The 63,844-nt window shown below is 41.2% G+C and overlaps 1 protein-coding gene across 1 annotated transcript; it reads right to left on the bottom strand.

Moving 5' to 3' along the window:
- Positions 1 to 2,903: 2,903 nt before the first annotated feature.
- On the bottom strand, positions 2,904 to 51,285 carry nej (CREB binding protein nejire). The gene is made up of 15 exons (XM_080286828.1): positions 51,026 to 51,285; positions 35,194 to 36,026; positions 25,247 to 25,696; positions 22,971 to 23,759; positions 22,286 to 22,434; positions 20,920 to 21,037; positions 19,779 to 19,998; positions 16,229 to 17,451; positions 15,663 to 15,820; positions 14,628 to 14,708; positions 12,983 to 13,333; positions 10,803 to 11,063; positions 8,669 to 10,073; positions 7,881 to 8,188; positions 2,904 to 6,391 (listed from the first exon to the last, which is right to left on the bottom strand). The coding sequence occupies exons 1-15, from the start codon at positions 51,102 to 51,104 to the stop codon at positions 4,984 to 4,986; spliced, it is 7,833 nt and encodes a 2,610-aa protein (XP_080142954.1). The 5' UTR covers positions 51,105 to 51,285; the 3' UTR covers positions 2,904 to 4,983.
- Between the last annotated feature and the right edge of the window lie 12,559 nt (positions 51,286 to 63,844).

Raw genomic sequence — 63,844 nt, forward strand, 5'->3', positions numbered from 1 at the left:
GCTTTACCAAACTAAAATTCTCACACCCATATAGCCACTGATTGTCAAACCCAAGATCATATATAATCATGTTGATTGGGATGCCCTAATATCAATTTTGAAATGTGAAGATATAAAACTTCATGTGTCCTACCATCATATGAAGGAGGGAGCAGACGCCATGAGGTACTTAGCCGCGGTGCTCATCCCCATAACATAGGTTGTTGAGCCTGTGGTGGATTTTTCACCCAATATCCTGGGAAACAAGGCCACTGCATCATCCAGGTTACCACAGTTACCTTTCCTTGGTGTTACCCAGGTACTCATTTTACCTACGAAGGGCGGATGGACACCCACATCAATGACACCAGCCGCCCCCATTAAGATTTGAACCATGGCACTAACAGGCTGGCAGCTTTGAAGTCATTGATGCTGAACACTCTGCCACCGTAAGCTCAAATGTAGCCTGATTTCATAATGGATGCAATATGAATGTATTTTTATTGAATATTTACTTAAGACCTGTAAACTCATCTGACACTAAGATTTATCACTTAAGGTGACTCATAGTCCACTTAATCGTGGCTGGTAACTTGGCAGGATGTTTACTTGACATGTCACTGTGGCCTTCTGAAGAGCAATTAGCATAGGCATGTTGAATTCATCACAAACTACAGTACTTCCTGCAACAGCTGGGATTGAACCCACAACCACATAATCCCCAGCACTTAATTCTCCATCCTCACTTCCCCAAGGACCCCTCAGGACCCTTCAAACACTACTTGAATGTGCATAATACAGTATATATCTGAGTGGCGAGGGAGAAGGATGCTTCCATTCACAGGAACCAAAATAACCAAATCAGACAGCTTTACAATTGTTCAACTCCCTCCCTATCCCCCAAAGGAGGGATGGTGGACTGCAGAGGAGGCAACTTCAGCCTGCACTCCACCAGGTACATGTCCAGATGAGCCAGAGGCCTACCAACAACAGACAATAACACTAAGCCCATGATAGCTGTGTGCAAGTCAGTCAGTAGAGTACATACATGAGTCTAGTATAATGCTTTACAAAAACAGTATCCTCAATAAAAGTACATGAACTGTGGAATTCATATTTTCAAAGTTCCAGCTTGGGGAAAAAAAAAAAAAAAAAAAAAAAATCCACTATATCTTCCTGTGGCTAACCCAACCTGATAGCAGTGACTATAACTTCTGAAATCTCAAGAGTAATAGACTTCACTTTACACTGAATGGAATGTCATGCATTGCTAATTAGTACAAGGTATTACAGTTCACAGTTAAGAAATGAACTTAAACCCAGCTAATTAATGTCACTGAACTGCTACAGAATCTCAGTTTTAAACAATCCAGATTGAACAAATGAGCCAGAAAAAAAATGTTAGTCTGTTAAAGAGTAGAGATTTGTTCACGTCTTACAGTACAGTTCTGCAAATGACCACTTTACTGCAACTGTCCAACTTACAGATGTTTGTATACCAGGCTATGTATTGATAAGAAAGTGTTGCAAAAAAGTCATGAAATGTATGCTGCATTTATACTTTTATTATTGATAGTTCAAAACTTCACTGAAGCTTCTTCACAATGAGCATGTTCTCCACCATGTTATCAAGTGTTAGGTTATTTGCAAAAGAATACCAAGTACAGTACAGTACTGTACTCAGTATATACCATTACTGGAAATAAAATGATCTCAATGGCAGTATGTCACCTGAGAAGGATCACGTACTATCAGGGGCAGTAATTCCTCTACACTCCGTAACTCTCACCAAAAATGAAACCACCAACGACCACATTCTCACCAATTTCGGAGATTTTCTAGTACCTCTTTCCTATCATTTATATTTTTCTGAATTATGCAGGTATATTTTCTTCTGTGATATCCAAGTGAACAATGTTAACATCAACCATCCCTGGATTTCCATATGGATTTTATGCCAATTAACTCATTTCTCCTAATAGAAACTTCATGCATTTAATAAGAATGTGTACCATACTGAATGAGGGAACTGAAATAAGACATGCATTCGTACTATGTTTTTGTGCACCTGGCAGTGAATTACACTACTGTATTAGGTTTTCCAAGGGAGGGTGGGTAAATGTTTATGCAGTAGTGTAAGTGTGGTGTTGTGTGCTGGCAAGTGCAATGGTATGATGTGGCAGTGGTGTTGTGGTTGAAGAGATGATTTTGCAGCAGTGTGGTGGTATGGTTGTGGTGTTGTAGCAAAAGAGAGAATTTTGTTGCAGTGTGGTGGTGGGTGGTACTGTGTGGTGGTGTGGCCGTGGTGTTCTGGTGATGGTTGTGTCTAGTGTGGTGGCATGCAAGGTGGAAGGAGAGGGTAGGGAGGGTGGAAAGTGTCTTTAATGTGAGGCAAGTCAAACTGCCAGGCACCTCACAAATCACCTGGCCATCAAACTCTGAAGACAGTTAAGAAGCCATATCATACAAGAGAATATCAAGATGTAGAATGCAAAATAACAAAAGAAGTCTTAGAAAGCCTCCAAGCCAACAGGAATATGACCATAACCTCCCCTCCCCCATCCAAGTTAAATTCATCACAGTTGGTCCCCTACTTACGAGCTTAACTGGTTCTTTTAGTTTGTTCCTAACTACAGTATATATAATTATAAAATAAATGATAATAATAATTTGAAATTCACTACTATCTGAGATCAACTATGTACAAAACCATTGGTGAAAATTAAGAACACCAGTAGAAACTTAAATACAATTGTACCAACTGCTTCAAGTCCACTACTTTCAATTTCAGAAGCTTTCATAATGTAAATTAAAATCCTGTATCATATTGTAAACTAAAATCATGTATTTGTAGAGTTCACTGAAAAAATAATGATTTATCCTCACCAGCTGAGTAAATGCTTCTCAAAAAAAAGTTCATGTATCTCAAAGTTTTAAAAATTCATAAGCAGGAGAGCAACCATACATACCAGTGCCAATGGTGTTAAAAATTCTCACCTCCAGAGTGCAGCAGAATCAACAGCCTGACCGTACACATGGGAGAGGGTAACACAAAACAACGAGACTGACTTGGGCAACTGAATTATTAGCGAGCGAATGTTCGGAATGATGGTTTTATTTTACTCTTCCACTGGATGTTATGGCAGTTTATAATTTTAAAATGTGCCCTTAACCCCTTCAATCCAATGATGCATGTAACAATGTATTTTTGCCACCGCCAGATGATTTTATTCAGTTAAAGAGGAGTCCCCTGGTAGTGAAGGGGTTAATAAAGGCTATAACTAACCCCTCCAGCTCAAAAAGTCTCTCCTGAGCTGAATAAACCATTCTGTAAATAGGAAAAATATCATGAAAAAAAACCATCATCGAAGTGAAGTGGTTAACCATTCTTATAAGTACTGTATTACTATTGACAATACTGTACATTAAAAACTACTCAATCACTGAACTTCACGATACCATATATGTAAAATATTTAAGGTAGAAACACTGTATATACTTTAATTCGTCATATATTTATTATAAAATAATCAAATCCTCTGTTCAACACTTCCTCATTGGTCAACATTAAACATAACAAAGTGGGGGACCAGACAGTTTAAAAAATTTCTTATGCCCATTAAAATACAATGACTGTATACAGGACAAGAACGGGGACTTCCAATGAGCAGGTGTTGGTTTAGACAATACAATCAACAATTTACATACATACATCACGTTGAGCGTTGGAAAATGTGAAAACAAACTTATCAAATCTTTAAAGAGAAATAAATTAAAGAAATGTATAAGAGGACAGGTGGGTGAGGCTCAGTGACTGGGGAAACGCTGGCTGCAACCTCCCCTACCCATAAATATGCATGGGTTAGCCCTGTTAATCCAGTGAAGTGTTTTATTTGTTATCCTTGCTACCTCCAGTTCACTTTGTTCAAATGAAGACAGACTTTTTGAACTGGAGGGGTTGGATACAGCCTTATTTAAACCTTTCATTGCTATAGATCCATCCAACATAGGAATACAACTGTCAAGAATTTCCCAACTGGAAGGCAAAGGTCCTCCCAAAATTGAATAAAGTTGTTAAGACTTCTAATTGGAGGGGTTAGATACAGCCTTTTTATTAGCCCTTTCACAATGACATTTACCAAATGGAGGGCTTTGATACAGCCCTATTAACCCTTTCACTACTAAAAATCCTTCCAAAATTGGAACAAAACTGTTTAGAGATAGCTGGAATAAAATACAAAACATGTCATTGGATTGTGGGAGTGGCGGCGAAGAAGCAACAGCAGCTATCCCTTGGGTCGGCTGCATGTGAACACATTCTGTAACCCTTCCCTCCCTCACACTCAACAAGCAGCACTAGCAGAGACAGCAAACCTCCCCAAGGTAAGTGGTGCCTACAGGGAATGTCAAAAGAGATGGGAGGTCACTGCTGAGGTTGTGCCTGCACTTCTAGTCTGCAACAGCGGAGGCTCTTTGGGGCAGAGGGGCATAACAAAATCATTACATTTACATTCCATCTTCACTTAATATAGCAGAAATGTACAGGCACATTCCCCACCAAGTACATTCTGCTCTAGTAGTTCAGCAAGCTAGAATGCACCAAACATGTCTAGCTAAAACCTTGGCAAAAGATCTATTTGCACTCTTCAAAATAATAACAAGACAAATTGCCCAAAATTATTGACTAATGCAAAATTGTACAAAGTTACTGTAATAAAATTTTTCCTTTTTTCTACTTGCCTTTCTTTTTCTAGTTTTTTAACGCCTAGGTGAGCCCTACAGTAGGCATGTAAATTGTCTTTTACAGAATTGGCTTGAGTTTTTTATCTCAGGATCAGAAGTGTATCAACATGGTTTGCTTCAAGGAAGCATAATATCTTTTCTATTTTGCAGGTATAAAGCACTGCAAAAATAACAATCACAATTTGTAGTCTGTATGAGAATCCACGACTTACTTACAAAATATTTACAAAGTATCTACAAGGGCTAAGTAGCACACTGGTACTATAACGTCTCCACAAATTTAGAGAGTTTGTCTTGTGGAGTAACTTCAGCCTCTGAGGTGGCGACCATGCCAGGCATTTGTTGGTTATTGGCAGGTTGTAAGGGAGGCAAGCCCTGATGGGACTGGTGGCCGGTGCCTGGTCCAAGCTGGGAAAGCATCATGGAATCCCCTGGTGCACCACTGCCACCCATGGCAGCACCCTGCTGGCTGCCAGGGTGAGGTGAGTGAACTGGAGCTGGGTGGTGAGGTGACTGAACAGGTCCTGCCCGGGGTGACGGGATGCGCGGGGATGGGATGGGGCCGTGATTTCTGGGTGAGGGATTGGGTTGTGGCGACCGCACCGTTTGGGGTAAATTACTCGGTGGGGGAGACGTGACCGTCTGCATTAACTGCTGAGGGGACGGGTTGGTCATGGCAGATCCGGGAGGCATCATGCCAGGGGCCACGGTCTGAGGCGACATGGAGGGTGGGACTGGTTTCATTTGTTGCTGCTGCATTAGCATTTGTTGCTGCTGCTGCTGCTGAGGAAATCCTTGACCAAACTGTCCATCTCCACCTTGGAAATTATGCTGCTGTGGGAAGTTCAACTGTCGTCTCTGAGTGTACATGGGTGCCTGAGGTTGCTGGAAGCCCCCAGGTTGAGACTGCTGTTGCTGCTGCTGCTGCTGCTGTTGGTGTTGCTGCTGTTGTCTAAGCTGCATTAGTTTCTGCTGCTGGTACCACTGCTGCTGATGAGTCATGTTTGGTTGTGATGGTGGTACTCCCATTGGCTGCTGTTGGCCCTGCATTGGTTGACTTGTGGCCATTTGCGTTACTATGCCTCCCTGCAATGGAGCTTGCATGCCGCCAGCCTGAATATTAGGCTGCATTCCCCCTGCCTGCATGTTTGGTTGCATCGTCCCTTGTACTGTTCCCTGCATCCCATTTCCACCTTGAGGCATCATACCTGGCTGACCCGCACCCTGTGGATTCTGCTGAGTCTGCTGTTGCTGTTGCTGCTGTTGCTGTTGTTGTTGCTGCTGCTGCTGTTGCTGTTGTTGTTGTTGCTGCTGCTGCTGCTGACTTTGCTGCTGAATTTGCCGATGTCTAATAAAAGCTGCCATAAGCTGAGGATGAGTTTTGAGAATCTGTAAAACCTCAGACTGCTGGTGAGGCCCTGATGGATTCTTCAGTGTTTGTAAAAGCTGCTGCAAAGCTTGAGTAGCATTCCTCTGTGGCTGGCTACCGGGCTGCCCTGGCTGTCCCGGCTGCCCTGGTTGTCCTGGAGGGCCCATGACACCTGCAGGACCAGGGGGTCCTCCTGTTTGGTTCATAGGGTTGGGCTGAGCAATCATTCCTGGTCTGATGCCACCCCCCTGCCTTGGTTGTTGTTGTCCAATGATGCCACCTGGACCAGGGTTTGGGTACCTACAACGTATTAAAAAGAGGCAAATCACAACATGCTTTTACATGAGAAAGAAACAGTATAAGATTTCAATTATACTATCTGGATCTAGGATGGGGTACCTAGGAAAAAAAAAAAAAAAAATGAAATGACATTCTAGAATTATATACTGCTGCAAGACAAAGGTAAAAAGTATAAAACAATGATAATTGTAAATCATCATCATCTGCTGGTGCTGCAAGCACAAACAAATTAAATACAGAAAGACTAATTCGTGGAGGGGGGGGGGGACGCCACACTAAGGGAAGTTGTGAACATACAATACCGGTGAAAATCGACGTCAATAAACAGACAGATGGGTAAAGATGGACAGAGAGGTAGACAGACATACAGTGGACAACTTACCACAAGAATTAATACATGAATGCACTCATCAGGATAAATCCAACTCACAGGCTCTGACTGAACTTCATCGAATCACATCCAGAATAACAGTATGAAATATCATCCACAAACATTTATGCTAATTGTTCTAGGTAATGTGTTATCACTGGAATTAAAACAAATCCACTTAATATATTGCTGAAATACAGTCAACACTCTCATGAACTACTTTCACAAAATCACTTTATCTTCATTGAGGCGGTGGCTAAATCGGTAGAGGCGGCCTGCAGCCCTAATGGACCCAGACCAAATCCCAGTTGGGGCAAGGAAATTTAAATATTTGAATTTCATAAAAGCAGACGTTACTTATCTACCAGAAGACCCACCAACATGCTGTAAAAATACCCCCACTAATATCAGTACACCATTCCTGTATGCGACAGCCCTAGCATGTAATCAATATGGACGGTGGGTGTTAGCGCCGAAGTGGAGACATGTGGAGGTATTTAGGAGGACTACTGGGCCTTGGGATAGGCCCTGAAGCCTTTGCCCCCGAGTTGGACACATTTAAAAAACTCTGCTTAACACCAATGAACTGGGTCGGTAGGCTCCAAAACTGAAAAGAAAATATGGACATGAGAGAGCTATGAACAGCATGCCTAATGAAACAGGTCACACATTCATTCACTAACCTTACAAGCCTCCAAAATCCTCAGTGTCATCTGATTTGCAAATGTTATCCTTGCTCTCAGCTTCATTTGATTTACTCACCCTCAAACTACCTGTAATGCATAACTGTTCTCTGGACTTCCAGACTGACCTGCTGAGTGGAAAATTATCCGACCTAGAACCCTCCAAGCTGCATTTTTTTTCTCTCTCTCTCTAACCAAGTGTTGCATCATTACTGTAATAAATACACAGTTGTATGCAGGGCATATAACAGTGAAGAATAAACTACCAGCCATTTGCAAATCAACTGTATGACTTGGTGTGATGTCACAGATGCCAATAACATGTTACCATCCTCCATGTGTCACGTGGGGAGGGAGGGGAAATGCCCTCCATACCTAAAAATAATTGTTAGGGCACACACTACAAATATACTGAAAACTGTGAAGTTATTTGTACCTGTTCCATAGCTGTTCCATTCCTGGTAACATTTGATTAGGCTGCTGCTGCTGTTGAGGCTGTGGCTGTTGTTGCTGTTGCTGTTGCATGACAGCATTTGGCTTTCCCATGGGGTTCATCTGAGAGACCTGAGGTCCCATGTTGCCCATCTGTGGCATGGCGTTGGCATTCATCTGAGGACGCACCTGCTGCTGGGGTATTGGGGGAGGCATCATGGGCGCCTGACTGACTGCAGCGTTACCAGGATTACCTTTCCCGTAACTTACAGCAGTGCCTGTCCCAGTCTGCCTGGCAGCCTCCTCCTGTACCTGTTGAATAGTTTGCACCAATATCAATATATGTAAACACTAAAACCACATCCACCACAAATACATCAACCACAACTACCAAAACCATATCAACAACTACAATGGAGTCACTTCAAACAAAAGCACCCAAACCACAGCCATCACAGTTATCCAAATTCCCAGCCCCCTCCTGTAAGTAATGAAAACCATACACCAGCATCACTACATGTGAACAGGACAATGTGTTTTTTCTAACCTGAAAAAAATCCCTAACCCCCTTTGGCTTAGTTGATATTACAGCTGGAGGATAATTCTGACCAGTCCTCAAGAAATCGCATTCCTTCCTCATGACTTAAGGTTCACTGAACTTCATGCAACAATAACACATTTTAAGTTGTGGGAGTGGTTCAGTTGTCAGGTAACAAAACTCACTTCAAAACTGCTGCTAACTAAAACGATACATGGGTCAGAAAAAATTACAACAAACAAACTGCAGCTTACCTGTGCAATTGCCTTCATAACATTTGGTGGAGGTGCTGCCTGTGTTGTGGGTTTGATGCCCGGCTGTGTGCTGTGGATGGGGCTTTGTACTGGTGGGGCAACTGGAGCACTGGGTGGTGGCATTGATGGATTGGCTGCCCCACCAACCATTCTTGCATTCATCTGCTGCATCCTTCTCTTCATCAACTGCTGCTGCTGGAACCTCTGCTGCATCTCCTGCTGTCGCAATTTCTGCTTGATGTTGAAGCAATAAGGTACGACACACCTCTGCTCTTTACAATTCCTGGCGTGGTAACAGCAAAGAGCAATAAGCTGCTTGCAGATGGCACATCCACCGTTATTCTTCTTTTTGCAAGACTTGGTATGAGACAACACCCGTTTCATCTTCTGGCATGATGGAAGTCTGCAGTTTGCATCTCTGCACTGAGAAGCATGAACCAAGCTCTGGATACATCTCTGAATAGATTGTCTTCTGGCTTCTTGAGGGTTGAGGTTTTTGTTCTCTGTCGAAACTGAACCATCTTCCAGGTCCAAGCCAAGTTTTATCATGTTGTGGGCATGCCCCTCTGACTTGAAGCAAGAGGTACAGAGATCAAAGTCATCACACTCCTGGCAGTGATAGCGGGTCTCCACATGAGCCTTGCAGTGATTGCATGTGTACACAAAGCGATCCTGGCCCTGGTTGTGCAGCTCATACATCATGACCATCGTTGAGTACTTGGCTCGCCGCAACGACGAAAATTCAAGATGACGCTCGCTGGCAAGGGTCAGGAAGGCATCTCTACCGTCCATCAAATCACATACCATGATTGGGTCAGGGTCTTGTATTGGTGGTAAACTAACTGCTGATTGTGCACTGTGCAATCTAATTACAAAGAACACATCTTTGTGTTTCTCCATAGTGGCAAATATCTTCTGGGCAAGGTCATTGCAGCCTGCTGCATTACTCTTGCTCTTAGATTTATTCTTCTGTTGACTTTTATTTTTGTTCTTATTCTTGTGTTTTTTCTGTCCCTTCTTTTTGCCATCTTGGCTGGTCTCTTCCTCCTCCTCCTGTCCCATTGCAGCTTGAGCAGCAGCTTCTGCTGCAGCTGCTTCTTCCTGTTTTCTCTTTTCTTCCTCCTCCTGGTCCAACTCTTTTATACTTTCTTCCATCACATTGGGCCAGAAATCACCTTCAAAATATGGCAATTCTGCTGGTGATTTCATGTTGTCTTCAAAGGCTTGCTTGTGAATATCTTTGTAATCTAAGACTATCCTTTCAATTATTCCCTTATCTAACATTTTCTTGTACCATTCTTGCAGGCGCTTTGGTTTCGGTATCTTCTGATCACTGGGATGGCAATGGAAAATGTAATCATCTCCTTCAGAAGGTGGACAAGCCCATATATGAGCCATTGTGTACCTGAAAATTAAGAAGTCAATGCTTAAACCTTACTTTCAACTTGGATTATAAATCATCATCATCATCTAAACCTCCTTCCCCACCGTAGGGCAGGGTGAGGAGTAGCAACGTCTGCAAAATTATTATTAACATAATTGTCTTTCTTCTAATTCAAATAACTGTGTACCCTTCCATACACTCTTTAATTAACTAGGCAGGTACTGGATCTTTGACCCAGCATCCTTTAAACTGGGAAGACATGAGAACTAGCTATTCAGTGTTGAAACATTCAATCCTTTCAAGACTGTACTCTTAAATCTATTGACAAAGGTTTATATAAGTCCCCACATTTCTGCAATGGTCTAATGGGTCAAAGTGCCCGCATTAGACTGCAAGGTCATATATTCATATCCCAGCCCAAGTCCATCAGTGAAACTGACTCCAAAGAAGGGCATCCAGTCACTAAATACTACAGCTTCAAAATATGTCCTCTAAACAGAGCCAATGCCTCAGCCCAAGAAAAACTGCATTGCTTAAAGAACAGTTGTGAACAGAGGTTTTGGTTATCCTGCAAACCACAGTGGTCAATAAATCGAACTAACCTAAACTTTCATCGCTAGTTTAAAAAATGACTAAAATGGGGACCCCACAAATTCCAAAAAATATCTTTCATGCTTACAACACACAATATAAACATTGCCATGAATATAATTTTGAAAGTACTAAAATAATGAATGAATCTTTACTTACCCTAGTTGCTTAACATAATCCAGGTATCCTAGTAGAATCTCATGGTAAACTGCAGTTCTGTACTGTCTTGGCTTAAAGAAATGTACACTATCAAGGTAAGCTAAGTAAACTCTTCGGGTATTTGGTATAGGACTATCGGATCCATATTCCTGCACATGCATGCCAAAGAAGCAGACATCATGTCCGTCTATGTCTTCATAAGCAAACAGAGCTTTGGCACGATATGGGAACTCCGCTGAAAGTTGCCCAGTGTCCACAAATCTGAAATGAAAAATAAAGAAAATAAACACCTGAAAGAGCCAAGGGTGAATGGTGAATGAAAAGGAGATTGGTTTGTTCAACTGGGCATACTCTGAGTCGTATCTCATTCTATCAAGGTTTTTCTGGCTCCATGGACCCTACCTTGGGGTGGGAGAGGGAGATGAACAACCGATAACAAAGTCAGGTTTTAGATCACCAATACAACCAACTCTGAATCTAGTGATGTTAAGTTTATTCTTGCAAACTCCAGTTTTACTCAAGTTTTAGATAAGTCTCTCATACCAAAGGGGTTACTGAAGGCTATATTTATGTCTTCCAGTCCATTAAGTCCCCTCAAAGTTTAAGAAATTGCCATGTGGTCGCAAGAATTAAAGTTGGGGTGACTACTGAAAGGATAAAGATGCATACATAATAGTCTATGGTGGGATTTGCAAACTTACAATTACTTCCCTAACTTAAGACTTGTTTCTGCGCAGGAACTAGACAAATACAAGAAGATTTGGCATTCTCCCTTCCTCATCCTGCCAGAAGGAAACAAGTTAAGTAATTTCTCCCTCACATCTGGGATTTGGAGGAATGGTTAGCAAAGGAAGACACGTAACCTATGACATATATCTCTTGTAATTGGTGCAGTTTCTTGTCACTGTTCTTCCTCAAAAAATAAATCTAAGTTACCATCGGGAATTAATCACAACTTTGTTCGAGACTCTCACCCCTGGAACATGAAGAGACAGAATGCAACTGCTTAAAATTACATCTGACCCTATGATTAAAGACCATAGACCTTTGGCTGTGATGGGTTGTCTCTATCTGCTACTAAATTTCATATCATTAATAAGGGCTCCAACATGCTTCAATCATACATCAGCCTTGGTCACCAAAAGGCATCTCTCCATGCTGCACGATTTGTGGCAGCCTCCCTGTCCAGTCCATTTTCTCTGAGGAGACACACTATGATCTCATCCCACGTGTTCGTCAGTCTGCCTCTTGCAACACTACCCCCAGCGTTCACATTTCTCACCTTCTGCACCCAACTGTCATCCTCCATGTTTCTTTTGTAACTATAACATATTTTTTGCAACAAATATGCCTTACATTCTATCTATCATCTTTACTGAGAAAATATGCATTGTGTGTGCCTACTACCCGCATACCTTCTTTTTCACCCTACTATTTCAGTGTCATAACTTTTGATTCCTTGTGTATTCCCAACAAATTGCGATATTAAACTGCAGTTAGAATAATTTTCCCTCACTCAATGTCTACTGGGAAGGGTACTAGTTTAATAATTGTTTATTCAACACTAATTCCATCCATCCATCATCCAATCCTATGCTACCCCATGAGGAGCGTAGAAGCCCGGGGCTAGACAAGTAGGTATTGACATTTAAGATGAGAGTGACCAGCCTCACTCATCCCTCAGTGGCATTATGTGAGCAATAAACCCTAACAACCCCTTGGATATAAACCTGCACCGGCTCAATCCGACTGGAGCGCCTTAATTACCCACTAAACCATAAGACACCGTAATTTGCTTATATGGTTACCACCCAGTATGGTAAATGGTTTCCTGGTGTACAGGAAACCATCTGGCTTGCCTCTGTGTTGAGTCACTCATTGACAGAAGGAAGAGGAAACAGTGAAGGAAAGAAAGACAGAAGAGGGAATGCTGAATCACCTGTAGGTAGAAGGAAGAGGAGAGAATGAAGGAAAGACAGACGAGGGGGAAGGAAGGAAGGGAGAGGAAACGGCAGCCAAAAAAATAATCTATCTATTGCCAGACGCCTCAATCCCGTTTGGGGTGGCCACAAACAAATCGCCTCCAAGTCGCCCTGTCCCCCGCCATTTCACTACCCTGCAATGCTTGTAAATTACATGACAATAAAGTGTTTAGTTTCTACGTAATATTATTCTCTTACCTTGTTTTCATGCCTCCTTTAACTTCAACAATTTTGTCTGTTGATGACACAACCCTGATGTACACTTCACCAGCACCAGCTTCCTTCTTCTTCAGGAAGTTATTTACACGAGTCTCCAGGAAGTTGCTCAATTTTGTAGTGGGAAGCTTCTTGGCAGTAAACTTATTTTCTTTGCGCACTTGATTCTTCTTCTTGAGACAACCATCACAGACAAAGCCCTGCGGCCAGATGGTCTCCATGTACAGGACACAAATTTGGTGCTGCTTGCGGCCACAGTCTAAACATTCCACCAGGGGCTCCAGGTCAAGGGCGTCGTTTTTCATCTCCGTGAACTGTGATTTCTTTATCATTCTGAAAAAGATGCAGGCCCTCACAAAAAGATATATTCTATCATATATATGCATCACCATGTATGACACATTATCATCATCATCATCATGCAGACCTCCTTTCCCACCTTTCGGCAGGATGAGGGCTTAGGGCAGGGTGAGAAACCTTATCAATCAAACCCATAATCCCTTCAATATTACCTATTGTGTATTTCATAACTGCTACTACATATACTCTTTTCTCCTTAACCTGGCCCAGATCTTCATCCTTTTGTGGCTTGTATCGTGTAGCTCAGCAACAGTGAAAGACAACTGAACAATCCTACACCCTTTCCACAGCACTTTTTTGTGGCTGGCATCATTTCCTAGAGTTATGCAATTGTTACAACTAAGCACTCAAGATGTGGAATGGAAATTTTTGGCCAAGTCAGAGTAAAAGAAATCATCATCATCATCATCCGGACCTCCTTTCCCACCCCAGGGGAGGGTAAGAAATATATCAAGTAATTTTAATCAGCTTAGGGGCAACTTTCCAAACTTAAAGGGTTAAATATACATTTCATTAACCTCTTTACTATTTAACATCATTCCAAAGATGAAGAAAATCACATGGAAGTAGTAGGAACAACTAACAACATCTGAGTGACAGCAGCTAACCTCACCTAAAAACTTATCAGTAACCTATCACATCAACGGTTACTGGTATGATCTGGACAAAGCTAGTCTAGCCTTGAACCCTCCTTGGCCCAACTGGGTAACATCCCCCTCCCTCTCTGAACACCACACAACTCACGTATGGCATACCATGCAAAATTCTTTCGTTTCAAATACCGTGCATGTACTATCACACGTAAAAGTTTACTGACGATTCCTTTAGCTTTCTGTTTACATAAAATTCTTATTTCTTACTAAACATCAAAGAGTACTCTCCTTATATATTTATGCTGTATGCTTCACCCTACAATCAATACCTTATACAAAAATTTTATGCGGCACCTTACACAGCCACAGCCAGTAACAATCCCCCCCCCCCCTTGTAATAGTGCCATTATTATCCTTTACTGACAATCAACTTCCACATTCTTGGGCTTATTCTTTGTAAAACCTTGTCATTATCCCAACTTTGACTTCAGGTCCAGATGATAATACCCGGTACTCTTTCACGTCAGCTAAATTGCACCCAGGCTGACTAAAACATCTTCGGATGACACTAAAGCAAAATACATAACTAATTTTCACATTCACACCTGCATTCCTACCAATACCATCCACATAATTAAATTACAGACAACTCTTATAATATTAATGTTCCTTACAGTGCTGGTTGTGAAGGGTCATCTCCCAGGGTGATGCTGTCTCCCTGAATGTCATTAAAACACCGGTAGCAGTATGTGTACCTGCAAGAAAATGAAGTTACTATACTGTTTCCTAGATAAAAATACAGATAAAACTAAAAAGCACCCAGAGAGCGCACACCTCCGCCAATACCACTGCCATTAAAAAGGATGTGGATCTGGATCCGTGGAGATACTGTGTGGAATACAAAGGGTCTGCATCTGCCCCCAAATTTAATCAACTGTTCCTTGACTCATGGTCCTTTCTTCCACAAAATTTTATTGATGTTCATTGAAAACTTTTGGAGATGATATACACATGATCCGGATCCGCCCTAAAATCTAATAAATTCTTTCTTAGCGCCTGGCCCACCCTTCCACCAAATTTCGTTGAAATTGAATGAGAACTGTTGGAGATATCATCTGGACAAACAGACAGACAGACAAACACAAGTTAATACACAACCTCCTCCAACCTCCTACACTGGGGTAACAAAAAAATTTATGCTGAATATACAATTAAATTTTTATAAACTGTGCACTAATTACCACTCACAAAGTTCATGAACTATCATCATCCTAATCCTGCCTCCCTCAAATAATTAAAGTATGTTGCATCCACAAACAGTAGAAGCCATGTACAAGCTGAGGATACACAATGCCAAAACACCCACATAAATGGGGCAAACACTCACTCAGCATTCCATTCTTCAAAATTTCTGTCACTCCAAACAACAACAGACAAAAGAAATATGCACTAACTGCTTCATTCAGTAAAGCTATTCTTGCAACACCTGTACGGCAGTGTCATGTCTTTCATTCAATCCAGTGTTGCCTATCAGAAGCAATGACCATCAATTTAAGTGATGAGAACAATCTTTTTCATATGCATTTCTATACAAGCTTTGTCCATCCATTTCCACTATTCATTGGTTCTATTGCTTCTCTGAACTTCCACACCTCACTTTCACAAACACCCCCTCTCCCCCCATCATACCACCACCAAGGCCTACTTACCTGTTCTGATAGCTGAAGTACTTGGCATCCCTGGGGATGGTACAAAGCTGTTTACCATAACAGCAAAGCACCTGCGGGTTGAAAGTGTATTTGCGACCACAGCAATACCCAAGCTGCTGCATCACTGGGTCAATTTCTGCTTCAAACACTTCCGCCAACTGCAGGGAGGAAAATAATGCAATTGACTATATTAGGCCAACACATTTGCAATGCATTACTAAGATGCCAACTGTAAACAACCATAGTATAAGAGTTATATCCAATAGGTAGTACCATTCTTTTTCTCAAAGTGTTAGTCACATTATTCCAGTATATATATATATATATATATATATATATATATATATTTATATATATATATATATATTTATATAAATAAATAAAATTTTTTTAAAAAATGCAACTGTCATGACCAAAGATGACTGTGCTAGAATACAAGAGTAAGCTCTGTAAAGGTCAGTTTTAAACAACAAATAATACGATACTGGAATTAAATCTATTAATTGATGGTATGACATACTTAGAAATTTGGCATAGTGAATAGACTTATTTCTTGAGAGACTTACTTTTGTGCAGTATCTGTATACACGTGATGTTTTCCTGTTGTAAATCCAGGCATTGTCAAACATCAGCCAAACATCATCCACATAGTCCCAAGGATCAGTGTATTGACCAGTGTCCAGTTTTCGCTTAATTGTTGACAAATCCATGGGCTTCTTGATTATATCAAAGTAATCAGGTATTCCAAGGGCTTGTGGATCAACAGGCTGGCGAAATGGAATAGACTCGGGATCCTGCCGATAAAGTTTTTCTAACGTAGGAACCAAGTGTTGCCTCAACTCGTCGGGTTTGAAGAGAGGAGGGCGGTCCTTGGGTGCGGGCGGACACACCATTGGGGCTGGCTTGGGGGGAGTGGGTGCTGGCCGTCGTATTGCCACTGAACCACTGTTGGCCGGCTTGTCCCCTTTGCTGTTGGTGGCTGGTTCAGTGGTGGTGGTGGTGGTGGTCTCACTCGGAGTGCGAACTGCTGGACTCTTCGGCTCCTCCTTTATGAATGGTTCTTGTTTTACGGGGGTCTCTTCTGGGGCAGTGCTGACCTCCATAGGTTCTGGTTTAGGCTCAGTTTTAATGTCTTTACCTTCAGTTTCTTCAGGCGGTTCACTCTTAATTTCAGTTGGCTCAGTTTTTACCTGAATCTTGCATGGTTTGCCTGCGGGTTTCTCCTCCGGCATCTCTGCTGGAATTGACTTACTGCCAGTACCAGAATCTTTTGTGTGAATTGACGTGGGCATAACTGTGTTTTCGCTGTTAGCATTTGTGGTGATAAGACCTGTTTGTGAAGTTGGTGGGAAGGAACTCTCACTACCAGATGTATTGGCCATGGAGCTTGGAGTGGACTGTGATGCCATGGACACGGGAATGCCAAGAGTCGCAGCAACGGATGATACAGGTATGACTGGAGAAGTTCTGTTAGACACTTGGTTCATGACGGCAGAATCGTTGGGAGTACTGTAGGGTGGAGGAGGAATACTAGGTCTGGGACCAGGCATCATGTCTCCATGAGGAACAGTGCCAGGGAACTGACCCGAGGAGTTGACCATTGTGCTGTTGCTGGTGGTTGGAGTAGTGGTGATTGGCCCACTAATTGGAGGTCCTATGACCATCTGATTGTTGGGCTGGCAGATGGAAGTTGGCTGTGACACCTGATTGTTGGCCATGGGGTGAGTTGAGGGGATGAGGGTACCTGATGGGTGTGCTGGTCGTGGACCTGGAGGACGGGGCACCATGCCTGTAAGTACCGCATTTCTCAGTATTAAAAGATTCTAGCTTTCTTTTTCATCAGTCAAATAATGTGATGCTGTCACCTTCCATGAAGTGACTGCAAATTCACAAACTGTGTGCCAGTTTACACATTCAAATCCACCTCTATATCATGTATACCTATTTCATGAAGTCAAAGTGAACAAAAAATTTTTATTTAGCTATTCACTGGTTGAGATTATTTCTGGCCACACAGCAAAGAATTCTCACTCTAACAAAATAATGGCTGTTCCCTTTAACTGTTGTTTAGATATATCAGTACCTGCTACAGCTTAACTACAAACTAATTCTGAAATTACAAAGTGTTAATTAAACAATAATTCTGATAAAAAAACAACAGGGAATGAACACAGTCCCAATCGATGTCCAAAAAAGTAAATCTGGCTGTACTTTACTTCCATTTCTATTTTCCTTTTCTTACACATCCCCACTGCATAACTGACAAATTTTCTGTTCTACATGAGGTATGTAAGGAAACTCTAGTTTAGAAAGTTTCTTAGTAATTTCTGAAAACAGCTTCTTCTGACTCTTTGAACTTACCTCACCCCATCCGATGGTGGGGAATGAAGCATGAATGAAGATGATGAAAATCTGACAATGCTCTACAGTAAATTAAGTACAGTATTAAGTTTATGCCTGAACAGAATTATTTTAGTAATGGAATAATCATAGGTACTGCTGATACCACAGATATGGTTTGGGGATGTGGAAAGGACAGAGGATGACAGCTGGGTGTGAAAAGTGAGAAGCGCAAAAGTCGGGGATTGAGTTGCAAGTGACAGACCAAAAAAGACCTGGGACGAGGTCACAGTGTGTGACCTCAGGGATGTGGGACTCAATAAACAGGTTGCCAGAGATCAATCAGCATGGAAAGCCACCATGCTGTGACCATGGTCAATGCATGCAAGCAAGTTGGAGCCTTTATAAACAATATGATAAATGATACAACTGCTGCTTTTGCTGTATTTCCAACAATGAATTGATAAGTAAGCAACCTCTACCTCCACGAGTATTTCCTCAACCAATACTTAGGAGGCACCTGAAAACGATGAAGGGTTGAATGGCATGTGAATCCAAGTGTGACCCATTTCACTGTGCACTCTGATCATATTTTGAGGCTGACTTTTTTTTTTTTTTTTTTTTTTTTTTTTTATGAGATACCTGGTGGTTTAATGGCAGGGTACACAATACACTCTTTACTTTAACTTGGCCTAAAATTGCCATACCTCCATCTTGAATCCCAAGCTGTGATCAAAGATTAATGCCAGAATATGATGCTAGTAAAGAAGTGCTAAGGAATGAGTATAAAGCTACTGAATTCTCTTTTTCTGCCTCTGTTGTATGAAATAGGCTGCAACTGGATGAAAATCAAGGCCAATTTAATGTGTAAGTATAGTCAAATTAACAGTCTTACATGTTTGGGATTTTATCTCCCATAGGTAACTGAAGGCCGTTACTTTCTCTGTATTCTCTTCAACCAACAAGGATCAATTTATCTATCTATAGCCAGACACCATAATCCCATAAGGGGTGGCTGTTTGACTCTGAGTTTGTTGTTTTATGAAGAGAGGTACAAACCCTCCGCCAACCCATTTGCTGACAAGTACGGAACACGTATGGATTGGTTATATGGTTACCACCCAGCATTGTAAACAGTCTAATATAATGAAGTGCCACAACAAGAACCTTAATCCATCAAAAGACTAACTGTAACTAATGGTATGACTAAAAACATCAAAAACCTCAATGCTTGGGGTGTCTTAACATATACAGAAATCCTGCTTTACATTTCCAATTCCTGGTTAAATAATTTGTGAGCTCTAGTGGGTTCAAGGTCTCCAACCAACCGTACCCCATAAATGTTCAAACTCTCGGACATGTGGAATTTATTTTTCGTCTAATACTGCTCAAGGTCCAGTGACAGTCTCCTCATCTTCAAGGTTTGGACTGAACAACCTATCCCACTGCCCTATGCAACACAAAGGTGGGTTGGTTGGCTGCTTGAATGGTTGGCTAGCTGGATGGATGGATGGATGGATACAGACCAAGAAATGAACAGCTGATAGACCAACAAATGGATGGAGAGATGTATGGACTGACAGATCAACATATGGATGGATGGAGAGAGAAACAGATGGATGGATGGAGAGACAAACAGATGGATGGATGGATGGACACAATGATGCACTGACATATGGATAAATGGATACACAGACACATGGATGAATGAAGAGTTGGGCAGACAGCTAGAGAATGTAGGTGGCAACTCAGCACTCTAAAATCCACACAACCTACCGATGGGTGAAGCTCCTGATGTGGTGGGCGTGTGTATCTGACCCGGAGCAACCACTGGAGAGGCCGGTGTGACTCCCTGGCCGGAGCACTGCGGTCCACCAGGGGCATTGGGAGGCACTGCACCACCCTCACGTGGAGTCTGTTTTCTCTGTAGACGCTTCTCTTCCAATTCCTTCTGTATTTTGTATATCTTCTCAGCCAAGAGATGGTAATACTGAGGCTGTAAAGAAAGCAATCACCATTACTTTAACAGCAAAAAAAATGTTAGTTCTACTCAAATATGACAATTCTGTTTACTAAAGAAAGGCATCTGCTGTATCTTCTCAGTAAACAGATTCTATAAGTACAACTATTTCTTTCAAGTAGTTTATGGCACTGTGAAATGAAGAAAGATGAAATAATGTCAACTCTGCATTACAATTATAGCTAAATAAGTCAAGAAATGGCAAGAATTGAAAGTGTCCTTTCTGATATCCAATACAGAAATATCAGCAACACAGTCATAATGCAGTCAGTCACTGTTATAAGTGATGTAGGCTACTTCAAAATATCTGAATATATTCCACACAACTGGTGCCATAAACTTGTGGGAACTGGTGAATACTGTAAAGCTTCAAAGGTAGTGATGGAAATTCAGCAGCCAATATTACTACAAGGTAGTAGGTGGTGGCACTCACCACCTACTCTCAAAGTAATGTTGCCTACAGTGACTCTACAATGACTGATGAGCCATATAGTTAATTGAAGCCCTGGAAACCACTTCCTAAGATGGGTGGTAATCCTATAACCAAAGGAAGCCTGATGGTCATGTGGGTTAGTGTTCTATCCAGCTGGAACCTGTAAAGGTTTCCATCTGCAGAGTGGATGGAATTTTTTCTCATACTTCCACTCAGGAGTAATGGGGTGGGTCACCCTTGCCTTAAATGCCAGGACTGATTAAAAAAAAAAAAAAAAAAAAAAAAAAAAAAAAAAAAAAAAAAGGATGGGTGGATGGATATCAATACAACTATCTGTGGACTGAACCGTAAAAATGAAGGTCAAAAAGGTACTTTACAATGAGAACTTACTGTATCAATACATTTCTGCAGTAAGCCTGACTAATGAACTTCAACCAAAAAAAGGTAGCCTGTTAATTACTTACCCTTGAATTTGCCATTTCAAACATGTCTCCCTCTACTTTTCTGGCATAAGCAACAAGATTCTGCATTCTCTTATCCAGCATTGCTTGAGGGTCTGGAGTTGGGAAGATGGCTTGTACGCTGAAAAAAAAAAGAAAAAAAAAAGCATCCGTTATATTCAAATGTCATGATATATGAATAATTTTTCTTCTATAAATCAGGTCTCAAGACACTCTCACATAGGTTCTCTTTCTCACACCCATAACCTGCAACCCTCCATGTCCCTAAATATTCCTTTCCTTCCATGCTTAAAAACAGCTGGGGTTCAAACAGCATTTATCAATTAGTAGTTTTAACACAATATCATGTACCTCTCATGTACCCTCCTTTGATTAAAAACTTACTCAATTTCCAGACATCAATATCTCAACATTACCCATCATATATCTGCAGCATATCCAGAAATTTATATACCGGTACTGCACATGTTACCTTATGCCATATATCATCCTGATACAGGCCCTCTCCCATCCTGTCTCTTGCCCATAACACAAACTGATTCTTCTGTAACTAAAGGTTTTCACAACTCTGCCCCATTTACCTACAGCCAGACTTCTTCTATCATGGATGTGGTGGCCACAAATACATCATCATTGTCATCTATCCTTCACCCTCAAGCTGAAACCCCTCCAAATCATGCCATCCTCATTCATATACCTCTCCAACCCATCCCTCCACCTTATCCTCAGTCTCCTCACCCTCCTTCCTCTTTCTCTGTTCCTCAATCAACAGTCCAATATAGTATGGGACTTCCAAATACAGTGAACCTTGGTTATTGTGCCTAGCTGGTACCGACTAACAGAAAATGATGAAAAGTGCACAAGAAGGAATAAACACGTACCACATACTGTAGACATGAGATGGGCTTGAGGTAAGTGGGTGGGATTAAGTCTTCAAATAGGGATTTGTCTTTGAATCCCTGAAAGCCATCAGAAACCACTGATTTTCCACAAGTATTGCCGGCAGAAACCAGCTCAGGCGCACAATAATTTTTTTAAAGCAAAAAAATGTGTGACAGTGGCAGAATGCACATTTTTCTCTAGCTGTAACCAAGTGTGTGATAACCAAAGGATCTCTGTACTGTGCCTCCAAAGCCACCCCTTCCAATATCCGCTTATAATATTGAGGGAATAAAAATCGTACCAGTAATTTTTCTTAATCTCAAGAACTTGAGTTGAGTGAATGTACAGTGTTTCACATAAATACTGTAATTCATTCTCTCTCTCTCTCTCTCTCTCTCTCTCAATACACTCTTGACAAGGCAATAAATGACTGGATGATGAATGAGGCAATAAATAAATAAATGTGTAACATATACCGTGTACTTACAGTTTATGAACCAGGTGATTCCTCAATTCATTGGATATACTTTGGTGCCACTCTTTGGTCCCCTTGACAGGCTTGGCGGTGACGGCACCAAAGCCACCAGGCAACTGGGGTGGTTGGTTTGGCAGGTTTAACCAGGAGTCAGGTAAAGACTGAAAAGATAATGGAACAAACACATTTTATATCTCATCTGCAAAATAATTCCAGGAAAGAGTATATATACCGGTACATTTTTTTTTTCTTTACAACATGCCTACTGTTAACTGCTCTAGTAAGGCAGGGTTGTGCCTGAAAACAGAGCATATTCTCATTTGTCTGCATTCAGTCTCTCAGCTGTTGTATATAAAGGTCTAAAAGGCAATCTTAACCAACCATTTTCCAAAACGAAATAAAAAGCTTAGGTATTAAGTTTAGCTATACAGTCTCAATAATGGATAATAACAAACCAAACAATATGTAACTAATCTGTGAAAGACATTATTCTTTTACCAAGATCAAGGAAATAATAGTTAGGTTGGGTCTTGTTGGATATGCAAGTTATATGAACAAAGACATTATTTGTAAATAATTTGGAACCCCCTCAAGATAAACTTTCATTTTTTAATAGTATAATATGTCCTGTGCATAAGTAATCTCATATTACAATAATACATGCAGTATACAATAAAATGTTGAGTGTGGGACTTACCATTGTACTAACAACAGGGGTGGTTTGATTGATGCCAACATTTGGAGGCTTTCCTATGAGCTGCTGTGGCTGGAGTGTGCTCATGGGTCCAGAACTGGCATTGGGTCCTCTGACCATCATACCTGGTGAGTTCATTCCTTGAGTGGCTGTTTGACCCATCATGGTTCCTTCAGGTCCTTTGTTTGGTACTCCTGGTCGTACCAGCGGTGTTGGCATGTTGCCCTGTGCCGCCCCAGGTACCCCAGTGCCACCACCAGGCACATTACCTGGCACACCAGCCTGGGCATTACCAGGTATTCCCGGCACGCCGCCACCACCTGCTACCTGGGGTCTCAAGTTTCTTATCAATGTGTCTGAAGGTCCAGGAGGCCCTGATATAGGTGGTTGCAGGGAATCTCCTTCATAAACTCTCTTAACACCTCCAGGTCTTGGCCCTGCATTTTGTCCTGGAGGACCTGCTGGAATCTGCCCTGGCACAGTGGGAGGTCCAGGAGGTCCTGGTGGGCCGCCTGGTGGACCCGATATTGGTCCTGCAACACCACCAGGGCTAGGGCCTGGCTGAGATACAGTAGGTGGAATTTGGTTTGTAACTGTTCCTGCTGCAGGTTGTTTTTTATCTGCCTGTTTCAATGGCTCACACACAGGACAATCTTGCCGGGCACAGTTCTTCCAGTGTGAAATGATCTGTCTTGATGATGCACAATGAGGAACCGGGCATGACTTTCCTGCTTGACAGGTTGTCATGTGTTGTAAAACATTCTTCATTGTTTTACAATGAGGCAGGTTACACTGTAGAAGAGAAATAAATACCACATTAGTTCAGTTACGTCTTAAACACAATGAATATAAGTTCAATAGTAACAAAGTCATAACTGCTTTTCACTTACATATCTTGACAGATGCACAATACTGGAACAATGATTGGCATGCGCTACTAAATGCAATTATGCTATGGTTAAATACAGCTACAAAAATGTGCCATTCATGTAACATGGGTGTATATGAAGGGTAGTTCAGAGATGAACTACTAGCATACTTGGTAAACAATATTACCTCCATATCTTTGTAAAAACTTCATCACTTGTTCCTATTTAATCCATTTGAGAGCACTGTTGCATTTTATCATTTTACTCTGAATAATGCCTAACCTGAACATACGGATCACAGCTTTGTTACAGATATCAAGAACCTGGTTACGAGTTCAGAAGTTGAAAATTTCATGGTGAATATTTATGACTGAGACCAAAGTGATTTAAGTGATGTTTAATATGTGGACATGTCTTGCTGCTCTGGAGTTTTCTGTGCTTCTAACAGTGCACTACCCGTGTTGTGAGGTGAATGGAAGAAGTGTTGTATGTTTTCTATGATTTTACACAAACTTTAATATAGAACATACACATTAGAAAGTTTATCAGCAATTTCTGGAAATAACTGATATACCGTAGCTACCAGTACTGTATTAGCAGTTTTAATCCTCCTCCTCTGCACATTTTGAAGTTAAACCATAGACACAGGAGAGTTACACAAGCATTTCAAAATTAACAGCTTGACAAATTAAAAGAAAAAAAGCATAAAGCAAACCACATTCAACAAGGAATTACTGTCCTGTACAGTATGTTGATGCTGTGGCATTTAAATAGGAAGGCATAAATGGAGATGTACTAATTGGCTTTGATGTGAAGGTACAGATGGACAACACATTACAGTATGAATGAATCAGTCAGTGTTTCTATACACTGCAAAGGGCTTTGCAACAAGAGGCAGTGAAGTACAATGGGGTCTTCAAGTAACACTGCATGAGACCCCACTACTTCCACCACTGTGCTTTCAACAGAGCAGCCATCACAACAACTCAAGAGCTCCACTGAACTAGTGTCTCTCTTTACTCCTTTACCCATTCCTCCATCATTATCCAGGTAAGGGAGAGAAGACCATGCATGCAGAGTGAGGAATCTCCTGAGCATCAACTGTACCCCCACAAAATTTTATGCTAGAAGATGCAGAAATTTCTCATAAACATCACTGTGTAGCCCTTTTTCTTTCCTTTTTTGTATTTTTTTTACAATGGCTGATTATTTTGGTTCCCAAGCCCAACTGTATGGTGTGTTTTGTTTTCAAATTACATGAACAATACAGGAGATAATGTGGTTAGAGTGGGGAAAAAAAAAAAAAACTATTGCTATGAATTACTATTTAAAGCACTTGAAAAAAAAAGCAGTGATGAGCATAGTAAAATGTATGGACATGGGGTCCATATCATCTACTAATATACTCACCTGCCTCACCTCGCCATTTGCCTGGCTCTCCCGCCGCTGACATTTATGGGCATGAAGGAGAAGCACCAATTGCTGCTGGATCAACTTTCTTTTCTCTGGATCTGCTGGATTTGGTCTAGGTTGCCCAGGTACCATCTGACCTGGAGCACCTGGACCACCGGGCATGGGTCCAGGAGGGCCAACAGGAGGCCCACCTGGGACACCCTGAGCTCCTGGAGCAGTGGGGCCTGGTCCAGGCTGGGGTCCACGCGACAATGGACCCATGATTCCCATCACATCCTGGTTGGGGTAACGAGGCGGCATTCCACCGATGCCCATGGGGCGCTGGCCTGGCCCCATCCCAGCATTGGTCTGGCCCATACTGCCATCCATACCCTGGCTCACGCCAGGACCAGGGAAGTGGTACCCACCAGACAAGTTGGGCTGACCAATGCCTCCAACACCAGGGTTCTGCAGAAAAAAAACAAGGATTTTAATACACTCAATTTTCAATACAATCATAATACTGTATACTATTTTCATTGCCACCATCCTACCCCCCCTCCAACTTTTTTATCCAAGTATGGATGGGATAAGGTGGGATCCAGAAAATCAGGAAAGGGAAAAAAAGAGAATGGGAACTATCAACAGCACATCCAAAGAAATAGGCCAGACACTCACACTTCATTAAAGCCCACAGAACCCTTGCTCCATCTCAGGCATGACCTCCTCCACATATTTTTGGAGTAGCTTTCTTTAAAGATGCACATCACACTTATACACTTGTCAGGTACAGTGTAACTAAATTTAATTACCTTCAGTGAATATAACTAACAACATACCATTACAAACTTCTGTACACATTCCAAAGTCCTATCTATACAGTATGTGTACACAACTCCCTGTACTGTTGTTTGCAGATGATACTGTGTTGTTAAGTGAAGATGAAGGGGAGCCACAAGGCTTGGTGGATGAGTTTGGAAGAGTGCATAAAAACGGAATCAAAATGTGAATGTAGGGAAGGGTAAAGTGATGGTCTTTGAGAGAAGTGAAGTCAGTGAATGTACAGCGAGATTGGATGAGGAGGATATGGAAAATGTGAGTGCATTTAAGTACTTGGGTAGTGAGACGAGCAAGGATGGAAGTTTGGAGGGTGAAGTGCTTGAAAGGGTACAACAAGGAAGAAAGGTTGCTGGTTCCTTGAAAGCAGTGATAAGAAACAGGGAAGTGAGCGTGGGAGTGAAAAAGCTACTACATTAGCCTACATGACAGTAGGCTACTGTGATACCAACTCTAACATATGGAAATGAAGCTTGGACCTTGTTTGAGGGACACACGTCAAGAGTGAGAGCAGTGGAAATGAGTTATTTAAGAGGAGCCTGTGGACTCACGTGGTGAGACAGACTGACAAATGAGGACGTGAAGGAGCGTTGTGGTGTGGATGTGACAGGAAGCATTAGGAGAAACACACTGAGGTGGTTTGGCCATGTGAGGATGATGGAGAGTGAAAGACTGATGAGGAGTGTATGTGAGTGAGGTGGAGGAAGGGAGAGGGAGGGGGAGGCCAAGGATGATATGGACAGACGGAGTGGAGAGGTATAACAGAGGGTGGGAGGTGTGAGCTGGAAGCAAGGCAATGAAATGGCAGGGGACAGGGTGACATGGATGTAATTTGTTTGTGGCCACCCCTTACAGGATGAAGGTGTCTGACAATAGATAGACAGACAGTGTAAACAATAGTTAACTTCTGATTATCAACCCATATATGTTTCAAAATTCAAGCATATTAACACATGTAACCGACTACATGTGAGTCATGACGCTGCTGCTGTTGCTTAACCCTGATCCACCTGACCAAGCAGCCCCACTGACATGTCACTATGTACACACATTATTGCTCTCCATTATTTTGTCATCTACTCAACTGTCATAACAATCAGTACTTCCATATTTCATCCTATGCAATGTTTTATATATATATATACACACACACACACACACACACACACACACACACACACACACACCTGCTTGCCCACCCACGCACTGCCACCAACACCCACACAACGCCCAGTGCAATGGGTCAACTATTAACAAAACAAACATGGGTCTACACAATTTTGGTTCCATCTAACAAGCTCACCCACGTCTGCAAATATTTTCTTATCCTTTCTAACCTGTTCTTATAGTGTTTTTCTACAAGTGTACAGTAGTTGACAGGCACCCATGGGATACATTAATGTAAATGGGAGTAATTCTAACTACCTGCACCAAGTCTGAAAGGGGACACCAACCCTTGAGGTGTCATTTTTTGTACAAAAATAATTTACCCATTTTATTTATTTATTTATTTCTTATGCATGGAAGAAGAAAGCAAAGGCCAGGAGCCTGCAAACCGTTCCTTCCAAGAAAAAAATAAAATAAAATGAAATAAAAAATACAAAAGAACCAAATCAAGATCCGTTCATTTCGAGATGCCTGGGCACACTGCGTTTGAAAGACTGGAGATCATAGGAAGTAGGAAATACAGACAACGGGAACAGTTTCAGAGTTGGCCTGTTCCATAAATGATGGACAGCGAGTAACAGTTAACTCTTGCATTAGAGAGTTGGACAGAAAAGGGATGAGAGTTTGTTGCTAGACGGGTGCTACGCAACCATTGCAGAGGTGGAGGGACACGAGCAGACAGTTCGGAGGAGCAGTGACCATTGAAGTAGCGACAGAAGAGGGATTAAGATGCAACAGTGCGACGAAGAGACAAGAGATCTTAATACTATAGGGTGTGGTTATAAACAAGTCACTTCCATGTCACCTTGTCCTCCACCATAAAGCTGTCCTTCCTCTCAATCACACCATCCTCATTCATACAGCTCTCTACCCCACCCTTCAGCCTCATCCTCAGTCTCCTCCTCCCTCTCCACCTTACTTTCATAGAATCTTCTAGCCTTTCTCCATCCTCTCCTCATCACCATACTATCTCAATTCCTTAGCTTCCTCAACTTCCATACATCTCTTCTCACATACAGTACTCATTTACACCTATACCCACTCCCTTTCTTCTTGGCATTCATAACATCTACGGTACTATATAATGATAATAGGCCATTTTGGGGAAACTTAGTTCTTTCAGCCCAATATCATTTGTATTTCATTCCTGTTACCACTAAATTATTTTATTCAGCTTTTAAGAGGACCCTGGTAGAGAAGTGGTTAATTAGGTTTGTATCTAACCCCAGCACTTAAAAAAAAAAATAAAATATATATATATCCTAAATTGAATAAAACCAACTTAAGTCAATGGATTCTTTCCAAAATGAAGCATATTTTGTGGATTAGAGGGCTAAGGTAATGGAAACTATAACTTCTTTTCTAACATTTATCACATCACTGTTTTCCCTTTACCTTAAATACCTCAGTGCAAATGTAGCGAGGAGTACAGTGGTGGTTGTTTAGAAAGAAGGAAATTCACCACGTCAAGTGTCGATACATGACAGAAAACTTCTTTGTGGAATATTTAAGCATTTTTGTGCACTGTCTGAAAAAGAGGAGGAGAAAAAAAGGATGAAAAGAAGTGGAAAAGAGGAAACGGAGGAGTATGTTGAGAAGAGAGATGATGATGATGATGATAAATAGGAAGATAATGAAGATGATGAGTAGTGTGTGTCACTGTATGTGTTTTGTTTATGGTGGAATCATGGAAATACATAATCAAAGCCATATTTATAAACCTCCTAACCCCAAAGTGTCTGATATTGATCACAGAGACTGTATACACATTTGCCTTCACTCACACAGCCACCAAGACTCCAAAATCCATCTGAATATTAAAGACTAGGAAAAACAAAATGACATGATAGATATATGTTTTGGAGACTTGCTTATCAGAGAAACTTGCCAGGATCTTAAACCTCCCTCCTGATTAGGCCCAGTGATAATCCACATAGCTCTCCTTATCACTTGTATCACTAATTTTCAAGGTTAAGGATTATGCAACCAAAACTTGCACTCCTACATTTAACAACCACTTAAAATCCTTCAGAAGCTCTAACAGAATCATACCAGCATTTGCAAACAATCATTAATAATCTCCAGGCAAACAACCTCCAACAACCAATTTATACTACTACTACTACTAAGCGTCCTCACCCTGCCCTAGGGTAGGAAAGGAGGTTCAGATGATGATGATAAGAAAAATAATAATAAGAAGGATGATGATGATAAAAATAACGGCTAATACTGTAATAATAATGATAACACTAATCCATCCATCATCCAATCCTACATTGCCCCATGAGGAGCGTAGGAGCTGATAATAATAATAATGTAATAATAATAATAACAATAATGGAAAAAGCATAGCTACACTATTGTTTTTTCCATCTACCTATCTCTAGCTCAGAAGTCAATCCTACAGGGGGTGACCACAAACAAATCACCTCCACATAATGCTGTCCCCCACTATCAGGTTGCCTTAACTTCAACTCACACCACCTTCATTTGTATACACTATCTCACAACTCTATACCTCTGCCTATTCCCTGTCTTCCCATCCTCCTCTACCTTACTCATACACACCCTTCAAGTCAATCTCCCATCATTCACAATCTCACCCCAAACTGGTACCATTCTATCAAAGCACCCACACCTGTTTACAAGTACTGTAACTTCCCACAAGCACTCACAGTAGATGACACACACCTATGAATTTGCTAAAAGACTTCACAGCCTATCAACAACTCCAACCCATAGATACTGGGAGCCACAGACATTGACAAGGATCCTGCATGTGATGGCAATGTGTACCCTGGGTGGAGTGATGTAGCTGCAACATTCACTCACAATGCCAAACCACCTCAATTCACTGCATCGTGCTGTGGGAAGGACCCTGGTCTGACCCTGGCAAGGCATTGTATACCAAAAAGTGTTAGTTCCTTGCAGTGTATATACTGTACTGTACTGTATCTGTAGGATGGCACCACAGACACAGCTGCTTACCTGTGGTTGAGAGGTCTGCTCTGCCAGAGAGACAGGGGTTAAGAAGCAAAAACTGGAACCTACTAACTCCCTTACAACCATAAACAATCATACACACATGTATACAGTAGTACACTTTAGTCGTAACATCACAACAAATTCTCTGAAAATATAATAATATATAATCTATCACAAACTAGTGAATAACCTGGCCATTACAGCTATCTATAATGTAAAGAAGTATCAGTTAAACCATTATGTACCAAACAAACTAATTACAGTAACTACAGAATTGGCTAAAACCACCCTACTGTACTATACACCTTAAGAATCAATACAGTAGCTTATTCAGTACATATATACTGGTACAGTACCGTAGCTACCCTCACCTACGGTACTTTCCTAATGAATAAAAAATAACCATTATATTACTACAATATGAACAGGATTTTGGTAATTGTGTATTAAATCCAAAAGTTATATGACCAAAGGTGGTCTGGATACTAAGATATAATATACAGTATTCACACACTGGGTGCTGAGGGAATCCAGAATCTTGAAAATCATTAAGCCTGGCCTTAGCCATAAACCTATAGCTACATATGTGTACATTAGCACACCCAAAGGCAGCCAGCTTACTGACATGGTGTCCACCTACAAGCATGTGTGTCAGGGTGCAGGGAATGGGGGGGCAGGGAGGGGGATCTAGAACCTTGAAAATCAATAGACTTGTCCTTTACCACAGACCTAGTATGTATGTATACTAGTACAACCAAGCTGTCCACAAACTGTGATATAGGAACAGTGGGGGAGGAGGGGACGTTGGAGTTAGCTACAACTGCAAAAATCAGTAGGGTAAGAATGGCCTTTTATATTGACCTATTGTGTAGACCAGTTAGGACTAGTGAAATGCAGTATCCATAAGCTGTGATGCACAGTACAGTGCAAAAAGGGGGAGCTGGGAACCTAGAACTGTTAAAATCAACAAACACAGCCCTTAACATTGGCCTACAGTGTGTCAAGTTGCACGAACAAAAGTGGTCCAGCTACCGTACTGAGGTAAGACATCAAAAAGATGTGATGTATGGTGCTGGATTCCGTGGTGAAATACTATGCAGGCCATATTCTAAAATCCTAAGCAGCACAGATGTGTAGCATCTTTTTCTTTTTGATTTATTATGCATATTACACTTTTCATATTCTTTACTATGCTATAATGATGACAAATATCTTTCCTCTTGCTTTCACTAACTCTCCTCTACTTCTCAAACCCCTTGCTACAGCACAAAATTCCCATGCATTCTTGCTTCAAATATATCAGTAAGGAAGCTTTCTTGATATATATACCAACACACAGTCTACAATTTTAATACACTTCAAAACCTAAAGATAACTTAACCAACTGTAGCACTACCTTCATCCCTCAAAGTAGCTGCACATTCAGACTGAAAGCAAGTCTATCTCAAATCCCTCACTCACACCTTATCCTAGCAGCAATATCTAACAATCAACACTTATGCACTGTCTCATGATGCCTTTCTTCATTAATGCAACTTCTTCCTGACAACTGCATCCATCCTTTTATGAAGTAGTTACATGTAAAGTCAGATACAGTCTAGTCGCCTTTCTTGCCTCTTCTCATCACTGGATTCATGATGCTTGAGTGAAATGGACGAAGGAGCATATTATCACTCACAGATGAATGACATTGCATGCCATAGTCAAGTACATCACACTCCAGCATCTATGAACGAAAGGCAAGAACGGTGAATGGACCTTATTTGTTTGAGATCAAATGGGAAACAAAACCAAATTTCAAACATTACTAAAACATATGATGGAAAAATAATCAAGTCTGCCCTGTCAGTAAATTATATATAAAGTGGAATGTAGTCTAATGCTTATCCTCACAGGTGTTTTAAAACTGACCATCCCAGGCTTGCCCACACTCTCACAATCTCATGTCTAACCTCTGTAATCAGGTGACACATTTCCTGGACAATTATTGCTCTACTACTGGTACATGATTTTATTCAACATTAGTGAGTATGACTTGGAGTGAAGGAGTTAACAAATGCATTACCTAACCAATACAAACAGAACTCTCTCCTAGGCTACACCTAATCTATCTATGTAGATATCTATAGCCCAATGCCCTAATCCTGCAAAGGGTGGCCGCAGACAAAACACCTCCAAGTCGCTGTCACCCACCATTTGACTACCCTCCCCCCAACTCACTCCCCCCTCCCTCATATACCTCTCAACTCCCTCCCTCCACCTCACCTACATACACCCTCTTAGTCAATCTTTCATTCTCCATTCTCTCCACATTTATCATGTAGAAGAGGTTATTAATACAGCCTAAGACACTCCATATCTATCTGAGTGCATTTACACCCACTGAACCAAGTATCCCTTTACCTCAGCTCTTGGCATAAGTTATGATGAATCCTGTCCATGTATGTGAGTGATGATGGCCTTCTCCTACAACATCTGTGAGATGATTTTGTTTCTTAGCAAAACTGAATGTGTGCATTTCTTCATGTCCTGAGGAAGAATGTCTGTGTTATGGTCTGGGCCTGCTGCTTTGGAGTTTCTGATTATCTGTGGAACTGGCAATGTGAATGGAGGTGGTATTTATGTAAATTTTATCTTTTATCAACATTTCAGTTGAGACTGGTTTTGTGGTTGATGGATTAATACCTCACAGCAGTTAACCAAACACTGACAGCTTGTTTACTGTTGATATGTATGTGTCAATACAAGTTCAATATAAACAGTCAACTTGCATATACCGCAGGTTTGTTAGTCATGGTATTCTAATTCAGGGTAGTTTTCCAGCCAAACCATGATCACTTCCTACATGGCAGTAACCAATTTAACCAACCTGATAGTTGCAGTCACTGTTCAAGTGGCTCATTACCAGGAGGTTTACAGGTCACAGCGTTGTTTACTCTAGTCAGGGCTGGACGCCAATCATAGTCACGCATGACAAGCCAATCACAGCACTTCCCACCCATGCCTAGTGGCACGCAGGAGCACTAGTCCATCCTGTTGTCCCCATTACTACCACTCTTGCCCCGTGCTGAGAGGCCATAGTGTGCCTCAAGCCTCAGAATCCCTCCCCCTCCCACATCCACCTGAGCATTGTCGTCAGTCAGGAGGTGGGAAGCAACCTTACAGTATTGCTCATTCCCATTAAATACATGCTTTACATACTGTTTTGAAAGGGTGTTAGTGCTCACTGGTTACTAGTCGGGTGTAAGTACTGTATAGTGGTAGGGAACAACTCTGCCATGAGGTTAGGCTCATAAGCAATTTTCCCCATAAGTTATGCTATTTATAATCTGTGGAATTTCTGTCATGGTAGATATTAAGACTAAAATAAGCACAAATTACCCAAGCTGACTACATTTTAATTCCCTGGTGTTTATTCTATGTCAATATACCATAGCCCTTTTACCATAACATGGCCTAGACTTTTGTCTTTTTGCAGATTATCTCAAATAGCTCAGTAGCAGAATAAGACAATACTAAGACATTACATCCTTTCCATAGCATTTTTTCATGACTAGCATCACATCCTTGGGTTTACCTTGTTACAACTCAGTATTAAACATAAAAGTAATTTTAGGACAAGTCAGAGTAAAAAGGGTATAGCAATCCTACTACCCTTGGGTCCCTATTAACTATTAAAACCAAGATGACATAAACATGCCTTTTTTACTTCTTTGCAAAGCCCTTGATGAAGGCACAGGATGCGCTGTTCCTCTACCCTAATGTTGGCTGCTCTTGTTCTGCAGCGTGCCTAAACCCTATTCTAAAAATCATCGTCAACATTTCTGATGTCTTCCACCTTCCTGGGATCGTCCGGACACGGACCGGCTGTGACAAACATAATTTGTCCCATCCATCCTGTCACTGTTTATTACATGTCCTTTAATTTCAGGTGGCTCTACACTGAGTGATAGGCCAAATGGTTTCCTGTAACTCAGGAAACAGTTCACTATGCTGGGTGGTATCCATATAAACAAAATAATGGAAAGACGGGAAGCTTACTACAGTGCATGTTAACTGGGTGGAGATGCAGCTGTGGCATCCACCCAGGAACCAAACATCCACATTAATCCCAATGCCACACTGTGCAAGGCACTGTCAGCCACATATGAACACTGGCTCACTGCACTGGGCAGCTCTGCATGGGAGGTTGCTTGCTGTGGTTGATGGGTCTACTTGCTCAGACAGACTGGGGTAGCAAAACAACAACAAATAACAAATTGTGAAAGCATACCTGACTAGAATACTAACCTTCAAGGCAGATTCTTTACTTAATATGAAAGAAAAACTCATATAAAGCTTGACAGCAACTTTCTGGAGCCTGGGAGAATTATACTCACATAGCCTACAAAAACAGTTTAATGAGAAAAAAGTTTCTGCATGACCTAAGGAAGGTCCAGGTCAGGCCAAAACTGTTGACCTGTGCTTTCTTATTAACAGCATTCCATATTTGAATAAAATTCACCCATTTGAATAATTCATGATGACAAAATGTAGACAATATTATTTACTTACTGAGAATAAGCTGCTGTATCAACCGCTAAGGTCATCAGCTGCATATGACGGGACTCAAAACAGCAACAAGCAAAGACCATCGATCATCATCATCATCATCTCAACCTCATTTCCCCAACTAAGAATGAGGTAAAATATGGTCCAGAAATTAAGGCATGATAAAGTATGATAATGCAGAACTATGGTAATCAAACAATGCCCAGTGAAATGGGCCACGCGTTCATTCACTTATTATTCATGCACTCGAGTCCTACCTCCACTTCACAGGCATAACCTTCTGCAAACTATTTTTTCTCCTCTGCAGATGTGCTTCCACACTGTCAATGAAACACAGCCAACCCAACAAACATCATGTTAAGAATGGGGTGCCATAAAGAAAACTGTACGGTACTAAGACGTAATTCAAGAGACAATTAACTTACTTGTAATCTTGGTCCGAGCTGGCCGGGTCCCAATCCAGGGTGGCGAGGTGCCATACCCTGAGGCCCGGCATTCATGGGTTGGGGTGAGGGTCCTCGTAGGTTAGGTGGCACCATTGGTCTGTTCAGGCCGGGTAATGGACCGTTGGGCATCCCTTCGTTCATCTGGGCTGCCATGGGGCCACTCATGTTCATAGTCGTTACCACTCCTTGTGACTTGTTCATCGAGTTCATTGTGTTCATAGTGCTCATATTGGTCATACTTCCAGCCATACCCACACTGTTTGCCATACTGTTGTGTCCCATGGAGGTGTTTGTGTTCACCATGCTCATGGAAGAGACTGCACCACTTGACGCCATGGACATGGACATTGTTCCTGCTACACTGGCTGCCAGAGAGTTTGCTATACTATTAGGCATATTGTTCAAGCTATTTACAGAGTCATTTATGCTTAGTGGTTGGCTGGAAGTTGGGACACCACCCATACCAAGATTTGTGTTCTGTGGCGACTGCATTGGTCCTCCTCCATGGGGACTTTTAGAATTGGTCAATGCATTCACAATCATATTGTTTTGGGTGGGCATGCTATGTGGGCCGGTGGGCATGGCGTTGGTTGGCGCCATGGAGTGTGGAGGTGTCTTAGTCTGTATGAGGTGTGACAGCTGCTGTGGGCGATCCCCAGGGCCGGCCCCTCCCCCACCACTGTTCTCCATCATACCATTGACACCACCACCACCACCACCACTGCTGCCACCACCACCGCCACCACTCTGAGAGTCGCCAGACCACATGAGGTCGTCTGGCAGAGCATTCTCCAGCATTGTAGCGAAGTCATCTGAGAAGAAAAAACAATATGAGAAGCTTTGTACACTGTATGAATTCTACATTAACTATATAACATCTTAGCTGCTTTGCTGTAAATAAAGTGTCTGCATCCCTTTTCCATACAGTTCTCTCCACAAAACTTACATTTAAAAAAAAAACACACACACACACATACACACAAAGCTACTTCCAATCAACCAATTACCATGAATATGGTGTGACATTCAATATTGTGTTCAGCAATAAGAATACAGTACTTAACCCAATACTACATACATGACTACAAAAGACATTGACAGACGGGCCTATAGCTACCAACAACGTTGTACATACATAACTTGGTGTGTCAGTTCCTTAAGGTTCAGCAGTCCTCCTATAGTACGGTACCGTACATGCAAACACCATCTACAATGCTTCAGCATGTGTGTGTGCTTTCATGCCTATATCTACTTATGTCTGTTAATTTTTGTCAAATACGTGCATGATTACTAATACAGTACAGTATTCAGTACAAAGGAACAGTATTATGCTGTGTCTACCTGGCCAAGAACCAACAAGTGCCAGTCAGTGCTCTGCCAGTAAGCAGGACAGCAGTGAGCGTTATGGTTTTCTGTTCACTGAGTGAAGATGGCAAAAGTTAGAGGTGGATCAGTCGCAATGCTCCCATGTTTGTAAACAAAGAAAAACTTCAATCACATACTGTACTTCAAGTGTGCCATTCATGAGCTTTTTCTTGCCTATACAGAGGCAAAACTTTACCAAAGTCATTGTGGTAAATGTAACTAACCATTACCACTGAATATAGCTGTAAATAATGTGATGTAAATATATGAAGTGACCACATGTTGGGACAAATTTCTTCCATGTACTTTCAACCCCGGCCAAACTTCTTGATCATGGTCATCCTATTTTCTTTCCATCGCTGCATTTCTGTCTGGAGAAGCACCCAGTACATCTAATAATGGATCTTCAATTATTTTCTCAGAGTATGCCGAGCAGCCAAGAGACAAGCCTCTGCCATTTTGATTGTTTTGGGATGGACTCCAATTTGTTTTGGGATGGACTCCAATCATCTGATCAAGCGTCTACTTGGCCGAGTAATTTTTCACTCACCCAAGTGTCTACTTGGCTGAGTAATTTTTCACTCACCCAAGTGTCTACTTGGCCGAGTAATTTTTCACTCACCTGCACAGCGCAGTATTGACCAAACAGACGCAAGGCAGGTGTAATCAAGAGTGGTTAGCCAGTCCATATTAAGCTGGTGTACTGTAGTACACGTTCTTGCAAATTCTGCACCTCTAATCATTCTACTCCTCAAAACAAATTCAGTTCTTGAATTATTTTCACTCTTCAAATGTTAGCTACCGTATTTCTTTAATTTTACACTCTGCTCTGATATATTTGCACAAAACAGTTCTCAAATATTTATAACTACTATCCTCCTGAAACATCAACTGTGCTCTCTCTCATAGCTACTGGTACTGGTACTACAAACCAATATAAACTGACGTCTTTCTTCAACCACCATTATGTACCTCTGACCTGCAATCACATTAATTTTCTTCTTGAGAATACTGTACCTTACCAGAACTCTATCACACTCACAATTTTGTTGATTCTCTCACTTTAGAGAGAGGGGTGGAGGGAGAGGAGAGAAAAGTGGAGGTTGCTGAAGGTTATGTGCAAGAGGATGATAGTGCAGATGAGACTCAGATCATTCAGCAATTTTGCAGTCACAACTATGAAGTCTTATACCACTTCTGAGACAGGGAAAAAAGTGACAGTAAGCAACTAGTGCTGGGACAAACTAACAGAGAATAAATCAGAGCAGCACTTAATGGGATAGAGAAAATACCACAAAAGAAGCAAGAAAGGACAGAGTGTGTGGGGATATGTTGAATATAGTGGGGAGGAAGTCATGTGCATAATAAATGTACGGTACGGTACGGTGCATAAGTCGTTGTGTGGGATACAGGAAAAGTCGCTACTGGAAGGAAGAACAACAGTACCCTAGCAGTTTCTCTGTACAATAAGAAGAGTAGCAAGGAAGTGTAAATCTCATAGGCTACAGGGATCAGTTTGCTGTGCATATCCGGGAAGATGAAAAAAAAAAAATGAGGAAACAGATGGGTACAAGGAAGAGTATAAAATCATCTTGGGATCAGTCTGTCAAACAAAATCAGGGAAGGCGTATGGTAAAGTACTTATTAGGAAAGCGAGAGGCACTATTAAAAAAAAAAATAATAATAATACAGATGTGAAACAGGAGACAATTTTGTGGAAGTAACTGTAGCTCAGGTACTGAGGATAAAAATTCTAACACAGAAAGTAAGACCAGTTCCATTCAAAGTCCTTCATACTAACTCTGGCCCGATCAGGTGTATTCTGGTCTACTTAAGGAACATTATAATCCAATCACCACAAACTAAGACCAATCACATACATATTTATTTCCAATCCATGCAGACCACATCAAGTCAAGCTGTGTTTAATCATATACATTCAGGTCTATTTACCATTATTCTAGCAACTTCTGGTTCAACCAGATTAATTCTATACCATTTATTCTCCAAACTGCATCTCTTTGGAACTCACTTCCCCAGAACAGTTTCCCCCCAATCTTCAACCTACAGCAGTTTATGTTCAACTGTTACAGATGTTTTATGAATGGAGAACACCTGCAATCTGGTGCATGGATTTTTAAAAATGTTTTTCCTTTCTCTGTTCGTTTTTTTTTTTTGTGTCCGACCCTGGGCAAAGGCTTCAGGGCCTATTCCCAAGTCCCTACTCCCAAGTCAATTGTATATATATATATATATATATATATATAAAAATCCTAGATACATTTTGATCGCTGTAGTTTATCTTCTGCCACATTCACAGACAGTCAAAATAGGCCCAAGGTCACTTTAGAGCCATCAAACTAATTCAGGTCAGGTCCAAGAACCCATGCGTCAAAAACTATGTCTTATCAGTACAGTACTATGTTTTCAAGATATGACAATTTGGGTCTACCAAAATTGTTCAAGGCCAACAGACTGAATAAGGAAAAGACAGATCATGTGGGGTCATGTCTAGGAGGAAGTAGCTATGTAAAAAACTGCTAGGCTATATCAATACACCTCATCAATTTTTTAAGAACTAATGATTCAGGGTTTTCTGATTTGGATGGGGAGGGTGGAGGGATGTGGGTAGGCCTGGCAAGGATGGAGGTGGGAATGGGCAAGAGTAGTTGCTACCGTGTACATATATATATATATATATATATATATATACACACACACCTGTACAATGAAAGTGGGTTTTGTGTGTCGACTGGTAGCTGAACAAGTAATTTTAAATCATAATCACCATTTCAGAACAAAAATTGGGTAGGATGGACACAGAGTTAAAGGTTCAGCTGGGACTGTGCTGGGTGGTGGGCCGATTAGTAAGCTGGCCAGTAAGGTTTAAGTTATAGAGGAGCCATTAAATCAGCAGTGAGAGTAGACAGGAGTTGACGGGACACAAAGAGATGGTGAAGCAGGTCAGGTTGGGTAAACTTTGTATAACTATAGCTACTCTTTTTACTCTAACTTGGGGGGCGGTGAGTGAGACAGAGAGAGAGAGAGAGAGAGAGAGAGAGATGGATGTAAAGAAAGAAGGTCTAATTGTGGGGCAGGGTGGCCATAGGCTTAGTACCAAATATACACCCAGTAAATAATATGTTAGAAAATGTTACCATCCTAACCGAATTTCCAACTACAGTAGTTAATAGGGCAGGTAGGACACAAAAACAGATGGAATATACAAAGCAGAACACTCCACAATGCCCAGTGAGAGGAGTTATAAATCAATACTCATTACCGACATTTTATGGTGACAAGATTTACTCTACAAAACTATAACCTAACATTTGGAGATGCCTAAGTTAACAAATATAATGTCTACAGTCAGCCTACGTGGACACTAAATTAGAAGCAATCATACACGGGAGCATCCTACAGAACCATATGTGTCAAAAAATGGGCTGGAAGATGGTTAGTGCCCCTCCATGTACAACAACTAACACAAAGTCAAATGGCCACCCCATATGGTATTATGGCATCTGGTAATATAGACAGATAAAAAAAAAATCTTTTTAATAAAATATTAAAAAATGGTTTATTTAGCCCACTTTATTTTTTTTTAGCACACATGAAATTTTAACAATATTAACATGACTTCTTTATGAAACCTCACACACTGCACTTGTTCTATAGGCTAAAGACTCTGAACCACTCAATTTCATTATTTTTGGTATACTGATACACGCAAATACAGTACTGCGCAGGGTACCGGTACTGCAAAAAAATCATTATGCAGTGGTTACATAAAATGATGAATACAATACAGTGGCCAAATTGATAACAACAGTACAGCACTCGGTTTATTTTCCAGTACATAAATTCATTCAGGTCACTGTCAGTTCACTTAATGTATACCGTATTCATTCAGGCCAGTTTTAATTCATTCACAGTTATTCAGAACCCTTACCATCAACGTTTTATGCACTCTGGAAATTTTAAATTGTTTCAGCCAAGTTTATATGGTATTTTGTACCTAAGAGCAATTCCACTCCACTTCTTCTGAAAATGGTTCACACAGGGGAACTGAAATCCATTAATGTCAGTTCCATCCAAGAATAACTCAAATTATGTTGGTCTAGGTAGCTAACATCTAACAATAATTTTTATTTTCAAGCCAAATGTGTTAAACTTTGCTTTGTTTATTATCTATCTAGCTATCTATCTACTCCCAGATGCCTTCATACCATGAGCGGTGGCCACAAACAAAGCTTCTCCATGTCACCCTGTCTGCCACCATTACACTGCCCTGCTCCCAGCTAACACTTCCCCCTCTCATATAGCTACCTCTCCACTTCATCCCTACATCTCATCCTCGGCCTCCCCCCCCTCCCCCCCTCCACCTTACTCACATACACTCTCCTCATCAGTCTCTCGCTCTCCATCCTCTCCACATGGCCAAACCACCTCAGTGTGTTTCTCCTAATGCTTCTTATCACATCCACATCACAACACTCCTTCACTTCCTCATTTGTCAGTCTCTCTCTCCATGTGACTCCACATGCTCCTCTCCAATAACTCATTTTTTCCACATAAGCAAAGTTTGACAGCTAACCCTTACCAATATCCTACCTATCCCTCTCTACCCACTCCATCATCTTTTCTCATTTCTACATTAAATTTTAAAGCAAAATTTGTACTTACCTAGAGCTTACCAACCAACCTACACCACCCATCTCACCCTACCCTACAACCACCTCTGCATATCCAGCACAACCCACCCACTTCTGCTTCTCTACTCCCTTTGGTTTTCTGGAAGAGACCTCTGCCAATCACTGTACAACGTCCATTCATTCTTTTTCAGTGTTGCACCCCCTTAAATGTTGTGGGAAAATATCTCTGACTTAGCTTTACCAATCAACCAATAATGTCATCTTCAAAGGGAATGTACCGAATAACCCACACCATCATCTCTCACTGCCCACCACCAACTAAGCCCCTCCTGCCCAGGCCTCCATTTTCTTCCACTCATCCATTCCCCCCTCCCCCCATTCGCACATGGCTTCACAGAGACTGATTGCCTTAGTGACTGGAAAAAAGCAATTATTCACACAGATACAGTACAGGAAAGTTAAGCCTGTTTGGCCCTACTCTTCACAGTAATGAAAAAAGCTGTTACCTGACCTGAACTGGATTGGAACTGCCTCGAGTCTCTACATAACTGAAATAACCTAAGTCTACAATGGATACAGACTGGTGTGAATGATGGATCTAACATGACTGAACTGAACACATGTATTGTAAATGAACCTAACAATATGAACAGATCTCCTTGCACATGAACTTATCTAAGTGGAAATTATCTGACCTAAATGTAGTATTGTACCTGGCACAGTCTAAAACAGTGGTTATTAAAGTAGGAGGAGGAGGAGGAGGAATGGATAAATAATTTCTTGGGGGGGTACTGGTATAAGGATCTAGAGGAAAATATGGAATGGAATGAGTTTAACATGAACCCCTATGTATGTGTGTATCTTTACAAATCCTTAGATTTCTGTTCATTCTATAGGCTATAACTATGTACTGTCTTTTTTCAATCCTTAACAGTAAATTTCTCTTGGTACCCCTCTGTTGCCTACCTGCCTCCCATCTTGTTCTATCAATCTCAGGAAAAAGATAAAGACCCCACAAGGTCTGGCACTAAAGGATAAACCACATTCCAAAGTCAGAACATCAAAAAATTGCCCAGTGGTCAGCTTAGACTCAACTTCTCATTCAAAGCACAAACGTTTATATTTAGATAAATTTCCAAACTGCTGGTCCCCTGCTACGCTGGCCCTAAATTGGACTGAATATGACCATACCTAACCTAAAGTAGCTGACTGGCCCTAAACTGACCTGCAGCAGCCAGCATGGGTTTAAACTGATGAGAAGACTGGATGTACCGTACATAAAAAAAAAAAAAAAAAAAAAAAAAAAATAGTGACAAGGGACAAAATGACTTGAATGGAGAGTTTGGATCATATATGGGTCTGATCTGCCCCATGCATGATCTGCTTGAACCTACAAAGTCCTGAACCGATCAAAATTGGTTCAACAGGACCACAAGAAACACTAATACAGTATGGTACATTGAATCACAGCTACAAACTGGGGAGTGATTGCTGGTTGCTACCTTACTTACAGACTTCTTCACAACATTATCCCCTCTCCCTAAAAGCTAAGTGCTGCCCTCCCAAAACGGCCATCTTCAATACACTGTATGGTACATAATTTGCATTTCCAGTAGATATTATAAATTCCGACAAAGCAGTGGCTAAAAAAAAAAAGGAGGGGGGGGGGGGCTCTTAGGAGCAGCTGTTTTATATATAGACCTATATATATACCTGTATATATATACAGCATATGGAATGCATGGAAAGCAAGCATGATTAGATGTGCTAGGAATACAATAATGTTGCATTGCAAAGTACAGTACTTGCATAGGCTAAGTGAGAAGAAAGCATGATAGGCTATGGAGGTAGAAAAGGCAGAGGAAGACAGAAGTAGCTGGGGCAAGAAAAGGAGTTGAGGTGGATTAAGAGGGTAGCCTAATACTGAGAAAGTTACATCATGAGAGAGAACTAAAATGATGTCTGGAGGAAAACTGACTGTGAATTCTAACACTTCAGGAGGAAAACTGACTGTAAATTCTGACACTTTAGGAAGTGTCGAAGTGTGGTAACTTAAAGTGGAACACAAGCAGGAAAATATAAATGATGAAACCGTAAGAGAACTAAGGGTAGATGGGAAAACTTCTGAGGTGGCGTGATTTGGCATGGTGGTGCACAAAGAAGGATCCGGAATGTGCTGCCCAATAACGTGACACTGGCAGAAGTGTTGGAGAGCTGTAAAAAGCTAAAAGAAGATTTGGAGTGCAGCAGGTACTCATAACATACAACTTTAAAATCCAGTGAGACTGCCATAAACTGTTTAAGGGAAATACACCAGCTAAAGGATGTGGTGTTTTTAAGGTACAGTATATACTTGTACATTGTAATGATAGAATGCAATGCAGGAGTGCCAAGAACTGTCTATGGGAAAATGCTGGAAAGACTGGATGAATGAACTCTACCAGTACTTTAGCCAGAAGTATGGGAGAATGAAATGAGGGCAAGAATCATAAAATAAGTTGACTAGTACAAACTAGTAAAAGGCATATGAAAAAAAAAAAAAAAAAAAAAAAAAAAAAAAAAAACTAGTAAATGAAGAACAATGGGTGACGTGTTTATGAGATATTTGTTGCAAGGAAAAATAATGGAGAAAGAATATAAGAACTGCAATGATGCCAGTAAGGCATTGGTGATTTTGAAAAAGCATACAAGGCAAACAGGGAAGGATTACGGAAGGTCTAATGTATGTACAGTACTTGTGTGGAAGGAAACCTGATGAAGTTATAATGAAAGGATAATTGGACGACCCGTGTCAGTACAGTACGGTAGTTCAGAAACAGCGTATGAGTGAAACAAGGATATGGTTCTTCATTACAGTACACTTGTAATTTTAGTGCAAAGAACTGAAAATCAAAAGCTGGAAGCCTGCAAAATGTCATCCTTTCCCAGGAAAAATTTAACAAAAGTGAGCCAATATCAAGATCCGTTCACTTGAAGATACAATGACACACTGCATTTAAAAGATTGAAGGACATAAGCAAAGGAATATACATTACAGACTGAGGTAGATAGTTCAAGAGCTGTCCAGCTGCACATGGTATACAAGGACTAAGGATATTGGTTGCCTCTTGTATCAGATAGTTAGGCAGAAAAGGAGTGAGACTACACTGCTGGATAGGTACTGCATGCCCACCATAATGAGGGACAGATGCAAGTAGACAATTCACAGGAGCAGTGATTGATGAAATACCAGTAGTGATGGCAGAAGGAGAAGGAAACAACACTGCAGTGAACATAGGTTCATGGCATTCAGTATGATGACCAGGGTGAAGACAAAAAGCTCTTGACCCCATCCCGTTAAGAGATGTAGGCTATGCGGTCAGCCCATCCCCCTCCAACAGGAAAAACTGAACTCCACACTGGGATAAATAAAGCCCTTACACAAAGCTGACATTGTGCACAGCTTGAAAAAAAAAAAAAAAAAAAAAGTACGAATCAGTTCAGCACACCCGTCTGAGAAAAGAGAAGGGTCCCAAGAGAGAAATTCCAAGAATGATGATGGGTAATGAATGGGGTTGTATTCATACAGTTGAAAATTAAGGGCTGTCCCTGTGGAGAATTCTGGGGGCTGAAATATGGAGGAAATGTGTTTTTGATGCATTAAAAATGACAAGTTTCTTTTACCCCAATCAGAAATTACAAACAAGTATGAAGTCAGGCATGCCACACCCTCTTTCTGTGATTGCAGAATTAACTCATTCATTGGACACTGTGAGGGGTGGAAAAGTGAAGCAGAATGGAGTAACAGCACATCTTACGGACAATCTGAGTTCATGAAAGGCCAGGCCCTGTGGAACACCCAATAGTTAGCTTAGGAAAAGGGATTTCTACAACAGAAGCCAAAGAACAAGAAAGGAAACTAGAGATGAAGGCACAGACAGGGCAGTTTGGAATGTAAAATTTGACAGACACAGTCAACAGCCTTTGAGATGTCACGTTCAAGAGCAAAAGTACAGTAGCTAGATGCTCGATTTAACGAACACTGATTAAGCGAAAGCCCGAGATAACAGAATTATCTTTCTCCGGTATTTCTGCCTTATTTAATGGACAATTTTAGTTAAATTGAGCATAATTCCATTAAGGAAATTCCATACACAATAAAGAATTTCTGTGGGTATTTATTATGGGTTCAGATTGCTGTGTGTAGCATTGAGAGTTACCTAGTTTGCTAGGTTTGGGTTGCCTTCAAGGACTTAGAAGAAAATAGCTCCAAATACCGGGAAACTTTCCTTTACAATGAGCCTTGGTTATGGAACTCGATTTCGTGGAAATTAGGGATAACGGTAAAGGAATGGGGGTTGACTGAATCAGCTCATTAAATCGAGCATCTACTGTAGCTATATACATTGTGTGCCATACAGTATTATACATGACATGAAAAAGACCAAAAGAAGTATGGTAACTGATATGAAAGTGATACTGTTGACAAACTAATTAGATCTATAACAGCTTGCTACTAGTGAATGGTCAAGAATTTTGTCCATATTTGTGAGTGGTGAAATTTGGATACTGATGTCGGGAAGAAAAATGTGATGGGTATCTGGAAGAAATGGGGGTCAACATGATGCACTAGTGAATGGAGAGTAGTTGGTGGAAAACAGTATTTAAAAAGGCAACTTACCAGTACCTTGATGCAGTAACAGGAAAAGACAACATATGTAGCTCTTATGATCCAAGGGTAAAAAAAAGCATGCTTGGATGATCACACAAAAAAGAATGGACAGCTACCCAGTAAAAACAGAATACAGTATACCATACAGCAGGGGTCAGCAACCTACAGCCCACAGGCCTGATCCGGCCCATAAACCTAATCTGACCGGCTTGCCACGAGGTCTCATATACAAAAATATTCCCATTTTTCAATTACTCGGTAAGTGAAAAAACAGTATGTCTTAATGGCTGTTCATCACAATGGCAAACACTAGTTAAAGTTGGTTTGTTCGAAAAAGTGTGTATTCAAACAGACTTGAGCTCAGAGTAGAAGGCTATGGTGTGCTGCACCCAGCGCTGCCACATACTGGTATGCAAAAATTGTTGTCCAATGCAATAATCTGCCCTGGGTGACAAATGATATCATGCATATAACGGTACTTTGAATTAATGTTAAACTGTACTCGTATTATTATTATTACTATTATCATTCTTGTTATTGGAGGAGGGGATAGTCTTTAACTACTGTTGTTCAAAACATATGGCCTATCAGCTGAGTTACACAGCAGTTCCAGCCCCCTGTCCATTAAAGGTTACTGAACCCTGCCATACAGTATATGGGTAAGCGAGTGAGCTAGAGGTGCAGTGGACTAGGATATATGATATACAGTCGCTATATCTGTGTCTCAAGTGAACATGTGAAAAAGTAGACAAAAAAAAAAAAAATCAGTACAAATTGTAAACAAATGGTTAAAGTATGGAGGGAGACATACATGAAAATAGCTGCAACCCATAATAAACATGCCTGTGAAATGAGATACAGCTGCAAATAGGCTCTAAGAGGCTTAACTGATGAGTGCATGTAAGGACAATTTTGCTAGGCACTCATAACAGTTCTATTTAGCTATACAGTACTGCTTTCCTCTTCCAATTTCTGGATCCTATCCACTCCACTGTAAAGTACGAAAAACATTAGGTACGGTACAGTAGCTGTAAGACTCATCCCCCCTACCCCCCTGCAGTACATTTTCCTCTCTCTGATCTCACATGCTGATTATATATGATCAAAACTAAAAATACTGATAACCAGTACTGTACAGTCAGTACTGTATACAACAAGTATTTAAATCATCACGATCATCATCACCATGCACTTAATTTCCACTAGCTAAGACATGGGATGAATGTGATACCAATACTGTAACAGTAGTTATGGCAACATAACAATTCTAAGACAAAAGACCAACATTTTGACTGTCGCAAGAGTGACACTCCATCCTTTTATCCAAATTTAATTATTACCGTACTCAACTTCCATCAACTTAAACATTCAATACAGAAAACACTACAATGGGCACTACAATCACTGCAAGGCCTACTGATACCAGTATTAGAAACAGCACTCGGTTGATAGAGTTCCACTGCACACCCAAATGTAATGAAATGAGTATGAAATACTGGTAAAACACAATTTCTGGAAAAAAAAAAAAAAAACCTAAAGCACAGCAAGTTTTCTTGGCAAGTAAATATTTGCATAGCTAGTGTTCTGCAAAATAACAAAGGGAACATTCATGACAACTATACAGCATTATGATACCGGTATATTCACATGCTAGAATTTCCTACAGAAAGTTCCCCTTACTTAGAATTCTTCCATTTCTGAGAAATTTTTGGTTGTCAGTTTTTCCATTTGGGGGGGATTAAAAAAAGCACTAAAATGAAGAGCCACTGGATTACAATACCATAGGCTGCATTTGTCCAAAGTCATCCCACTTAATGCCATAACTTCACACATTTTCTCACTGGGTACCAATGCAGTATCAGGGTTCCTGAATTTTATTTGACAATAACAACCCACTAGATCAATCAAAAACAACACACTTAATCTCTTCAGTCCAATAATGTATTCTTCCATTTTCTTCTTGCCAGTTATGACTTTCTGTCTTGCGGAGATGTACAGTACTGTTGTCACAGGGTTTATGAAGGCTAACATTTAACACTTCCAGTTTGTTAAGTCCCTAACCTGAATGTAACCAAACAGTAACAAAAATATGATGAAATGTTAGTTTAATTTAAAACTGCATTTAAAAAAAAAAAAAAAAATGAACTCATCCCATCATACAGTAGGCCTATTATCTAGGCTACTGTATTTTGGCTAAGTGTTAACTTCCCAATTCTTACTAGTGTTAAGAATAATCCAAAATGTACACTTCCCCATCTTCAAAAACCATTAGAATTATATATACTACAAAATACACACGGTCCTCGTTATTTGTTTAGGATGTGTTCCAAAACATCACTTCTTTCTATAGCCCACATCTGGTGGCGTAATTTGAGGAAACCAGCAAATCAGCTGTATGTGTATTAATGAAACTTAAGTGGCACTATTTCTGTAATGAAATGAAGAGCTAACAGCAAAAAAGAAGTTAAAAATGCTGACATAACAAGGACTTCCTGTACTGTACCAAAAAATTTACCTGTTCACATACCGTATGTACCGTAGGTGAAACTATTACTAGCTACCACAGCAATCATTACATCAAAACAATTGCATGAGGTCAATGAAACAGCCCTGGCATGTACTCAAATTGGATGGTTATCAGTACAGAAATGGTGACATATGAAGGTGTATGTGACAGACCAGTGCTGCTAAGTCTGATGGAGTGGGCTATCAAGGGAAGGCTTTGCTTTATATAAAAAATAAATAAATAAATAAATAAATAAAAAATGGAGTGCTTGGATTTTTAAATTAGTATGAAAACCAACCATTCCCCAACCAAAATTGTTAAAACTAAAACATACACCACACATTCCCATTATGCAAATCTGTCCCACAAATTCTTATAGACATGGTTATTAAAAAAAAAAAAAAAAAAAAAAAAAGTATACCAAACCAAACCTGAAAACTGTAACAATCTAACCTATCACCAGCTTACAAACTCTGACTGAGGTATGTATGGGTTGAGTTGGGTTGGGTTAAGTTAGGCTGGACTGGACTGGGCTAGGTCAGGTCAGTTTGAGACAGGTCACGTAGGCTATCAGTAAGCATGTTCTTCTGTTTTTGCAAAGAATAATCACAACTTTTTGTGACTGTCAAACTCAACTTAGTCCTCTTAGGTCTATGAGCTGAACATGTATAGTACACTTAAGGTTTATTACTCCATGTCTGGTTCAGCAATCACACTTGGAGAGAGTATGATTAGTTCAATTTAACTGGGCTGCTACAAGGTCTGTTACCACTCACAACATATCAGTCTCATTTAATTACATTACTAACTACATAATCACAAATGATGCCATATTTATACATGCAGACATGCACATGTTAAGAGAAACAAACACATGTTCTTACTGACAACTACTGTAACAAAACTGGATTTGAATGCAAAGTAATCCAAGTCTCACCTGTTAAAAATCTGGCTGACAGCACACACATGCAATGCAATTCTACATAAAGTGTTGTCATGTTCTCTACATGTCAGTCAATCCTATAAGTTTGTGCAGTAATTCTGATTATGTTTCTGAAAGTATAGGCTATTCAAAGAAGGCAATTTTTGTCTGTAACAAACATGCAGTGGGAACATGCAATACTGTACCATCATATGAGCATGGTACCGGTATATGACTGCCAGCACTCCAACAATCTAGCGATTAACATAGCACTTCTTTTCTGTCAATGTCTTTATAAGTGGTTCAATTTATAACTAAAATTCCTCAAGAGAAATCTGTAAACTGTATAAAAGACCAGAATAATGCTGCCAAGGCAATGTCCAATAACAGTTCAATTATACAGTCCAGTGTGTCAATGTCTTCAAGAAAATATAAGTAGAGAAGGCAATTTCAATCATCTTGATCACTACAAACTGTAAAACTCTGAATTATATAATAGAGTTCTGGGTAATTATTCAGAACACTGTCCCTGTGAGGCATACGGTATTCAGTTAGGTTAGGATGGGTTATGTTTGGTGACAAGTTTTGTTTTGAGAAGTACAGTTCCTAGTCTAAAATAAAAAAAAAATTCTAGCAAATCTAGCCCAGAGGGGCAATGATGTTCTGAATAATTTCATAAAACTGGGAATACTAGAGGAACTAAGCTTCGGAAAGTATTAACATCAAAATTTTACGATGATATCAGGGAGTTTTAAAATGCATGACAAGACACCAATTACTGTACCAAAACATGCAAATATTGATACACATGTACCATCATAGGAAATATATCTTATATTTTCAATGAAAGTTAAGCTGTTTATCACTGAGGTACTTTCTCTCCTTGGCATGATGAAGAAACATAAGTCCAAAAATATCACCACCTTTTGACAGTCAGTCACTAGTAAATAACTACCCTACATTTACCTGAATCAAACTGCATACACATTTTGACCATCTAAAACTTATCTGATTATGACAACTTCCTACAAACTGAATGTCCACACAGTCATTTCTAAGTCCACATAAAACTAGCTAAATCACCTTTAAAGGCCAGAAATTCTTAGTTTTCTTTAAAGAATACTCTGTACCAAGCACTTTTTCTTAACTATACATGAACACAACTGTCAAAAGATAAGCTAAGCTAGTACTTAATGTCAAACTCAGCAGAACTTCACATCAGCTGCAGGCAACTCATGTCATAACAATAACATGAAACTCTCTGCAAGCCACTCTAAGTGACATTTGTGCTATTCTTATTATGCACAGGATATCAATTAATCATAATCTGGCGAAATAACCCAGACTTACACATTCACTATCACTTCTTTTCCCACTGAAAATCTTATCCTGAAGTAGTGTCATGCAGTCACACCACCATCACAATCTTCACTCAACTTTTTTGACATTTCTCAAGCCATGTAGGCGGCTAGAGTGGCATAAAATTGGGAGAAATGGTCTTAATGGTGGATATTATGGGGGAAATTAGGCTGAGGAGGCGGGGTGAGAGTGGTGTGTGAACCCACGACCTCCCACCCCGTATCTCGGCCAGGTACGATCTGTACTACACCACTCAGGTGACCCCGCAATCATTCCTCACTGCCTGGCCAATATCATACTCTACTGCCCTTAAAAGTTAGTTTTGGCCCCGAGGATGGCCGTGAATAACTCACCGGTGGGGTCCGATGCCGGAAAGGAGTCCAGCTTGGGTCGCTTGTTGGGCGGCTCGGTGCCCAGCTGCTGCTCCGCCATGGCGTCCTTGTTTACAACACGCTTCTCAACACAAACCGATGCGTCTACTACACTCCACTTTTACACTCAATCCTGGCCTAAGAGCGTCCCCGCGCCACTCATATTGCATCATTACAATTCACTATATCTATTAATCCACTTTAAGTAGGCATCCGCCACGGATCGCCGGAAAAATTGTAACTTTGCGAGGCAGACATCTCCTTGGTGGGATTTCACAACTGAGCTCTGCAGCTTCACTGACCGCAGCCTCGACACTTCACTCACCTTGCACACAAAAATCCTCTATTATAATCACATTTTCTATAGCTATATGTACAGATCACACATCCTGCTACATTGCGGCCATAAAATTAGCCGTCCATGTTCACACAAAATTGCATTATTCGGTCGCAAAAATATTTTGCGCCGAGTACTAGTCAAACCAAAATGGCGGCTCACAGTGAAAACTTTTTCTACGCTTGTCAGAGTTTGGGAGCGAGTGTGCCTGCGCGAGTCCGGCCGTCCCATTGGCCAGTTTGAGTCACGTGCTGCAACTCTCCACTCTCGTTGGCTGAGGTTCAGGACCCGAGCCTGACGTCATATTACCCGAGCGGATCCGAGTCTTAATAGTTGTAAAGCTGACTGCGGCCTGCCGAGTATCCATCCTCAGCATCTTCTCTGCGCAACACTGCTTATACCCGCCATATTTAAATGCACAACATTCTTTAGCATGTTGTTCATAAGAATTCACTGTATTAAGTCCTTAGATGCTGTGTTTAAAAGAAAAAAATTACAGACGTAAACGTATCTTCTTACTACTGAAGTTTCTCGTGACGCAACTCCCCAAAGTCCGCGAAAATAGGAAAAACGAGTTATTACCCATGTCCATATTGCTTAAAAGAAATAGCCTGAAGCGTAATGACACACCTGTAAAGTTTAGGAGCTGTTTATACGCTTAAATAGTCCCGCATTACGAAAATTCCAGCAGATACAAAGGTCGCGAAATCAGCTGATCGGTCATGTTGCGAGCAAGTTAAAGGGAAGACAGGAGGCAGGCATGGTGGGTGAGTAACCCATACACGGGTGCTCGCTGATTGTGCTTACACTCCCGCCTTCTCCTTGCATAATAAACTGTGCAAAACCTCTTACTAAGAAATTAAGTCAATATTAGGACATATTAAATCTGTAGTAAATACGGTGCAAACGTAAGATACTGCATTGTCACAACACCGCATAACTTACGGGACGTTCCGAGTCCATGCTACATAAAACGACCAGTTCATGTCTTATGTGTTTTCCATCTTATCCTGTGTTACAAGAGCATCATTTCACTGTGTTTTTCGTGCCAAGGTCTTACGTGTTATCAATGTCCTTGACAGCTTGTTGAACTAATCCTATCAGACTATTGTATCAAGGCACCTTAGTCTGTACGTATATGGGAGCGGCATGTTTTAGTTTCTTTTTCCATTTCTCTCTCTCTCTCTCTCTCTCTCTCTCTCTCTCTCTCTCTCTCTCTCTCTCTTGTAGGACCTTATCTACAGCTTCACTGCGCCACTACTCTCCAACCTACTCACCCCCACCTCTTTCTACCTCCTCATCCATCAATCTCATCATCATCATCATCCGGACCTCCTTTCCCACCCATGCTCATACAGTCCACCCAACACTCCCGCCTTGCCTGACTACCATCCCAACGTGTCCCATCCTCTTGCTATAGCCCAAGCCCACCATTTTCCTCATCATTAAATTCCGGTATATCCCAGCATCCACACAGCATACACCCCCCGCCCCCCTCACACGAAATCAACCTCCTCATTGTGTACTCAACCCTTCCCAGCCTACCTCACACCACAAGAGAGGATTCGCACACACACACACACACACACACACACACACACACACACACACACAATCACTTCCTTCTCATCACTTAGGTTCGTTTTTGTGGGAAGAATAAAGGATAGGGAAAAATTAAGCATTCTTTCCTTGTCCCTTACGAAAGATAAGATACGGTACTACGAGTTTTTCCTTGTCAACTTTTTTTTTTTTTTTGATAGGAAGGAGACGACAAAATTGAACGCTTTTCTTATTCTTCTAGCAAAAATAAGTCAAATTTTCGAAAAGGATTTGGTTTAAGCTTGCGAATCCACGACGGAGGAAGGGGGAGGGCTTCACTATGCATACATCCTCGTCTCAAATAGTCTATCTATCGCCAGACGCCATAATCCCGTAAGGGGTGGCCATTTGACTTTGAGTTATTTGTTTTACGGGGAGGGCACTAACCCTCCACCAACCCACTTGCTGACACGTAGGGAGCACGTATGGTTTGGTTATATGATTACCACCCAGCATTGTACATGGTTTCTTGGCTTACAGGAAACCATTTGGCTTGTCACTCAATGTAAAGCCACCTGTAAAGGAAAGAAAAGCAATAAGAAGTGACAGGAAAGATGGGAGAAATAGGGAAAGAGGAGGGCAGGCACAGAAAAAAAAATGATAAAGACTAAGGAAGAAGTAGGCAGCACTACATCAAGTGAGTGGATGATCGAGAAGAGGAAAAAGTAAAACAGTTTCATGATTCTGCAGGGACCCTCTCAAAAATATTAAATATTTGAAATCTGTCAAAAAATATACGCGGCTAGTTGTATATTTAATGGGGTAGAGGGAGGGCGATTTCAGGACACCCTCTAAAAATAAAATCTTGACATCATAACCCGTCGTACCCACTTCTCTATCCACCCCACCCATTTTATCTCCCCACTCTCTCTTTCGAATTCCTGGTAGAAATTTCATTCACACCTTACCGGCCGATGCACAACACCCATCTTCACAGGGTGTATTGCCCCCGTCAAGCCGCACTACCATCATATCCCATCCCATCCACTCCTGCCCCCAGTCAACCTATTTCTGCTCTGCTAAGGTCAGTGGCGTAGCTGCCTCTCATTTGAAATTTCATATTATTTAACCCTCTGAATCCGGATGACGTCCATTTAATTTATTCTTGCCGCTACTTGACAATTCTATTTTAATTAGAAAGCCTCACTTATTGAAGGAGGGTTGATAAGAGTGTATCTAACGCCCCCTAAGGTCACACTGTATAACCTCGTCCCAGGTCTTTTTCGGTCTACCGCTCGCAGGCCTACCCCCTACGTTCACACTTCTCACGTTCTGCACCCAGTTGTCATCCCCCATCCTCTCAACGTGCCCAAACCATCTCAATCTACCCCTCCTCATCACACACCAGTACACTCCAGTCCCATCCTTCCTTTCAGCTCTTCCGTCGTAAACCTAGCCCCCTGGGTCTCGCATTCAAGGACGCACTACACATCCAACTAATCATTGTCATTTCTGTGCGTTTGAGCCTACGAATATCCTCTTCCTTTACTACCCAGGTCTCCCTACCCTACAACACTACACTCCTAACACATGCCACATACAAAAAGATGAGCAGAATAAAATTCAAAATGATATCCCCGGGCTCATCGGGTCAATGTGCACATACGGTGCAAAAGTGGGCACCCTCAGAACAAAGGTTGGTCCCACCTTGGTCCCTCACTTGAGGAGACCTGGCGACGCCATTGGATGTCTCAGTCCAAATGAAGTTCACTGTAGGACAAGACCTTCTCCTTGGAGGGTGAGTGACAGCCAGAACCATTATCATTGCAGGAACCCAGCACTTTGGAAAAAAAAAAAAAAAGGGGGGGGGGCGTGATTCCTAGCAGATTTACCACATGTCTGAATTAATGCTGACTCCACCAAATTCCTCAGATTTTATTACAAAATCTCTATGATCATTAAAATAATTCTGTGAAACATTTTTCCCCTATGCGTACCAAGGAATTGATCCTTCCTTATGCTGGTGAACTGTATATATGGAAGGGTTGTCTACAGGAAGAAATGCATGTGAAAGCCAGCATTATAATGTGTGTGTGTGTGTGTGTGTGTGTGTGTGTGTGTGTGTGTGTGTGTGTGTGTGTGTGTGTGCCATCGGTAGAACAATCACGTGAATATCATAAAAAATAAATGGGACAGGAATCAGCCAACACACACCAACCAACCTCACACAATATTCTTCCACTCACATCCAACCAGGCGCCTTCATCCCAGCCTATCCTGTCCATCCCACACAGACGGGAAATATTAGACTGATTTTTGCACTAATGTTCGACCTGAAAGGACCCGTAGCCACTCTTTCTCCTTTTTCCTGCTTTCCCAGTCTCCTTCCCACTGAACTCTTCCCCCGCACTACTTTCTCTTTTCTGTGCTCTTCTCTCACCCTGCCCCCCTCTCCACCCTTACCCCCTGCCCTCACCCTGACCATTCTCGCATCTACCCAGCAACCAATACTACACTTTCTCTTTTCTGTGCTAGTCTAACCCACCCTTCCTCTCTTTCTCTCTCCTTTCTCTCTCTCTCTCTCTCTAAGCCAAACACCCGTCCATTCATCTTAATTGGACTTGACGTCTACTGTACTCTTTTCACTCTAACTTGGCCTAAAATTACCATCTCTCCATCTTAAATACTCAGTTGTAGCAGTAAATTAACGCTAGAATATGATACTAGTCACGAAGAAGTGCTATAGAAAGGATGTTGAGCCGTAGTACTCTTCTGCTTCAAAAGGACGAAAATCCAGGCCAAGTTAAGGTGAAAGAACTATTCCCTCTCTCTCTCTTTCACACACACACACACACACACACACACACACACACACACACACACACACACACACACACAGATTTAACAGAGCAGCCACAGAAAGGGTAAAACTGGATTCCATAGACCACAGTAGATATGACGGTTTGGGGTATAATTTTTAACTCTCTCTCTCTCTCTCTCTCTCTCTCTCTCTCTCTCTCATGGAACTTTTTTTTTCAGTCTCTTTCATTCTTTCTCAAAAAAAAAAAAAAAAAAATCTGTTACGAGAGGAAATTTGGTATAGTTTTTTTCTTTTCTCCTCCTCTTCCTCTTCTTCTTCCTCCTCTTCTTCCTCTTCCTCCTCCTCCTTCGTCACGATCTTCGATGTGTTGTTCTTTTCTTCGTTTCCTCCTCTCTTTTCGTCTTCGTCTTCGTCTCCTTTTCTTTTCTTCCTTCTCTTCTCCTACACCTCCTCCTGCTTCCTCTTTTCTCCTCCTCCTCCTGCTTCCTCTTCTACTTCTCCTCCTCCTCCTTCCCCTGCTTCCACCTCTCTTTCTTCTCATCCTTCTCCATCTCGTCCTCCTCCTCCTCCTTTGTTTTCGTCTTCATCTCCTTCTCGTCCTCTTCTTCCTGCTCCTTCATTCTTCTCCTCCTCCTCCTCCTCCTCTTCTTCTTTCTCCTTCTCCCCCTCCTCCTTCCTCTCCCATTCTCTCTCTCTCTCCCCTCCTTCCTCTTTTACGTAACAAGAAGGGAAACCAAATACTTTCCACGTTTCCCGTTCTCCCTACCCAAACAGCTCTGAATTATAACGTGGAATCAAATATATATCTATCTGAAAATGTCACTCTGATCAGCACAACAACGGGTGTGTTTCCAGAGCGGAGCCAGCATCTACACCCCCTCCCCCAACAGACGTAAACAGAAAACACATTGTCTCTATCTATCTCTAACCGGACGTCATAATCCCGTAAGGGGTGGCCGTTTGTCTTTGTTGTTTTAAGGGGAGGGGCACTAACCCTCCGCCAACCCACTTGCTGACACTTAGGGAACACGTATGGGTTAGTTACATGGTCACCACCCAGCGTTGTAAATGGTTTCCTGGCTTACAGGAAACCATTAGGCTTGTCACTCAATGTAAAGCCACCTGGAAAGGAAAGAGGAGTAATAAAAAGTGACAGGACAGATGGGAGAAATAGGAAGAGAGGAGGACAGACACAGAAAAAGAGTGATACAGGTGAAGTAAGTAGGCAGCACCATATCAAGTGAGTGGATGATGGTGAGAAATAGGAAGAGTGGAGGGCAGACACAGAAAAAGAATGATAAAGGTGAAGCAAGGAGTAAGCAGCACTACATCATGTGAGTGGATGATGGTGAGAAACAGGAAGAGTGGAGGGCGGGTGCTTCTCTGTCTGTTTGTCTGTCTGTCTGTCTGTCTGTCTCTCTCTCTCTCTCTCTCTCTCTCTCTCTCTCTCTCTCATATCTGCAGTCTACACCAGACCACAAAATTCATCTGAGAGTGAATCATAGAAGCGTGACTTAGTATAGCTACCACAAGCTCCCTAACACCTCTTCCTAAGTGATTTACTTACTGTCCGCCTCTGTGTAACATACCAGTAAACCCTACCAATATTTCTATACATAATTAACGAACAAAGGGTATTAACCAGACGTGTCCAAAAATAAATCGCCATGGAAGAGGTGTTAGGGAGCGTCCTTAACTAACGAGAATAAGGGTCCTAGTATGGTTGTGAAGTGTATTGGTATTTAGTAGCAGTAGTAGTAGTAGTAGTAGTAGTAGTACGGTAGTAGTCACAGTCGCAGTTGTAGTAGTGGAAGTAGTAGAAGTAGTAGTATCAGTAGTAGTAGTAGTACGGTAGTAGTCGCAGTCGCAGTCGTAGTAGTAGTAGTACGGTAGTAGTCGCAGTTGCAGTCGTAGTAGTAGTAGAAGTAATAGTAGTAGAAGTAATAGTAGTAGTAGTAGTATAAGTAGTAGTAGTATAAGTAGTAGCAGCAGAAGTAGTAGTAGTAGTAGTAACAGTAATACCGTACTAATAACACAATAATAATAATAATAATAATAAAACTTGACTTAAGATACGGAACCAGTCGGAAAAAGTACACCTGATATTTCATTCGCTCACTTTCCTCTGCTGGCTAATATTCCTAGGCTGGGAGAGGTTTGGTATGTTTCTCTGCCTAATATTTCACCTCTTCTACTTCTCACTTTCCTCCGCTGGCTAATATTCCTAAGCTGATAGAGGCTTGGTATGTTTCTCTGCCTAATATTTCGCCTCTTCTACTTGTCACTTTCCTCCGCTGGCTAATATTCCTAAGCTGAGAGAGGCTTGGTATGTTTCTCTGTCTAATATTTCACCTCTTCTACTTGTCACTTTCCTCTGCTGGCTAATATTCCTAAGCTGATAGAGGCTTGGTATGTTTCTCTGCCTAATATTTCGCCTCTTCTACTTGTCACTTTCCTCCGCTGGCTAATATTCCTAAGCTGAGAGAGGCTTGGTATGTTTCTCTGTCTAATATTTCACCGCTTCTGCTTCTCACTTTCCTCTGCTGGCTAATATTGCTAAGCTGGGAGAGGCTTGGTATCCTTCTCAGACCAAAAGCTCTACCATTTCATCTCTTATACTTCTCACTTTCCTCTGGTGGTTAATAATCTTAAACAGAGAGACTTGTTGAATATTTTACCTCTTCTACTTCTCACTTTCCTGTGTTGGCTAATATTCCTAAGCTGGGAGAGGCTTGGTATGTTTCTCTGTCTACTATAAGTTCGCCTAATATTTAACCTCTTCTCCTTCTCACTTTTCTGTGTTGGCTAATATTCCTAAGCTGAGAGAGACTTGTTATCCTCTGCTATAAACTGGCCTAATATTTTACCTTTTCTACGTCTCACTTTCCTCTGCCGGCTATATAATATTTCTAAGCTGAGAGAGACTTGCTATGTTTCTCTACCATAAATTCGCCTACTGCTTTATACCTCTTCTGCTTCCCACTTTCCTGTGCTGGCTATTATTCCTACGAGGCTCGGTATGTTTCTCTGCCCATGGGTTAGGTGCACAAGGAAGGACCACCAAACTCAGTACACATAGCATACAGTTTTATATTAACCAGCCGTATCCAAAAATATATCGCCAAGGAGAAGGTGTTAGGGAGCTTCCTTAACCGACAAGAATACGAACCGTTGTGTGCTTGACCCGTTGGAAGCTCCCTAAAAGTTTTCCTATAAGCGATTTATTTGGCTTATTACACCCTACTGTCCTGTTCTGTTATAAAAATCCTTCAAACATCGCCATGCTTTGTATAAAAAACGTACAAAGATATATCAACCAGCAATACCCAAAAATAAATCGCCAAGGAAGAGATGATAGCGAACTTCCTCAATCGACAAAAGGACATACTACCAAATTCCACTGTAAAATTCCACTAAGCATACAGTGTGGAATAGTAGACGAACTTTTTTTTTATCATACGGTCCTTTAAAATTCCACTAAGCATACAGTGTGGAATAGCAGACGAACTTTTTTGTCATACCGTACCTAGGTTAACCCCCCCTCCCTCCCCTGCCTCCCTCAGTACACTCCTCAATGGTCCCACGTTCAATTGTTTACATTTCTCCCCCTTCCTCTTTTTTTTGCCGCTGTTGTGTGTGCATCCCATATGGCACAACAATGGCCCACTGCAGCAGCGCGATTCAAAGCTAACCCAAACATCATTCTCATCCACTTCTCAGCTGAATAACACCATGTAGCGTTAGATAGAGCAGAATAATACATGCGTTGTCCTGGCATTGAGACGGTGTATTTAAGACTCACACTGATGGATAAACTCATCTTGCGACAGCCGGAAAACCGATGTAATTCAATTTTGAAAAGGTTAATGCCACTTGTATTCTCAGACTCACTCCGGCTGCATAAAATAATCTGGTTGGAATGGAACTCTGAAGCTCTCCTGACCTAAAGATTGTAAATGATGAATAAGTCTCCATGAAAGACGATTCAAACGCACAGAAAACGTACACACTCGAGAGGATGATACTGAGCGCTTACAAATGCGAAAAAGATGTGAAGGGGGAGGGAGGGGGGAAGCGCCATACTCCATGCCAATAGCTCATTAATATGCGATTCTCGTCCATTTGCAGCTTATTTCCTATAGCTTACAAACAATACTGCAGTCCTGATATTTCCGCAGCACTTCTTCGTGACCAGTACCATCTTATAGTTACGCTTGTTATGGCATAGCATTCAAGATGGAGATACAGTAGTTTTAGGTCAAGTTAAAATAAGTCTAAAACCTGTCATTTTGGCTCGTATTCTGTCGGTTAAGGAGGCTCCCTAACACTTCTTCCTAGGCGATTTATTTTGCTTATTACACCTTGCCCTCTTCTGTGGTTTAATTAACTCTATTACCATCATCTATCTATCTATCTATCTATCTATTGCCAGACACCATAATCCCGTAAGGGGTGGCCATTTGACTCTGAGTTATTTGTTATACAGGGAGGGGCACTAACCCTCCACCAACCCACTTGACACGTAGGGAGTAATACTCTGCATAAATAAGGTACAAGACAAAACGATAATAGCCAGCCGCATCCAAAACTAAATCGGTAAGGAAGAAGTGTTGGGACTTTGGGAGCTTCCTTAACCGCCAAGAATACGTATTCTGGTTAAAGACGCTCCCTAACACATCTTCCTTAGCGGTTTATTTTTGGAAAAAGACTGGTTAATATTCTCTTGTACGATATTTATGCAGGGTAAGGGGATATATAAGTTCCCTAACACCTCTTCCTTAGCGGTTTATGTTTTGGAAAAGGCTGGTTAATATTCTTTTGTACGATATTTATGCCGAGTATGGGTATATATAGGCTCCTTAACACCTCTTCCTTAGTGGTTTATTTTTGGAAAAAGGCTGGTTAATATTCTCTTGTACGATATTTATCCAGGGTAAGGGGATATATAAGTTCCCTAACACCTCTTCCTGAGCGGTTTATTTTTTTATATGGCTGGTTAATATTCTTTTGTACGATATTTATGCAGTAAGGGGATATTTGAAGGATTTATGTAACACACAGGAGAGTAAGGTGTAATAAAAAAAAAAAAAATCTCGGGAAAAGGTGTTAGGGAGCTTCCAGTGAGAAGAAATCCCTCCAAAGCTGACTGGAAATGTGTAGCTAACGGAAATAAAAAGGAAATAACCGGACTAAAAGGATTAGTGTCACAAGGTATCCTAAATGCCTATCTACCTATCTATCTGTTTATCTATCTCGAACTATATATCTATCTGTTTATCCATCCATCCATCCATCCATCTATCTATCTATCCAACTGTTTTCGTTTATCTATCTATCCAACTACCTATCTGTCTAACTATATAATTAACTATCTACCCATCTATCTATCTATCTATCTATCTATCTATAGCCAGACGCCTTAATCCCGTAAGGGGTGGCCACAAACAAATCGCCTCCATGTCGCCCTGTCCCCTGCCATTTCGCTGCCCTCCCCCCCAGGTCACATCCCCCTCTCTCATATACAGGTGTGATTTAAAATTCTTTCACCTTAAAAAAAAAAAAGTACTATACGACTCCACATCCTTTCCATAGCACTTCTGCGTGACTAGCATCATATACTACATGTCCTTTACCTTAACTTGGCCCAGATTTTCGTCCTTCTGTAGACTCACGTAGCTCAGTGGCAGAAAAACACATTACTACGGATCCAAATTTTTTCACAGCACTTCTTCGTGACTAGCATCATATACTATTAATCTAGTGTTTACAAGTCAGCATTCAAGATGGAGAGATGGCAATTTTAGGCAATGTTAGAGAAAATGTGTGTGTGTGTGTGTGTGTGTGTGTGTGTGTGTGTGTGTGTGTGTGTGTACCTACCTACCTCTTACCTACCTATTTATCTTTTTAATAAGGCCGCGACAAGTTTACCATTTACACCTGTGCACGATAGGACAAGAGTCTCTCTCTCCCTCTCTCTCAGACTCACAGACACATTCATTCTCTCACTCAAACACACACACACACACACACACACACACACACACACACACAAACCACCTTCTACCCTAAGAGAGCCTCTATTCCTTTTAACTCAGCTTATGGTCAAGTGTCGACAGGTTGGAGGGTAGATTTGACTAGTAACCAAGGAGACTCATTCCTACTTCACCACTGACTCATCAATCTTGCCACATAGAGTAAGTTTTAGGAGTGGCCCATTTGTCAGGTGAAAATGAATCTTTCTATCTATCTTTCCATCTATGTATCTATCCATCTACCTATCTATCTATCCATTTATTTATCTACCGATCCATCTATCTATCTATCTATATCCATCCATCCATCTATCTATCTATGTTCCTAAATTACCACCCAGCGACTAGCCCAGGCTCGTATTCTCGGCGGGTGCTCCCTAACACCTCTGCCTTACCGATTTATTTTTGGATACGGCTTCGTAATATCGTTTTGGACGTTATTTATGCAAGGTATGGTGATAATAGAAAGATTTAAGTAACAGGAAAGACGACGGCAAGGTGTAATAAGCAAAATAAATCGCTTAGGAAGAGGTGATAAGGAGTCATAGCCTAGTCAATGACGGTATAAAAAGACTAACCCATACTCTCGTCGGTCTTGGAAGGTCCCTAACACCTCTCCCTTAGCGGTTTACTCCTGCATATAGCTTGTTAATAATCACTTGTGTGTTATTTAACGAAATATGACTTGGAAATGATAAGATAACGAGCAGCACATAAGAGAGTAGCAGGTAAGCAAAATCAATCGCTAATGGAAATGTGTTATGGTGCCTCCTAAACCTAAGGGCCTAAGAAATAACGCAGACAATTTTTTTTCTACTCCAATTTCATCTTAGAATACGACTCACAATAGCTGATGTTAAGTCAAGGTTCCTAATTCTATTTCTGGGTCAACGAAATTATGGAGAAATTTTGAAAACTGTAGGCTACAAGGCCCAGAATGTAACTCGAGTTCACCCAGTTGCGGCCTAGAAGTGCTAACCAATACACCATCCACTTCCTAAGAACATATATTTAGATGCGGAAGCTTCTCCAGGAGCGGCCCGGTAAGTCAGTCACGTTTAAGAATTTTCACACGCAAGGTCTAGCGAAGCCCCATATGGTCCTGCATCTATGACTTTGTGTGTGTGTGTGTGTGTGTGTGTGTGTGTGTGTGTGAAATGGCGGAGAACAAGAGGGCGGTTTGAATAATGCCTATATCAACTCCACGAAGGGTCAATAAGTTAGTTATAAAATCTTGCTAAGGTCTACTCTTCCCCTTGAATACGACACACAACAATCGAATTTACATCCAGGTCCCCAACAGCACCGCTGGGTTGAGGGACGCAGAGGAAACCAACTTTGTCCACGAGTCTGACCACCCCAGAGGGCAGATATGCAAGGCACCCAAGAAGGATTCGCTTAAAAAAAATGCGTCTGCTCTGAGGTTGTATTTTTAACTTTAGATATTTCGGAACACCTCTTCCTCCGATACTCCACATCAGAGTTCCCTTGCATATTATTGGTGCAAACTATATCGACATTAAAACGATATAAATCACAGAATAATGGAAAAGTGTAATATGAAAAGTAAATCGGTAAGAAAGAGGTATTAAGAAACTCCTATGCCACCCAAAACAAGGCGACAGTAATTTTCACGAGTGCGTATATTTTTGACTACGTTCCACTGCAGTCTCTCCAGTCCAGCGTCTCCGTTTTCTATCCCACAATATTCCCTTTCATCTACGTCCACATTCTTCTGCTCCTCTCAAAAGTCACCATGCTCACTAACGCACACTTTTCTCTTTCCATATTTTTCTATTACCCTAAGATCGGTAATTTAGTATTCGTAGCAGAGTCCCAGATTTCTTCCATCATGTTCACGGCTGAAACTCGAATCTTACATAATCCCGTTGCCACTCCCCTTCCAGCCCCGCCGTTCCCCGCATTACGCTCTGCTTCAAATGTTGTGACTCTCGGCTCACTGACCTCCTTTATCGATCCTCTTTGGCGTATGGCGCTCGTGGCTTCAGACAGGTGCCGGACCCAGCTTTGTTTATTCCGCACAACGCATCGGTACCGTGCGGCCTTGGAGA

This window comes from Coenobita brevimanus, chromosome 114 (assembly GCF_032717465.1).
Source record: "Coenobita brevimanus isolate Jiangsu-jjx chromosome 114, ASM3271746v2, whole genome shotgun sequence".
Lineage (NCBI taxonomy): Eukaryota > Metazoa > Arthropoda > Malacostraca > Decapoda > Coenobitidae > Coenobita > Coenobita brevimanus.

What these genes read in the sequence shown, in the direction of transcription:
- nej (XM_080286828.1), bottom strand. Translation starts at nt 51,104, where the DNA reads ATGGCGGAGCAGCAGCTGGGCACCGAGCCGCCCAACAAGCGACCCAAG. An exon ending in TTGAAATGGCAAATTCAAGG is followed by an intron (nt 19,999 to 20,919) that starts GTAAGTAATTAA and finishes CTTTCTTTACAG; the next exon opens with CCTCAGTATTACCATCTCTT. An exon ending in TACTTCAGCTATCAGAACAG is followed by an intron (nt 14,709 to 15,662) that starts GTAAGTAGGCCT and finishes ATTTTCTTGCAG; the next exon opens with GTACACATACTGCTACCGGT.